Source organism: Grampus griseus, assembly GCF_964374135.1.
Source record: "Grampus griseus genome assembly, chromosome: 2".
NCBI lineage: Eukaryota > Metazoa > Chordata > Mammalia > Artiodactyla > Delphinidae > Grampus > Grampus griseus.
Window position 1 is genome coordinate 73304017 of NC_139018.1, and position 60948 is coordinate 73364964.

Here is a 60948-nt window from a genome sequence, read left to right on the forward strand (position 1 = left end):
GGGGCTGCAGACCTGGGCCACCAAGTAACATAGGAGAGCTCTTCAGAGGACAGGTGAGCTTTGGGGAGAGAGGAACAGGTCAATGCGAGTGGCCCGTGGAGAGAAGGGACTGATCAAAGGTGGGATGGAAGGAAGCTGAGGTTGCACCCTGGAGTCCAGAGTGCAGATGTGAGAAATTCCTGGTTTTCCTTAGAGACGGTCAAGCTCTGTGCAGGACTGAACACCCTAAGTGGACTCCAGGAACTTGCACCCAGCCCGGGCTGCCAGGAAGCAGGCAGCACAGAGAAGCTCAGCCCCAGGTCCCATACCTAGAACTTTCTCCCCTCCAGTCCCACCCTGTCCCAAGCTGTGCTCTTTCCTCATGGCTCCTGGCCTGTATTTCCTGCGACTCCACCTCCCTCTCTGCTCTCGGGGCAGCTCAATCAACGTCACCCTGAGGGACCACAACATCTACCAGCAGGAGAGGACCCAGCAGGTCATCCTAGTGAGAAGAGCCATCCCCCACCCAGGCTATGATCATAATAAGTGGGTCAATGCTATCATGTTACTGCAGGTAGGGCACGTAGCCACACTGGTTCTTGCACACTTTCATACCTGGGTTTTGAATCCCCCATGACCTCATTCCTGTCCCTCCTTCCGGTATGACCCCTTCAGTTGTCCCAGGGCAGTGAGGAAGGCAACCCCATAACTGTCCCTGAGGCCTCTGTGGGCCAAAAGTAGGTTAGAATGCCTTTCCTCTGCCTTCAGCTGAGGAGGAAGGCCTACCTGACCGCCGCTGTGAGCCCCATCAGGCTGCCCTGGAGGAGGGAGCTGGTGAAGCCAGGGATGGTGTGCAGTGTGGCCGGCTGGGGGCACCTGGGCATGAACAATCCCATGGCAGAGAAACTGCAGGCGGTAGACCTTGAAGTCCAAAGGGGTGAGGAATGCATCTCTTGCTACAAAGATTACAACACCACTACCCAGATATGTAGGGAACCCAAGAAAGAGGAAGGGTTCTTTTTTGGTGAGATCCCCAGCGTTATCCATGCAAAGCCCTGGGCACAGCCAAGCTGTGAGGGTCCAGGGCAGTGGGAACTAATCATATCCCTGTGTCCCCAGCCTTTTCTCCTATCCAGTCTCTGTCCTCTTTCCCTGGGGGCATGGAGACTGTCCCACCACCACATATAGGCAGAGGCTTCCTTGGAGAGGAGAAGGGGAGATTGTCAAGGCCAGGCTGAATCCTCAGGACCAACAGTCCCTGATATCAGCCAGGGCCCCCAACAGAGACCATCCACCCTGGGGCGGCACAGAGGACCACACCTGAAGAAGATCCGGCTCAGCCCCTCCTCTCTCTGCCCACAGGGCGCCTCTGGGGGCCCCCTTGTGTGTAACGGCATGGCCCAGGGCATCGTCTCCTTTGGAGAAGAGAATGGGACACCTCCAAATGTCTACACCAGAGTCTCGAGCCTTCTGTACTGGATCCAAAAAACAATGAGCGACTATAAACTGCAGGGACCAGACTAACGTGCCCCTGGGATGGATCCCTCCATCTCCTCTGGGATAGAGGTCAGAATGGCACTGGGCCAAAAGGGGGTGAAGGGGGGACTGCCTGGAACTTAATAAACTTTCATCTCTTGAGCAGAAATCATTGATTTCTATTTTATTCATTCAAGCACATTCGTTAGGCACCTACTGTGTCTGGCAACCATCCGTTCACATTTCTGATCTGTTATGGGCTTCCCCCTCCAACACACCACCCACCCTTCCAACTCTAGAATAAAAATTCCTGCTGCACTGACGGCCAGCTCCCTCCAGTCCCTCGTCCCCAGTGCCAGCTCCCCCTGCCAGGCTGACCATGGGCTCCATCAGAAAAGGGAGACACCTCCTCAGGAGAACATGACCCTCTTCTCGAGGACCCCCTTATCGCATCCATATGCCCTCCTCCTAACCCACACCCACTCCCCTCACCCTATCCCAGTGCCAATGTGGCAACATAGGAGAATCCAGATTTGGAAGGAGGACCACCTGAGAAGCTCTGGGGTTGAGGGGGGCACTTCTCAACCCCAGAAACAGAAATGTGGGGAGGCTTTAGAAATGTGCAGTGCTCCCCATGCAGAGTTCCCTCTCCACGCCAGAGCAGCCAGAGCTCCGGAGGCTGAGAGAGTTTCAGGAGGGCCTTCAGTATTCCCAGGCCCAGCTCAAGTGCCTGTCGCAGCTCTGTCCTGGAGTCCTGAGCCCAGGACCCTGTGCAACCTCTGGTGCCCTGACGGCACATCCTCCCTCAGCCCAAAGTGACCTTGAAGACGCTCTTCCATCTTTTTTTTTTTTTTTTTTTTTTGTGGTTTGCGGGCCTCTCACTGCTGTGGCCTCTCCCGTTGCGGAGCACAGGCTCCGGACGCACAGGTTCAGCGGCCATGGCTCACGGGCCCAGCTGCTCCGCGGCATGTGGGATCTTCCCGGACCGGGGCACAAACCCATGTCCCCTGCATTGGCAGGCGGACTCTCAACCACTGCGTCACCTGGGAAGCCCTCAGCTCTTCCATCTTGGTCTGAGCCAGCGTCTCTTCAACTCCTACTGTTTTCACCTATTTGTGTTTAAATATATTTATCTCCAAAGGAAACTCACTGAAATGAAAATTATTGGTTTCAAGGGCATCCTAATGTTTCAAAGGTGTCTATAGCCCATATTTTATTGAGTAAATATTTCCTTCTATTTTTTAACAATCTCTGAATTTTTTTTTTTGTGCAGTACGCGGGCCTCTCACTGTTGTGGCCTCTCCCGTTGCGGAGCACAGGCTCCGGACGCTCAGGTTCAGCAGCCATGGCTCACGGGCCCAGCCGCTCCGCGGCATGTGGGATCTTCCTGGACCGGGGCACGAACCCATGTTCCCTGCATCGGCAGACGGACTCTCAACCACTGCGCCACCAGGGAAGCCCCTGAATTTTTAATATAAGAACATATTCAGAAAAGCAACCTCATTTTTAAAACATGCAGCTTAGAGATGGTTGGACTGAAGAGAAGAACTTGTTGGCTGCATGTATGCATGGTGAGTGAGCTTCATCTCTGGCAAAATGTGTTTTGGGTATAAAAGTAACATATATTCGTCATAGAAACTAACACATTCATCATAGAAAGACAATTAAATACAGAACATATAAGAAAATTAAAATTACCAAGAATTCCACCATCCCAAGATAATCATCATTCATGCTTAAGCATGTTTCCTTCCCCTCTTTTTCTATAAGTCCATAGAATGCTGTTTCTTCAACTGACTTGGGGTTGGGTTGCTGAGAACTCCTCATGCCTTCCCTGCCATCACTCTTCCTTCTGTCCTCATACTGGTGAGAGTGGTGGGATCATCTGCAAATGTTTAGGATTACTATGCCCAGGGCCATCAGAGACGTGGTTCTCTGGACAGAGAATACTTAGTGGGTAGTAATTATTAGGATGACCGGCATCCGTTTCCCCTTCAGTGCACACCAGTAAGCAGCATTTCTATAGAGGAAGCCCCTCCCCACTCACAGGCACCCTGATTTGAGTGGGACAGCCCCCATCTCGGCTCGAGGGGTGCTAAACACCTCAGCACAACCCAATCAGTCACTCACTTCCAATGGACCCAGTGATGGTTTGTTTTGGTCAAGTGAATATCAAGTCCAGGCATTTTGTTCAAGATTGTGGGATAAGAAAAGCTCTCTTGGACTTACCCAGTGGCACAGTGGTTAAGAATCCACCTGCCAATGCAGGGGACACGGGTTCGAGCCCTGGCCCGGGAAGATCCCACATGCCGCAGAGCAACTAAGCCTGTGCACCACAACTACTGAGCCTGCACTCTAGAGCCCATGAGCCACAACTACTGAGCCCACATGCCACAACTACTGAAGCCCACATGCCTACAGCCCGTGCTCTGCAACAAGAGAAGCCACTGAAATGAGAAGCCCGCACACTGCAACAAAGAGTAGCCCCTGCTCACCACAACTAGAGAAAGCCCGGGTGCAGCAATGAAGACCCAACACAGCCAAAAGTAATTAATTAATTTTTTAAAAAACACACACAAAAACAAAAAACCACCAAAAAAATGGAAAAGCTCTCTTTGTTGCAGAACGTTTACATTTAAAGAAGCAATTCTAAACACTTCAAAAATATGAGACTGGGATGGTGGCAACATAAGAAATGGGGTTGCTGCGTGGGGTACTTGGGTGGTCCAGGTCTACCTGCTCCTAAAGCAAGTCCAGCCTCTACCTCACAATGGCACCAAGCAGACCCCCCTCACCACAGTCCTTGCCATCTTATTCTCTACCCACAGATTCTAGGTCTACTCCAGCTGACAGCCAGCCTCTCAGGGGCAGGAGCTGTGTCTCTCGTATTACACAATAGGACCTAGCCTATTGTGTAATTATTCAGGATTTCACCAGAATCAAAAAAGAACCAAGAGTCGAAAAATGAAGATATTCTTGATTCAGTCACTGAGGGGTTTCTGGGACCCAGTCCCTGTGCTGGCTGAACCACAGCCTTCACTTTCTTGTTCTTTCTTCTGGCTTTGTGACTCAGCGGTGGGAGTACAAGTGTGGTGACAGTGTCGTTCTCACTTAACCCACGGCAGAGAACGTGGACGACCACGTGGCATGCTGACACCTGGCTCAGCAGGGGAGCACAAGTCTGGGAGGTCTGTGTGTGAACTGAGCCTGTCCTCCTTCCTTCCCCTGTGTTTTGTGTCTGGAAGGAAGAAACACCAGCAGCTCCAACCTGGGCAGAACTTTGGGGAAGATGCAGCCTCTCCTGCTCCTGATGGCCTTTCTTCTGCCCACCGGGCTGGGACTGGTGAGTGACAATCCCCATTCTTGAGGCCAGAGCCCATCTCACTAAACCTACTGTAGTCCTGACCCTTCTGCCCAGCTCACCTTTCTCAACCCCAGCTCCCATCCCAAACCCAGACTAACAATTTCGATGCTGCATAGACACTCAGTGAGGACGGATGGCAGAAAGGAAGGGTGGGTCTTAGCTTCTCTCTCACCAGCAGGGCAAGTGGGTTGTGTATTTGGCAGAGGATGTGAAGCTGCAAAACACAGGCAATTAAAATCCCTCACTTCACCCCCGGAATAGGCAGCTCAAGTGAATCCACTACAGTATAGGAATTGTCAGTGGACCCAGCTTAAGAACCAACGAAATTTCTCAGTACCCTCCACCCCTCACTCCTGCCCAGGAGAGGAACCCAGGAGGTGATTGATCAGAAGTGCTAGACGACAGCACCCAAAGCTCTCTGGGCGACTCGACTCTGCCCCAGGACGCAAACAGCTCATTTTCTGCCCCATCTCCCCCACCTCCCAGGCCCTCAGCTGCCCCACTGTCTTTGGCAGCGCCCTCCCCCCACCCCTATGGCCTTGAATGCCACCAGCACTATCCCCACCAAACCTCAGCCTAAAGCTAATTGGAGGCCATTCACTCTTGCAGCCAAAAAATCATTTACTGAGATCCTAGGTTGTGTTAGGCCCAAGGACATGAGGATTTTAGAAAATCCAATTCCATAAGCTCATAGGTAATTATTAGAAAATGGCACAAGTCAAGATGTTAGCAGAGGATTAGAGGGGTCCCGGAGACTCGGCGGGAGTGAGGGCTCATCGGGGAGTCCCGTCCACGATTCTCTGGGCCTCCACCATCGGGAAGGCAGACCCGCCCTCCTCCGCACATGTGCCTGACGCAGGACCTGAAGAACAAGCACTGACCCCTTTCTCAGAGGGAGATTGTGAGGCTTGAGGTTCAGAAAAGGTTATCCTGCTGCAGTGAGAACCTGGGGGACTCTCCCCCGGTGTCTGCAAGGTGCTGTCAACCCACCTGACCGTCACCTCCCTGAGCCTCCATCCTGACCACACCTCTCCCATCACCCCATCTTCCAGCCTTTTCTTTCAGAGGAGATCATCGGGGGCCACGAGGCCAAGCCCCACTCCCGTCCCTACATGGTGTTTGTTCAGTTTCTGGATAAGGAGAGTTGGAAGAGGTGCGGCGGTGTCCTCGTGCAAAAGGACTTTGTTCTGACGGCTGCTCACTGCAGAGGAAGGTGAGGGGCAGCAGCCAGCCTACCCCTCCTGAGACCCCGACAGGGACCCCAGCCCCTCCCCAGGGGCTGGACCCAGGGGAGCCCCTCCCTCACCCTGAGATCGTGGTAACTCAGGACCACAAGACCTCATCAAACAAGCCATCTTAAGAGCCAGCACTAGGGTGACGCAAAGCTGAGAAATGGGGCAGGTAAGTTTTGAGGTCAGAGGGCCAGAGGTGACAGCAAGAAGCAAGGTTGAGAAGCGAGGGCCCACACGGGTCAGATGAAGCATCAGTGGAGGATGAAAGGTGCACAGAGAGTCACAATCCAAACTCAGAGTAATTTCGCCGTATTGCCTGAGAAAGCTCCCAGGATCCCTGCCCTCGTGTCATTGAGAAGCACAGGGCAGAGTCCCCACACTCCTGCTCTGCTCTCTGTGCAGTTTAATCAACGTCACCCTGGGGGCCCACAACATCAAGAAACAGGAGAGGACCCAGCAGATGATCCCAGTGAGACGAGCCGTCCCCCACCCAGACTATGATCCTAAGAGCTACTCCAATGACATCATGTTACTGCAGGCAAGGAAACCTCCCCACTCCTCCGGCCCTCCTGGGGACAGATCGTTTCCCCTCCACTACCACCTGTCCCTTTCCTCCCTCCCATCTGGCTGCCTGACCAGTCCCAGTGGCTCAGGTGAGGGGGGTGGTCAGTGCAGCCTCATCCTGGCACCCAAGCCCAGAGGCCATTGGCTGAGCTGGACTCTTGTCTCTTCCCCTCAGCTGGAGAGAAAGGCCAAGGGGACTGCAGCTGTGAGACCCCTCAGCCTGCCCAGGCGCGAGGTCCGGGTGAAGCCAGGAAAGGCGTGCAGTGTGGCCGGCTGGGGGCAGGTGGCCGTGGGCACTCAAACCACCACCCTGCAGGAGGCAGAGCTGACGGTGCAGGAGGATCCAGTGTGCAAATCCCTCTTCCCAGGCTATTACAGCCAGGCCACCCAGATTTGCGTGGGGGACCCGAGGAAGGTGAAGACTGCCTTCAAGGTCAGGTTCCTCGCATCTAAGCACACAGGCCCCGGGGAGAGGATCTTGGGGAGGTCTGGGTAGGGGACGGGCCATAACCTCATCCTCAGCCTGAGAGCTTGGGCAGGCAGGTCCACTAATCCAGAATTTAATTCTCTCCCCTGAGTGGATCAGGGTTGGGGGTGAGCAAGGATCAGTCATCCCGTAGCTGCGTTATCACCAGAGTTTCCATGAGGACTGACAGAAAGGTAGACCTGAGTCGAGCTGCAAAGAACAGTCATAGCCAGGCTGGACCCCAGCAGCGAGGGAGGTGACCAGGCCTCCTCTGGCCCAGATCTTCCTCACGGCCCCTGACAGAGACCACCCAGCCTGGGGTGGCAGGGAAGATAGGACCGGAAGGAGGCCCACTCAGCCCTTCCTTTCTCTACCCACAGGGTGACTCCGGCGGGCCCCTCGTGTGCAAAAACGTGGTCCAGGGTATTTTCTCCTATGGAAAATCAACCGGGACATCTCCAGGAGTCTTCACCAAGGTCTCACACTTCCTGCCCTGGGTAAAGAGAACAATGAAGCGCCTCGAACAGCAGCTTGAGACTGACCTTTCTCTCTGCTGACCATCATTCTGGGGCAGCGGCAAGAATCCCATAGGGGTTAGCAGTGGGATCACAGGGCCACAATAAATGGATCTGTAGCGTGATTACACCTGAATTCCTATTTATTCATTGAACCGCCTCAATATGCAACCACACTGCTCCAGGATGCCCTCTGCTGTCAGTTCTGGGTATTGCTTCCCCCTCTCTCCCCAGCCCTCACTCCTCCCTCAATCCCATGCGGTCTGTATAGAGTCTCATTGATTTCTCAATTATGCCTCTTTGGTGCTTAGCCTTCTGCCAGGTCTGAGTCTAAAGTGAGATCCATTAAAAATGGCAATCTTCTCTCCCTCAAAATGGTCCTCTCTGGGCCTTAGAAATTTTTTACCTTCTCTAAGCCAACCACTGTCTCCAACCCCTCTTCAGTTTGGCAGAGCAAAGAACAGGTCAGAGGAAGGAGAATAATTCCAGGGACCTAGGAGGTCAGGGGGTCATGCCATGGACACTCAGTTTCCTGTTTCCAGGGCCTCTCTCTCCAGTGAGGGCAGGCTTCTCCCATAACCAGGACCGTCTAGAGCTTAGGAGGCTGAGATGTTCCCATGATGGCCCTCAGCCTCACTGGAGTCCCATCTCCCCACTCTGCCCTGGGCCCAACACGGGACTCAGTCAACCTTGCTCCCTGTCTACTGTCCCACACCAGCCCCTGTTTTCTATCTGAGTGCCCTGGCCACCAGCTCCTTTCCCTTCCAGCTCATGCTGTTTTGAGCCAGCCTGCCTCTCATCTCCCTAACAGAGCTCCCAGGGCCCCATGTGAATTCTCCTCCTTTGACTGTCCCCTCCAAACCTGACTTGCCAGCCAGTACCTGATGCTTATCAGAGGAGCCAGTACCCATCTCCCACCTGGGTGGGGCCAGCTCAGGCCCTGGATCCAACCCAGCATCCCCCAGGGGCTCAGCCACCTCCAAGGCCTGTGTAGTCACTCAGCAGCCTAAGCCCTTTTCAGCCTGGCCTGGCCTTGGACCCCTGACTCTCCCTGCTGACAACCAGATTATGGCAGCCTTGTGAGCCAGAGGGACCCAGGGCTGCTGGGTGGGAAAGTACCACTTTGCCCTCCATCAGTAGATCAAATGTTGACCTCTCACTGTACCAGCACATAACAGGCTCTGCCTCCGCCAGTTGGGAAACTTGCAGTGATGAGAAATTTCCTCTAAATTCTGCTGGTTCCTCTCCTTCCACTAGGAAGTTCAGTTTGACACAGATGGACCTGTATTTGGAATCTGGAAGAAATCTTGTCTTGAAAATAATTAAATTCTCTGTATTTTAGCTGGATTGCACATTAGAGTTTCACACGCATGATCTTGCTTGATTCCACAAGGGCAATGTGAAATTGGAAGAGGCTTGGTGACCCACACGTCCTGGGGTTTCCAATCTGTGCTCTGTGGAGTCCATGTCCGGAGGGGAGGGAGGGAAAAAGGAGAGAGGCAGCCAGAACAGCCTGATCTTTAGTTATATCACACATGGAGACATGAACCTCAGTCCACAAATCCACAAAATGCCACACTTAAAGGGTAACACAGTTCACTGTGACCCAGATGTCCTGTATCCTTCAAACAGCACCACCAGTGCATTGGATGTAACAGAACACAACAAATTCACGATAACTGGCCAAACACTGAGTAAAGTGAGATCAACATCGTAAATAGAAGGAATTTCACTAAAAAGAAACACAAATCGCATGAATATGAAAAGCAAAACTCAGCACGTTGAAAACTAAGGTGAAAAGCAAATAAAAACTTATTTTTTACACAAGACAGTCCCTACATCCATCTGCCAAGTCTTCCCTGGAGCCGGCAGAGCACAGGTGACAAAAGAGCTGAATACATGCATGGAGGTGAGCAAGCAAACAGTAAGATGTGCGTGAGACAAGCGACAACTTCAGGCCACGGCAGTAAATGACGACACTCTTAGGAGAAGCCGTCATGCAAAAGGAATGTAGAGAGCCCAGAAAGTCAGCCATGAAGAGCTCCATGGAACCCCAGGGTGTAAGCCAGAGCCAGCGGCAGATCCACCACCGTAGGCAAGGGTGTGTGGCCTTGAGGGACAATGCCTGATGGGTCACTCTTCCCCCTTACACCTGACAGAAGCACTTGACCTAGTACGAGATACATTAGGAAGAAAAACTATTACCTTATGATGACTGTAGCATCATGAAGCCGGGACTGCCCTTAATGGTATGTGTTTCCTTAAAATGATATCTAAATATATTTACATTATTTCTCTCTTTGATCTAGTGGTTTTTATTTCTAGGACTTTAACCTACATAAGATCTAAAGAGTGCGTGTGTGTGTGTTTAGGGGGGTTATTCGTATCGATGTTCATCACACCATTATTTAATCATAGGTCTCAAATTAGAATCAGTATTAATGTCCAAAATAGGGAGATGGTAAAGTATAGCACATTCGCATTACGTAGCCATTACCATCTACATTATCCACCGCTCTAGGAAACTAGGCTAAGAAAACAAAAGAACAAAAACTAAGCTGAGAAAACGAAAGAAAGTCAACTAGGCTAAGAACATTAATAGGCAAATCATAATTTAAAAAATTGAATAAACACTTGGGGAAAAGTGAAAGGTCACTAATTAATCAATGCAAATGAAAATATTAATAATTTTTGCTTATATAATTGAGAAGGATCGACAAAAATGATAATAGTGAGATGCAGAACGGACATTGAGAAAATGCACTATCACACCTTGTACACAAACATCTTTTAAAAAAAAGGAAAAAAGGTGCCTGACGTAACCATCAACCACACCGAGAAAAGTGGAGAAGGTAATGCCTAAAAAAGTTACACAAGTCAAATCTTAGAAAAACTAATTAATCCAACACTAACTGGGGTTTTGCTTTTTAGAAGTTTCATAGCTTTGAACACTATGGCAACTTTAAAGTCATGATATAGAATTACAATTGCCACATGAAAGAATGTTCATTAGATTTAAGTCAAAGGCAGGTTAAGAGCAGTATATACTGCAGTCAATTTTTGTTTATACATACATTTTCCTTTTAGGCCTTTCTTTCTTCCTGCACATCCACTTATCTAATTTTTCTACAACATTTATGTATGATTTAGATAACTTAAATGCCTGTTTATTAAATATGAAGAGATTCTAAAATGATCTTCACTAATAGATTTTTTAATAAAATGAGGAAAATGTTTGTTGAATGAACTATAGGATTCAAAACTGAAAGTATTGTAATCACATCTATAAAAAATACACATGTAAAAAATCTGGTTGGAAATACATCCATTAACAGTGGTCAGTTGGATGGTGAGATTAAGGCTGACATTTTTCTTCTTTCTGTTTTTAATTTATTCACTATTTAAAATTTACCATTAGTAAAACAACTTTATTTTTAAAAACATTCCATGTTAGAAAAATGCTGGCTTAAGTAAGTTGGCACTTGTTAGTTACGATAACCCTGACAATTCTAAGAGATAAACTTTAGCATTTCGTGGCTAGCACAATAGAAGTATATTTCTTGCTCAGGCACGGTCTATTTCTTGCTCAGGCACTGTCCAAAGTGAGTATTCCTGCTGAGCAGTGCCCCCTTCCACTCTCAAGTGTCCCAGTTGGGTAATAAATTACATGGTCAGCCCAAGATTATGAGACACAGTCTCAGTTCCCTAAAGATGCTTCCAAGTTCCCTGTATTCATCTGTGTCAAATCGTGGAAAGGGAAGAAACTAGATGGTCAGGCATGGGAGTTTACAGCCCAGCTCTGGAAGAGGCTCACAGCATTTCATTCACATCCCATTTCCTGCGATAGTGACAGAGTCACACCTACCCTCAAGGTAGACTGGACAGTGGAGTTCACCTATGCCCCCTGGAAGAAAAGAAAATTGGTTTTGCTAAGCTGCCAGATCTTCTCTACCATGATACTTACTACGGTTTGCTGTTTAAAAGGATCATGGGCCCCAAAATTTTCTTCTGCTTATTTTTTTATAGAAAAATCAGATTTAATTAGATAAATTTTCATTTATTTGTTTTTGCTTTTAGATTTTTTTATGTCTTTTTATTGAAGTATAGTTGATTTATATTATTATATTTGTTTTAGGTATACAGCATAGTGATTCAGTATTTTACAAATTATACTCCATTAAAAGTTATTACAAGATAATGGTTATAATTCCCTGTGCTGTACAGTATATCCTTGTTGCTTACCTATTTTATACACAATAGTTTGTACCTCTGAATCACATACCCCTAAATGCCACTCCCAGCTTCCCTCTCTCCTTTGGTAACCACTAGTTTGTTTTCTATATCTGTGAGTGTGTTTCCACTTTCCATATACAAACATTTGTACTATTTTTTAGATTCCACATATAAATATCATATAGTATTTGTTTTCTAACTTATTTCACTAATCATAATATTCTCTAGGTCCATCCACACTGCTGCAAATGGCAGAATTTCATTGTTTTTAATGGCCAAGTAATATTCCACTGTATATGTATACCATATCTTCTTTATCCATTTGTTTAATTGGCACTTGGGTTGCTTCTGTATCTTGGCTACTGTACATAGTGCTATTATGAACACTGGGGTGCATGTATTTTTTCAATTAGTGTTTTTGTTTATTTTTCTGGATATATACCCAGGAATGGAATCACTGGATCATATGGAAGTTCTATTTTTAGATTTTTGAGGAAACTCCATACTGTTTTCCATAGTGGCTGCACCAGCTTACATTCCCACCAGCAGTGTAGGAGGGACCCCTTTTCTCCACATCCTCTCCAACATTTGTTATTTGTGTTCTTTTTGTTGATAGCCATTCCGACAGGTATGAGGTTATATCTCATTGTTGTTTTGATTTGTATGTTGAGCATCTTTTCATGTGCCAGTTAGCCATTTGTATGTCTTCTTTGGAAAAAAATGTCTATTCAGGTCTTCTGCCCATTTATTGATTGGGTTGTTTGTTTTTTGATATTGAGTTGTATGAGCTGTTTATATATTTTAGATATTAACCCCATGTCAGTCTTATCATTTGCAAATATTTTCTTCCATCCTGTAGGTTGCCTTTTCTTTGGTTTCTTTTGTTTCCTTTGCTATGCAAAAGCTTTTACATTTAATTAGGTGCCATTTGTTTATTTTTGCTTCTATTTCTTTTGCCTTAGGAGATAAATCCAAAAAAATATTGTTACAATAGGCAGTGTTCGGGCTATGTTCTCTTCTAGGAGTTTTATGGTTTCAGGTCTTACATTTAGGTCTTTAAACCATTTTGAGTTTATTTTTGTTTATGGTGTGAGGAAGTGTCTAATCTAATTGTTTTACACGTAGCTGTCCAGTTTTCCCAGCACCACTTGTTGAAGAGATTGTCTTTCTCCATTGTAGACTCTTGTCTCTTTTGTTGTAGATTAATGGACCATAGGTGTATGAGTTTATTTCCTAGGTTAAATGGACTGTAGGTGCATGGGCTGTATATTCTACTCCATCGTTCTATGTGCCTGTTTGTATGCCAGTACCATGCTGTTTGGATTACTGTAGCTTTGTAGTACGGTCTGAAGTCAGAGAGAGTGATAACTCCAGCTTTGTTCTTTTTTCTCAAGATTGCTTTGGCAATTTGGGGTCTCTTGTGGTTCCATATGAATTTTAGGACGATTTTTTCTAGTTATTTGAAAAATGTCATAGGTATTTTGATAGGGATTGCATTAGCCTGTAGATTGCTTTGGGTAGTAAGGTCATTTTAACAATATTAATTCTTCCAATCTAAGAGTGCCAGATACCTTTCCATTTCTTTGTATCATCTCCAATTTCCTCATCAATGTTTTATAGTTTTCTATACGTCTTTTACCTCCTTGGTTAAGTTTATTCCTTAATTTTATTCTTTCTGATACAATTTTATTTTTTTTATATCTTTATTGGAGTATAATTGCTTTACAATGTTGTGTTAGTTTCTACTGTACAACAAAGTGAATCAGGTATAAGTATACATATATCCCCATATATGGGCATCCTTGACTGTGAGTTTGTCATAAATGGCCTTTATTATGTTGAGATGTGTTCCCTGTATAACCACTTTGCTAGGAGTTTTTATCATGAGTGGATGTTGAATTTTGTCAAGTGCTTTTTTTGCATCTATTGAAATGATCATTTGATTTTTATCTGTTCTTTTTAATGTGATGTATCACATGGATTGGTTTGTGAATGTTGAATGATCCTTGTGTCCTGGAATAAATCCAACTTGATCACATTGTATGATGCTTCTTATATATTGCTGAATTTGGTTTGCTAATATTTTGTTGAGGATTTTTACATCTATATTCTTCAAAGATATTGGCCTATAATTTTTTTTGTAGTGCCTTGGTATGTTTTGGTGTCAGGGTAATGGTGCCGTCATACAATGAATTTGGGAGTGTATCTTCCTCTTTAATTATTTGGTATAGTTTGAGATGGATAGGTATAAGCTCTTACTTATATGTTTGGTAGAATTCCCCTGTGAAGTCATCTGGCCCTGGACTTTTGTTTGCTGGGAGTTTTGTTAATTAGACATTCAATTTCACTACTAGTGATCAGTCTGTTCAAATTATCTGTGTCTTCTTGACTCGGTCTTGGCAGGTTGTGACTTTCTAGAAATTTGTCCATTTCTTCTAGGCTAACCAATATGTTGACACATATATGTTTGTGGTATTCTCTTATGATTTTTTGTATCTCTGTGATGTCAGTTGTTATTTGTCCTCTTTCATTTCTTATTTTGTTTACTTGGGGCCTCTCTTTTCTTCTTGGTAAGCATGGCTAAAGGTTTATTAATTTTGTTTATTCCTTCAAAAAAATCAGCTCTTGGTTTCATAGATTTTTTTCCCATTATTTGTTGTCTCCATTTTATTTATTTCCTCTCTGATCTTTATTATTTCCTTCCTTCTTCTGACTTTGGACTTTTTTTTTTTTTGAATGCCTTTAGATGATAGGTGACTTTGCTTATTTGAGATGTTTCTTGTTTCTTGAGGAATGCCAGTATTGCATTAAATTCCCTCTTAGGACTGCTTTTCCTGCATCTCATAGATTTTGGAGTGTTGTGTTTCCATTTCATTTGTCTTTCTTTACACATGTGGTGAAAAGACAATGGTGGTGGCAACACAAGCTCATCAGTAGAAGTTTCCCCAAGGAGCTTCCAAAATGTCCTTCTAAGAGTGATGTTAAAACAGCCCTGATGATGTCCAGAATGCCTCAGGAGTACACTGGTCTCCTAGAAAGCCAAGACCAACTATGTTGATTTCTGACCAAAGAAGCAGCAAAAGAGGGAAGGGGAAGTGATCCAGCACCATCTGGCAACTGTCTGCCCAGAATATTTGGATTGTTGGTGGTGTTTGGAGCCCAGGGAAGATATGGGAAACACCCTCTCTAATGTCCCAACATCCCAGAGAAGAAAAAAATTGTAACTTATGGAAATGTAATAAAACAGTCCAAAGTAGATGTAAGTAGCTATGGATATTGTGAAATGTATCACAGTCTTATTTGTTCAACTATCATACTTTCTTTCATTAAAACAGAAAATAAAAGCATATATACCTCTCTCTACTGTCATATATCCCCTCTCCACCCAAATGTTCTCTCTAATCCCTAACCTCTGGCTTTTGTTTCTCTCTATTTTAATGTCAAAGTCATCAATACCTTTATTGATGATTAATACTTTTATGTAACATATTTAAAATATTTACCTATCATGAAGATATTGTTGCATTATATTTTCAAATACTTATTCACACTTGGATCTATAATCCACCTAAAATGGATTATTGGGCATGGTGTGAAATAAGGGTCAGGGATTTTTTCCATGTATAAATATGTGTTCTTATAAGACACCATAGAGACATTTATTGTCCTAGCACCACTTATTTATGAGGGAAAAAGAAAATAGTCTTTCCCCCACTCTCTGCCATAAAACCTCCATCATAAACCAAGGGTTCAATATGTGTGTATCAGTGCCCATATCTGTGTGGGATCTCTATTTCTTGTCCCTTAGTCTATGTCTCTATGCCCTCATCAATACCACATTATTGTCATTACTATGACTTAATTTGCTAAAGCAAGACCTCCCATCTTATTCTCATTCTTCAAGACTGTCCTGGCTAATGTGGGCCATTGATTTTTCCACATCTATCTAGAATCAATTAAGTTCTATGAAATACCTCTTGGGTGCAATGAATCTATAGATCACTTTTTGGAGAACTGATATTTTGAAAATATTTTCTCTTCCAAACATGAACATAAAATATCTCTAAGCTTAGGTCTTCTTAATATAATTCTATAATTTTCACCAAAGAGGTCTTGAACATCTTTTTTAGATTTATATTTAGTTACTTGATAATTTTCATGGTTTAAACGTTAATCTTTTCAAATTTCATTTTCCAACAGTATTACAGTATATATCGAAATATGATTAAAGTTTAAGTTGATTTTGTGCCCAACAAATTTGTCAAACTGTCTAATTAATTGTAATAACTGATCTGCAGGTTCTTGAGCATTCTCTGTGTACACTATAATATCTCATATATTCAAAGTTTTATTTCCTCTTTTCCTGACCTTATGCCTTTCACTTCTATTTCCTGCTTAACTGCACTGGGTAAAATCTCTAGTGTAATACTGAAGACAAATGGTGATTATGGCTATCCATGTGTCCTTGTATTTTTTGCTCTCAAACAAAAACACTGTGTGTTTCAGCATATAATGATTGCTTGGGGATTTTTTTTTTTTTTTTTTTTTTTGCGGTACGTGGGCCTCTCACTGCTGTGGCCTCTCCCATTGCGGAGCACAGGCTCCGGACACGCAGGTCCAGTGGCCATGGCTCACGGGCCCAGCCGTTCCGTGGCACATGGGATCCCCCCGGACCAGGGCACGAACTCGTGTCCCCTGCATCGGCAAGTGGACTCCCAACCACTGTGCCATCAGGGAAGCCCCTGCTTGGGGATTTTTATGGAGACATTTTATCAAATTAAAGACATTCTTTTTTTAGTTCTAGTTTGTTAGAATTTTAATTGATGAGGGTGAACTTCAGAAATTGCTTATTCTGTTTTGCTTTAATTGAATAATCATTTCATCAATCAATGTATTGTGTTATAGCAATTGGGTTTTGAATACAATGCCACCTACTCCTAAACCCAAATTAGTCCTGAGATGATATTTTTCCTTATTGAATGATTTGACTTACCTCAATATTCGTGATATTAGCCTGAAATATTCCTTTCCCATATTGTCTTCACTGGGTTTGGCATCGAGGTTTTGCTAGTCCCATAAAAGAGATCAGTAGTGCCTACTCTCCAGTAGACATTATATAATGTTCTTTGACTATTTTGTAGAGATGTTCAGTGAAGCTTTGTGAGCGTGGGGCTCTCCTTGATGGAATGTTTTTGAAAACTGAATCAGTTTATTTGTTTATAGGAAAATTCAAACTTCTTGGATACATTTCATTAATTTACATTTTTAGGGATTTGTCAATTTAATGTATATTTTCAAATTATTGCCTTCCCAATGACATATAAGATAACATAGATATGATTTATACATATACACACATATCTCCTAGATAGAAACCCTTTCTCAGTTATTGCAAATATCTTCTCCCACCCTGTGGCTTTCCTTTTCACTATCTTAATAGTATCTGTGATAAACAGAATTTCACCTCTATTCATATTTACCCAACAAATTTTTTATATAGATCAATTTATCCATTTTTACTTTGTAATTACTGAAGGTTAGTACTTTTTATATCTTAAATTTTTTCCCAATGTCAAGTTTATAAATAAATTCTCCTATCTTCTAAAAGTTTTTTTCTTTAAATTAATTAATTTGAGATATAGTGTTAAATGGTCGTTTTATTTTTATTCATACATACTTGACAAATTTTACTACAAATTATTTGTAACACTATTAATCATTTTGAACTCATTTTTTTCCATTATGCTTTATATTTTGACTCATTATTGACACTTGACCCTTGAACAGTATAGGGGTTAAGGGGATCAACCCTCCACCCAGTGGAAAATTCAAATAAAACTTATAGTCAGCCTTCCTGTTTTGTGGTTTTGCATTCACTTATATAATCAACCATGGATAGTGTAGTATGGTAGTATTTACTATTGAAAAAAACTCGTGTAGGAAAAGAGACAAGATGGTGGAGTAAAAGGACTTGATCTTACCTCCTCAAAAGAAAACACCAAAATCACAACTAACTGCTGAACAATGATTGACAAAAAAGACTCGAACCTACCAAAAAAAAAAAAATTCAACACAGAAAGACAAATAAGAAGCTGCAATGAGATGGCAGGAGGGGCACTTACACAATATAATCAAATCCCATACCCACCAGGTGGGCAACCCACAAACTGGAAAATAATTATATTTCAGAGATTCTCCAACAGGAGTGAAACTTCTGAGCCCCACATCTGGATCCCCAGCCTGGGGGTCTGCCATCAGGAGGAGGAGCCCCGAGAGCAATAGACTTTGAAGGACAGGGGGCTTGAATGAAGGAATTCCACAGGACTAGGGGAAACAGAGACTTCACTCTTGGAGTACACATGCAAGGTTGCACGTGCACTAGGACCCAGGACAAAACACTGACTCCATAAGAGCCTGGGTCAGACCTACCTGTGGGTCCTGGAAGGTCTCCTGGGGAGGCAGGGATCAGCTGTGGCTCACTGTGGGGCAAGGACACTGGTGGCAGATACCCCGGGTATTCATCGGTGTGAGATCTCCCAGAGGTTGCCATTTTGGCACAGAGACCTGGCCCTACCCAACAGCCTGCAGAATCCAGTCCTGGGACACCTCAGGCCAAACAACCCAAGGGTGGAAACACAGTCCCACCCATCAGCAGACAGGTTGCCTAAAGTCATCCTGAGCCAAGATCTGCCTATAAACACATCCCTTGACATGGCCCTGCGCACCAGAGGAACAAAACCCAGCTCCACCCTCCAGTGGGCAGGCAACAGTCCCACCTACCAGAAAGCCTGCACAATCTTCTAGACCAACCTCACCCACCAGCGGGCAGACACCAGAACCAAAAGGAATTACCATCCTGCAGCCTGAGGAACAGAGACCACAAACACAGAAAGTTAGACAAAATGAGATGGCAGAGAAATACGATCCAGACAAAGGAACAAGATAAAACCCAAGGAGAACAACCAAGTGAAGTGAAGTTAGGTTATCTAACTTAAAAACATTTCAGAGTAATGAGAGTAAAAATGATCCAAGATCTAGGAGAACGAATGGAGGCACAGACAGAGAGGATACAAGTAATGTTTAGTAAAGGTCTAGAAGCTTTAAAGAACAGAGATGAATAATACAATACAATACAGTAACTGAAAAATACAATACAGTAACTGAAATAAAAAAATACACTAGAAGGAATCAATAACAGAATAAATAAGGCAGAATAATGAATAAGTGAAACGGAAGACAGACTGGTGGAAATCACTGTTGCAGAACAGAATAAAGAAAGAAGAATGAAAAGAGATGAAGACAGTCTAAGAAGCCAACATTCACATTATACTGGTCCCAGAAGAAGAGAGAGAAAGGAACTAAGAAAATATTTAAAGAGATAATAGCCAAAAACTTCCCTAACATGGGAAAGGAAATACTCAAGCTCAGGAAGCACAGACAGTCCCATACAAGATAAGCCTAAGGCGGAATACACAAAAACACATATTAATCAAATTAACAAAAATTAAATACAGAGAAAATATTAAAAGCAACAAGGGAAAAGCAACAAAAAACATATAAGGGAATCCCCATAAGGTTATCTTTTGATTTTTCTGCAGAAAAATCAAAAGATACATACATACATACATATATATATATGGCTGGCTGTATCAGAACCTCACTGGAATGACAAACCAAAAATCTACAATAGATACACACACAGAAAAGGAAAAGCAATCCAAACACAACACTAAACATAGCCATCAAAACACAAGAGAAGAGAACAAAAGAGGAGAAGAAAAAAGGCCTACTAAAACAAATCCAAAACAATTAACAAGATGGCAATAAGAACATATGTTCTTAAGAACAATAATTACCTTAAATGTAAATGGATTAAATGCTCCAACCAAAAGACACAGACTGGCTGAATGGATACAAAAACAAGATCCAGCTTTTTTTTTTTGGTGGGGCTAATGGTGGACTCTGGGAGGGCTCATGCCAAGGAGTGCTTCACAGAACTTCTGCTGCCAGTGTCCTGGTCCTCACGGTGAGACACAGCCACCTCCAACTCTGCAGGAGACCCTCCAACACTAGCAGGTTATTACAGAATATTGAGCAGAGTTCCCTGTGCTGTACATCCTCATTCTATTCTCTGAGGCTCTTTGACGGAAAAGTGGGCCATGTACTGGTATATTTGAGAGAGTCGCATCTGGATTGGACCCGGAGTGATCCTTCTAAGGGCAAATCAAACCTGACCCAAGATCAAGACCCTGCAGGGACTCTCCCTGGTCTTCATGCTAATTCCAACCTTGTTTCAGTGCACAGAAAATCTGTCAAAATCTGGCCCTTACTTACATCTCTACCATTCTTATCCTCTCTGGGCATATTTGTTATATGCATTACAGCTACATATGTTATAAAAACCCACAATTCAGGACAGGGGGAAGATGGCGGAAGAGTAAGACACGGAGATCACCTTCCTCCCCACAGATACACCAGAAATACATCTACACGTGGAACAACTCCTACAGAACACCTACTGAACACTGGCAGAAGACCTCAGATCTCCCAAAAGGCAAGAAACGCCCCACGTACCTGGGTAGGGCAAAAGAAAAAACAGACAAAAGAATAGGGACGGGACCTGCACCAGTGGGAGAGAGCTGTGAAGGAGGAAAGGTTTCCACACACTAGAATCCCCTTAGCGGGCGGAGGCTGGGAGTGGCGGAGCGGGGAAGCTTCGGAGCCACGGAGGAGAGCGCAGCAACAGGGGTGCGGAGAGCAAAGTGGAGAAATTCCCGCACAGAGGATCGGTGCCGACCAGCACTCACCAGCCCGAGAGGTTTGTCTGCTCACCCACCAGGACGGGCGTGGGTTGGGAGCTGAGGCTTGGGCTTTGGTCGGAGCGCAGGGAGAGGACTGGGGCTGGCGGCGTGAACACAGCCTGAAGGGGGTTAGTGCGCCACAGCTAGCCAGGAGGGAGTCCAGGAAAAAGTCTGGAGCTGCCGAAGAGACAAGAGACGTTTTCTTGTCTCTTTGTTTCCTGGTGCGTGAGGAGAGGGAATTCAGAGCGCTGCTTAAAGGAGCTCCAGAGATGGGTGCGGGCCGTGGCTAACAGCGTGGACCCCAGAGACGGGCATGAGACGCTAAGGCTGCTGCTGCCGCCACCAAGAAGCCTGTGTGCGAGCACAGGTCACTCTCCACACCTCCCTTCCAGGGAGCCTGTGCAGCCCGCCACTGCCAGGGTCCCAGGATCCAGGGACAACTTCCCCAGGAGAACACACGGCGCGCCTCAGGCGGGTGCAACGTCATGCAGACCTCTGCCGCCACAGGCTCCACCCGCACCCTGTACCCCTCCTTCCCCCCTAGCCTGAATGAGCCAGAGCCCCCGAATCAGCGGCTCCTTTAACCCCATCCTGTCTGAGCGAAGAACAGACGCCCTCCAGCGACCTACATGCAGAGGCGGGGCCAAATCCAAAGCTGAACCCCGGGAGCTGTGCGAACAAAGAAGAGAAAGGGAAAGGTCTCCCAGAGGCCTCAGGAGCAGCGGATTAAATCTCCACAATCAACTTGATGTACCGTGCATCTGTGGAATACCTGAATAGACAACGAATCATCCCAAATTGAGGAGGTGGACTTTGAGAGCAAGATTTATTATTTTTTCCCCTTTTCGTCTTTTTGTGAGTGTGTATGTGTATGCTTTTGTGTGAGATTTTGTCTGTATAGCTTTGCTTTCACCATTTGTCCTAGGGCTTTATCCACCTGGGTTTTTAGGGAGTTTTTTGTTTTGTTTTTTACTTAAAAAATTTTTTCTTCATAATTATATTTTAATAACTTTATTTTACCTTACTGTACTTTATTTCTTTCTTCCTTCCTTCCTTCCTTCCTTCCTCCCTTTCTTTCTTTCTTTCTTTCTTTCTTTCTTTCTTTCTTTCTTTCTTTCTGTCTTTCTCTTTCTACTTTTTCTCCCTTTTATTCTGAGCCATGTAGATGAAAGGCTCTTGCTGCTGCAGCCAAGAGTCAGTGCTGTGTCTCTGAGGTGGGAGAGCCAACTTCAGGACACTGGTCCACAAGAGACCTCCCAGCTCCACGTAATATCAAATGGCAAAAATCTCCCAGAGATCTCCATCACAACACCAACACCCAGCTTCACTCAACGACCAGCAAGATACAGTGCTGGACACCCTATGCCAAACAACTAGCAGGACAGGAACACAACACCACCCATTAGCAGAGAGGCTGCCTAAAATTATAATAAGTCAACAGACACCAAAAACACACCACCAGATGTGGACCTGCCCACCACAAAGACAAGATCCAGCCTCACCCACCAGAACATAGGCACCAGTCCCCTCCACCAGGAAGCCTACACAACCCACTGAACCAACCTTAGCCACTGGGGACAGACACCAAAAACAACGGGAACTACAAACCTGCAGCCTGCAAAAATGAGACCCCAAACACAGTAAGATAAGAAAAATGAGAAGACAGAAAAACACACAGCAGATGAATGAGCAAGATAAAAACCCACCAGACCTAACAAATGAAGAGGAAATAGGCAGTCTACCTGAAAAAGAATTCAGAATAATGATCGTAAAGATGATCCAAAATCTTGGAAATAGAATAGAGAAAATGCAAGAAACATTTAACAAGGACCTAGAAGAACTAAAGATGAAACAAGCAATGATGAACAACACAATAAATGAAATTAAAAATACTCTAGAAGGGATCAATAGCAGAATAACTGAGGCAGAAGAACAGGTAAGTGACCTGGAAGATAAAATAGTGTAAATAACTACTGCAGAGCAGAATAAAGAAAAAAGAATGAAAAGAAATGAGGACAGTCTCAGAGACCTCTGGGACAACATTAAATGCACCAACATTCAAATTATAGGGGTTCCAGAAGAAGAAGAGTAAAAGAAAGGGACTGAGAAAATATTTGAAGAGATTATAGTTGAAACTTTCCCTAATATAGGAAAGGAAATAGTTAATGAAGTCCAGGATGCACAGAGAGTCCCATACAGGATAAATCCAAGGAGAAACATGCCAAGACACATATTAATCAAACTGTCAAAAATTAAATACAAAGAAAATATATTAAAAGTAGCAAGGGAAAAACAACAAATAACACACAAGGGAATCCCCATAAGGTTAACAGCTGATCTTACAGCAGAAACTCTGCAAGCCTGAAGGGACTGGCAGGACATGTTTAAAGTGATGAAGGAGAAAAACCTACAACCAAGATTACTCTACCCAGCAAGGATCTCATTCAGATTTGATGGAGAAATTAAAACCTTTACAGCCAAGCAAAAGCTGACAGAGTTCAGCACCGCCAAACCAGCTTTACAACAAATGCTAAAAGATCTTCTCTAGGCAAGAAACACAAGAGAAGGAAGAGACCTATAATAACGAACCCAAAACAATTAAGAAAATGGGAATAGGAACATACATATCGATAATTATCTTAAATGTAAATGGTTAAATGCTCCCACCAAAAGACACAGACTGGCTGAATGGATACCAAAACAAGACCCATATATTTGCTGTCTACAAGAGACCCACTTCAGACCTAGAGACACATACAGACTGAAAGTGAGGTGATGGAAAAAGATATTCCATGCAAATGGAAACCAAAGAAAGCTGGAGTCGCAATTCTCATATAAGACAAAATAGACTTTAAAATAAAGACTATTAGAGGAGACAAAGAAGGACACTACATAATGATCAAGGGATCGATCCAAGAAGAAGATATAACAATTGTAAATATTTATGCACCTAACATAGGAGCACCTCAATACATAAGGCAAATACTAACAGCCATAAAGGGGGAAATTGACACTAACACATACATAGTAGGGGACTTTAACACCCCACTTCTACCAATGGACAGATCATCCAAAATGAAAAAAATAAGGAAACACAAGCTTTAAATGATACATTAAACAGGATGGACTTAATTGATATTTATAGGACATTCCATCCAAAAACAACAGAATACACATTTTTCTCAACTGCTCATGGAACATTATCCAGGATAGATCATACCTTGGGGCACAAATCAACAGTTGGAAAATTTAAGAAAATTGAAATCATATCAAGTATCTTTTCCGACCACAACGCTATGAGACTAGATATCAATTACAGGAAAACATCTGTAAAAAATACAAACATATGGAGGCTAAACAATACAGTACTTAATAATGAAGTGATCACTGAAGAAGTCAAAGAGGAAATCAAAAAATACCGAGGAAACAAATGACAATGGAGACACGACAACCCAAAACCTATGGGATGCAGCAAAAGCAGTTCTAAGAGGGAAGTTTATAGCAATACAAACCTACCTTAAGAAACAGGAAACACCTCAGATAAACAACGTAACCTTGCACCTAAAGCAATTAGAGAAAGAAGAACAAAAAAATCCCAAAGTTAGCAGAAGGAAAATCATAAAGATCAGACCAGAAATAAATGAAAAAGAAATGAAGGAAATGATAGCAAAGATCAATAAAACTAAAATCTGGTTCTTTGATAAGATAAACAAAATTGATAAACCATTAGCTAGACTCATCAAGAAAAAAAGGAAGAAGACTCAAATCAATAGAATTAGAAACGAAAAAGGAGAAGTAACAACTGACACTGCAGAAATACAAAAGATCATGAGAGATTACTACAAGCAACTCTATGCCAATAAAATGGACAACCTGGAAGAAATAGACAAATTCTGAGAAATGCACAACGTGCCAAGACTGAATCAGGAAGAAATAGAAAATATGAACAGACCAATCACAAGCACTGCAATTGAAACTGTGATTAAAAATCTTCCAACAGGGTTTCCCTGATGGCGCAGTGGTTGAGAGTCCGCCTGCCGATGCAGGGGACACAGGTTCGTGCCCCGGTCCGGGAAGATCCCACATGCCGCGGAGCAGATGGGCTCGTGAGCCGGGGCCGCTGATCCTGTGCGTCCGGAGCCTGTGCTCTGCAATGGAAGAGGCCACAACAGTGAAAGGCCTCCATACCGCAAAAGAAAAAAAAAAAAAACTTCCAACAAACAAAAGCCCAGGACCAGATGGTTTCACAGAATTCTATCAAACTTTTAGAGAAGAGCTAACACCTATCCTTCTCAAACTCTTCCGAAATATAGCAGAGGGAGGAACACTCCCAAACTCATTTTACGAGGCCACCATCACCTTGATACCAAAACCAGACAAGGATGTTACAAAGAACAATATACAGGCCAATACAGGCCATTATCATTGATGAACATAGATGAAAAAATTCTCAACAAAATACTAGCAAACTGAATCCAACAGCACATTAAAAGGATCATACACCATGATCAAGTGGGGTTTATTCCAGGAATGCAAGGATTCTTCAATATATGCAAATCAATCAATGTGATACACCATATTAACAAATTGAAGGAGAAAAACCATATGGTCATCTCAATAGATGCAGAGAAAGCTTTTGGCAAAATATAACACCCATTTATGATAAAAACCCTGCAGAAAGTAGGCATAGAGGGAACTTTCCTCAACATAATAAAGGCCATATATGACAAACCCACAGCCAACATCATCCTCAATGGTGAAAAACTGAAAGCATTTCCACTAAGATCAGGAACAAGACAAGGTTGCCCACTCTCACCACTCTTATTCAACATAGTTTTGGAAGTTTTAGCCAAAGCAATCAGAGACGAAAAGGAAATAAAAGGAATCCAAATCGGAAAAGAAGAAGTAAAGCTGTCACTGTTTGCAGATGACATGATCCTATACATAGAGAATCCTAAAGATGTTACCAGAAAACTACTAGAGCTAATCAATGAATTTGGTAAAGTAGCAGAATACAAAATGAATGCACAGAAATCTCTGGCATTCCTATACACTAATGATGAAAAATCTGAAAGTGAAATCAAGAAAAAACTCCCATTTACCACTGCAACAAAAAGAATAAAATATCTAGGAATAAACCCACCTAAGGAGACAAAAGACCTGTATGCAGAAAATTATAAGACACTGATGAAAGTAATTAAGGATGATACAAATAGATGGAGAGATATACCATGTTCTTGTATTGGAAGAGTAAACATTGTGAAAATGACTCTATTACCCAAAGCAATCTACAGATTCAATGCAATCCCTATCAAACTACCACTGGCATTTTTCACAGAACTAGAACAAAAAATTTCACAATTTGTATGGAAACACAAAGACCCTGAATAGCCAAAGCAATGTTGAGAAAGAAAAACGGAGCTGGAGGAATCAGGCTCCCTAACTTCAGACTATACTACAAAGCTACAGTAATCCAGACAGTATGGTACTGGCACAAAAACAGAAATATAGATCCATGGAACAGGATAGAAAGCCCAGAGATAAACCCACGCACATATGGTCACCTTATCTTTGATAAAGGAGGCAGGAATGTACAGTGGAGAAAGGACAGCCTCTTTAATAAGTGGTGCTGGGAAAACTGGACAGGTACATGTAAAAGTATGAGATTAGATCACTCCCTAATGCCATACACAAAAATAAGCTCAAAATGGATTAAAGACCTAAATGTAAGGCCAGAAACTGTCAAACTCTTAGAGGAAAACATAGGCAGAACACTCTATGACATAAATCACAGCAAGATCCTTTTTGACCCACCTCCTAGAGAAACGGAAATAAAAACAAAAATAAACAAATGGGACCTAATGAAACTGCAAAGCTTTTGCACAGCAAAAGAAACCATAAACAAGACCAAAAGACAACTCTCTGAAGGGGGAAAATATTTTCAAATGAAGCAACTGACAAAGGATTAATCTCCAAAATTTATAAGCAGCTCATGCAGCTCAATAACAAAAATACAAACAGCCCAATCCAAAAATGGGCAGAAGACCTAAATAGACATTTCTCCAAAGAATATCTACAGACTACCAACAAACACATGAAAGAATGCTCAACATCATTAATCATTAGAGAAATGCAAATCAAAACTACAATGAGATATAATCTCACACCAGTCAGAATGGCCATCATCAAAAAATCTAGAAACAATAAATGCTGGAGAGGGTGTGGAGAAAAGGGAACACTCTTGCACTGCTGGTGGGAATGTGAATTGGTAGAGCCACTATGGAGAACAGTATGGAGGTTCCTTAAAAAACTACAAATAGAACTACCATATGACCCAGGAATCCCACTACTGGGCATATACCCTGAGAAAACCATAATTCTAAAAGAATCATGTACCAAAATGTTCACTGCAGCTCTATTTACAATAGCCCAGAGATGGAAACAACCTAAGTGTCCATCATCGGATGAATGGATAAAGAAGATGTGGCACATATATACAATGGAATATTACTCAGCCATAAAAGGAAACGAAATTGAGCTATTTGTAATGAGGTGGATGGATGTAGAGTCTGTCATACAGAGTGAAGTAAGTCAGAAAGAGAAAGACAAATACCGTATGCTGACACATATATATGGCATTTAAGAAAAAAAAAAGTCATGAAGAACCTAGGGGTAAGACAGGAATAAAGACACAGACCTAGTAGAGAATGGACTTGAGGATATGGGGAGGTGGAAGGGTAAGCTGTGACAAAGTGAGAGAGTGGCATGGACATATATACACTACCAAACGTACAATGGATAGCTAGTGGGAAGCAGCCACATAGCACAGGGAGATCAGCTCGGTGCTTTGTGACCACCTAGAGGGGTGAGATAGGGATGGTGGGAGGGAGGGAGATGCAAGAGGGAAGAGATATGGGAACATATGTATATGTATAACTGACTCACTTTGTTATAAAGAAGAGACTAACACACCATTGTAAAGCAATTATAGTCCAATAAAGATGTAAAAAATATTATATGAGAAAGTAAATTATAAAAAACAACATGTAAGAAAAACCACAATTCAATGTCAAAATTGCCCTTTAATTAATTGTATGTTGTTTTAAATAAATTAACAGAGAAAATGCTCTTAAAAACAAGAACCATATATATGCTGTCTACAAGAGACCCACCTCAGATCTAGGAACACATACAGACTGAAAGTGAGGGGATGGAAAACGGTATTCCACACAGATGGAAATCAAAAGAAAGTTGGAGTACCAATACTCATATCAGATAAACTAGACTTTAAAATAAAGACTGTTATAAGAGACAAAGCAGGACACTAATAATGATCCAGGGATCAATCCAAGAAGAAGATAAAATAATTGTAAATATATATGCACCCAACATAGGAGCAGATCAATATACAAGACAAATGCTAACAGCCATAAATGGAGACATCAACAGTAACACAATAATAGTGGGGAACTTTAACACCCCACTTACATCAATGGACAGATCATCCAGACAGAAAATCAATAAGGAAATATGGGCCTTAAATGACACATTAGACCAGATGGATTTAATTGATATTTATAGAACATTCCATCCAAAAGCATTAGAATACACATTCTTCTCAAGGGCACATGGAACATTCTCCAGGAGAGATCACCTGCTGGGTCACAAAGCAAGCCTTGGTAACTTTAAGAAAACTGAAATCATATCAAGCTTCTTCTCCGACCACAACACTATGAGATCATAAATCAACTATTAGAAAAAAACTGTAAAAAACCACAAACACTTGGAGGCTAAACAATATGTTATTAAACAACCAATGGATCACTGACAAAATCAAAGAGGAACTCAAAAAATACCTAGAGAGAAATGAAAACTAAAACACAATGTTCCAAAACCTATGGGATGCAGCAAAAGCAGTTCTAAGAGGGAAGTTTATAGCAAAACAATCTTACCTGAGGAAAAAACAAAAATCTCAAATAAACAACCTAACTTTACACCTAAAGCAATTAGAGAAAGAAGAAGAACAACAACAATAAAAAAACCCCAAAGTTCTTGAATGAAAGAAATCATAGAGATCAGAGCCAAAATAAATAAAATAGAGACAAAGAAAACAACAAAAAAGATCAATGAAACTAAAAGCTCATCCTTTGAAAAGGTAAACTCTAGCCAAACTCATCAAGAAAAAAAGGGAGAGGACTCAAATCAATAAAATTAAAAATGAAGAAGAGGTTACAACAGAAACATAAAGGATCTGAAGAAACTACTACAAGCAACTATATGCTAATAAAATGGACAACCTAGAAGAAACGGACAATTTCTTAGAAAGGTACAATCTTCCAAGACTGAGCCAGGAAGAAATAGACAATACGAATAAACCAATCACAAGTACTGAAATTGAAACTGTGATTTTAAAATTTCCAACAAACAAAAGTCCAGGGCCATATGATTTCACAGGTAACTTCTATCAAGCATTTAGAAAAGAGTTAACACCTATCCTTTTGAAAGTATTCCCAAAAAAATTGCAAAGGAAAAAATACTCCCAAACTCATTCTATGAGGCCACCATCACCCTGATACCAAAACCAGACAAAGATACTACAAAAAAAGAAAATCAATATCACTGATGAACATAGACGCAAAAATCCTCAACAAAATGCTAGCAAACCAAATCCAACAATACTTTAAGAGACCCATACAGCATGATCAAGTGGGATTTATGTCAGGGATGTAAAGATTTTTCAATATCTGCAAATAAATCTGTGTGATGCACCACATCAACAAATTGAAGAATAAAAACCATATGATCACCTCAAAAGATGCAGAAAAAGCTTTTGACAAAACTCAGCATCCAGTTATGATAAAAACTCTCCAGAAAGTGGGCATAGAGGGAAACTACCTCAACATAATAAAGACCATATACAACAAACCCAGAGCAAACATCATTCTCAATGGTGGAAAATCTGAAAGCATTTCCTCTAAGATTAAGAACAGGACAAGGATGTCCACTCTCGCCACTATTATTCAACATAGTTTTGGAATTCCTACTCATGGCAATCAGAGAAGGAAAAGAAATAAAAGACATCAAAATTGGGTAAGAAGAAATAAAACTGTCACTGTTTGCAGATGACATGATCCTATATATATACAATCCTAAAGATGCCATCAGAAAACTACTAGAGCTAATCAATGAATTTGGTAAAGTTTCAGGATACAAAATTAATACACAGAAAACTCTTGCATTTCTATACACTAACAATGAAAGATCAGAAAGAGAAATCGTGAAAACAATCCCATTTACCATCACATCCAAAAGAATAAAATACCTAGGAATAAACCTACCTAAGAAGGCAAAAGACATGCACTTGGAAAACTATAAGACACCGATGAAAGAAATCAAAGACTACTCAAACAGATGGAAAGATATACCATGTTCTTGAATTGGAAGAATCAATACTGTCAAAATGACTATACTACCCAAGCCAATCTATAGTCAATGCAATCGCTATCAAATAATCAATGGCATTTTTCACAGAACCAGAATAAAAAATATTAAAATTTATATGGAAACACAAAAGACCCCAAATAACCAAAGAAATCCTGAGAAAGAAAAAAGGAGCTGGAGGAATCAGACTCCCTGACTTCTGACTATACTACAAAGCTACAGTAATCAAGACATTATGGTACTGGCACAAAAACAGAAATATAGATCAATGAAACAAAATAGACAGCCCAGAAAAAAACTTACACACCTGTGGTCAATTAATCTATGACAAAGGAGACAAGAACAGTCTCTTCAATAAGAAGAGGTGCTGGAAAAACTGGACAGCTACATGTAAAAGAATGAAACTAGAACATTATCTAACACAAAAATAAACTCGTATGGAGTAAAGAACTAAATGTAAGACTGGATACTATAAAACTCTTAGAGGAAAACATAGGAAGAACAAACTTTGACATAAACTTCAGCAATATCTTTTTGATCCACCTCCTAGAATAATGAAAATCAAACCAAAAATAAACAAATGGGACCTAATTAAACTTAAAAGCTTTTAGACAGCAGAGGAAACCATAAACAAAATGCAACACACGGAATGGGAGAAAATATTTGCAAACAAAGTGACCAACAAGGGATTAATCTCCAAAATATACAAACAGCTCATGCAGCTAAATATCAAGAAAAAAATCAAAAAATGTGCAGAAGACCTAAATAGACATTTCTCCAAAGAAGACATACAGATGGCCAAAAAGCATGTGAAAAGATGTGCAACATCACTAATTATTAGAGAAATGCAAATCAAAACTACAATGAGGTATCACCTCACACCAGTCAGAATGGCCATCATCAAAAAGGCTACAAACAATAAATGCTGGAGAGGGTGTGGAGAAAAGGGAACCCTCCTACACTCTTGGTGGGAATGTAAATCAGTACAACCACTAGGGAGAACAGTATGGAGGTTCCTTCAAGAACTAAAAATAGAATGACCATATGATCCAGCAATCCCAGCCCTGGGCGTATATCCAGAGAAAACCACAACTTAAAAAGATACATGTAACCCAATGTTCATTGCAGCACTAGTTACAACAGCCAAGACATGGAATCAACCTAAATGTCTATCAACAAAGGAATGGATAAAGAAGATGTGGTACATATATACAATGGAATATTACTCGGCCATAAAATAGAATGAAATAATGCCATTTGCAGCAACATGGATGGACCTAGAGATTATCATACTAAGTGAAGTAAGTCAGACAGAGAAAGACAAATATCATATGATGTCACTTATATGTGGAATCTAAAAAAAAATGATACAAATGAACTTCTTTATAAAACAGAAAAACACGCATAGGCATATAAAACAAACTTACAGTTACCAAAAGGAAAAGGAGGGGGGAGGGATAAATTAGGAGTTTGTGATTAACATATACACGCTATTATACGTAAGATAGATAATCAACAAGGACATATGTAAAGCACAGAGAACACTACTCAATAATCTGTAATAACCTATATGGGAAAGCATCTGATAAAGAATGGGTATATGTATATGTATAACTGAATCACTTTGCTATACACCTGAAACTAACACAACATTGTAAATCAACTATACTCTAATATAAAATAAAAATTAAATTTAAAGAAAAAGAAAAATAACTCGTGTATAAGTGGAGCCAAGTGGTTCAAACCCGCATCATTCAATTATCAATTGTATTTAGCAGTCTATTTCTCTAGTTTTAAAAATATAAGGATTTTCTTCTCATATTCTTTTTAAGGATTTCTAGCTTAAACTCATTGTGGCCTATAACAAATAATGTATCATTTTAATCCTTTAAACATTTTTAGACCTAATCTATGGCCTAATCTGTGCTCAACATCCATCTCTGCTTGTAAAATGTGTAGTCTGCCTTTGTTGGGTAAGATGTTCTATATGTGTTCATTTTTTTCATCAGCCATTTTAAATTCTATATCATTACTAATCAATTTATAAGATGTGTTTTTAAATCTTCCCAAATGACTAAGAAAATGTTGCTTTCTGGGTAGCATCCACTCACTGCAGCTGTTGAAAACTCAGCTTTGATCTGCCAGTCACTTGAAAGTAATCTGCCTTTCTTTCTCTAGACGCTCTTAACGTTTCTGCATATGATTTCTTGATATGGATTTCTTTTTATTATTTTGCTTGAGATTTATCTTTTTAACCTCTAATTAAAAGTTTTTCACCAGTTATTTTAAAAATCTCAGCCAATATCTGATTATATATTGCCTCTTCTCATTGTCTCTCATTCTTCTAGAACTTTAATTCAACATATGTTTAACCTTCTAATTCTACTATTTTCTATTTTTTTATCTTTATACCTGTCTGGGATCCATCCTTTACACTTCTTTCAGAACTAATTTATTTACTTTTTTAACATCTTTATTGGAGTATAATTGCTTTACAATGTTGTGTTAGCTTCCACTGTATAACAAAGTGAATAAGCTATATGTATACATACATCCCTATATGCCCTCCCTCTGGGTCTCCCTCCCACCCTCCCTATCCCACCCCACTAGGTGGTCACAAAGCACCAAACTGATCTCCCTGTGCTACGCAGCTTCTTCCCACTAGCTAGCTATTTTACATTTCGTAGTGTATATACGTCAATTCTACTCTCTCACTCCGTCCCAGCTTACCCTTCCCCTCCCCATGTCCTCAAGTCCATGCTCTACGTCTGCGTCTTTATTCTTGTCCTGCCCCTAGGTTCATCACAACCTTTTTTTTTTAACATTCCATATATATGTGTTAGCATACAGTATTTGTTTTTCTCTTTCTGACTTACTTCACTCTGTATGACAGACTCTGTCTGTAGGTCCACCCACCTTACTACAAATAGTTTGATTTCATTTATTTGCATGGCTGAGTAATATTCCACTGTGTGTATGCGTCACACCTTCTGTATCCATTCATCTGTCGATGGACACTTAGGTTGCTTCCATGTCCTGGCTATTATAAATAGTGCTGCAATAAATATTGTGGTACATGTCTATATTTGAATTACGGTTTTCTCAGGGTATAGGCCCCGGAGTGGGATGCTGGGTCGTATGGTAGTTCTACTTTTAGTTTTTTAAGGAACCTCCATACTGTTCTTCATAGTGACTGTATCAATTTACATTCCCACCAACAGTGCAAGAGGATTCCCTTTTCTCCACACCCTCTCCAGCATTTATTGTTTATAGATTTTTGATGATAGCCATTCTTACTGGTGTGAGGTGATACCTCATTGTAGTTTGGATTTGCATTTCTCTAATGATTAGTGATGTTGAGCATCCTTTCATATGTTTGTTGACAATCTATATGTCTTCTTTGGAGAAATTTCTATTTAGGTCTTCTGCCCATTTTTGGATTGGGTTGTTTGTTTTACTGATATTGAGGTGCATGAGCTGCTTGCAAATTTTGGAGATTAATCCTTTGTCAGTTGCTTCATTTGCAAATATTTTTTCCCATTCTGAGGGTTGTCTTTTTATCTTGTTTATGGTTTCCTTTGCTGTGCAAAAGCTTTTGAGTTTCATTACCTCCTATTTGTTTATTTTTGTTTTTATTTCCATTTCTCTAGGAGGTTGGTCAAAAAGGATCTTGCTGTGATTTATGTCATAGAATGTTCTGCCTATGTTTTCCTCTAAGAGTTTTATAGTGTCTGGCCTTATATTTAGGTCTGTAATCGATTTTGAGTTTATTTTTGTGTATGGTGTTAGGGAGTGTTCTAATTTCATTCTTTTACATGTAGCTGTTCAGTTTTTGCAACACCACTTATTGAAGAGGCTGTCTTTCTCCATTGTATATTCTTGCCTCCTTTATCAAAAATAAGGTGACCATATGTGTGTGGATTTATCTCTGGGCTTTCTATCCTGTTCCACTGATCTATATTTCTGTTTTTATGCCACTACCCTACTACCTTGATTACTGTAGCTTTGTAGTATAGTCTGAAGTCAGGGAGCCTGAGTCCTCCAGCTTTGTTTTTCTTTCTCAAGATTGCTTTGGCTATTCAGGGTCTTTAGAGTTTCCATACAAATTGTGAATTTTTTTGTTCTAGCTCTGTGAAAACTGCCATTGGTAGTTTGATAGGGATTGCTCTGAATCTGTAGATTGTTCTGGGTAGTACAGTCATTTTCACAATGTTGATTCTTCCAATCCAAGAACATGGTATATCTCTCCATCTGTTTCTATAATCTTTAATTTCTTTTATCAGTGTCTTATACTTTTCTGTATACAGGTCTTTTGTCTACCTAGGTAGGTTTATTCCTAGGTATTTCATTCTTTTTGTTGCAGTGGTAAATGGGAGTGTTTCCTTAATTTCTCTTTCAGATTTTTCATCATTAGTGTATAGGAATGCAAGAGACCTCTATGCATTAATTTTGTATCCTATTACTTTGCCAACTTCATTGATTAGCTCTAGTAGTTTTCTGGTAGAATCTTTAGGATTCTCTACGTATAGCATCATGTCATCTGCAAACAGTGACATCTTTACTTCTTCTTTTCTGATTTGGATTCATTTACTTCTTTTTCTTCTCTGATTGCTGTGGCTAAAACTTCCAAAACTATGTTGAATAATAGAGGTGAGAATGGGCAACTTTGTCTTCTTCTTGATCTTAGAGGAAATGGTTTCAAATTTCACCATTGAGAACTAGGTTGGCTGTGGACTTGTCATATATGGCCTTTATTATGTTGAGTCAAGTTCATTCTATGCCTAGTTTCTGGAGAATTTTTATCATAAATGTGTGTTGAATTTTGTCAAAAGCTTTTTCTGAATCTATTGAGATGATCACATGTTTTTTATCCTTCAACTGGCTAATATGGTGTATCACATTGATTGATTTGCATATAATGAAGAATCCTTGCATTCCTGGAATAAACCCCACTTGATCATGGTGTATGATCCTTTTAATATGCTGTTGGATTCTGTTTGCTAGTATTTTGTTGAGGATTTTTGAATCTATTTTCATCAGTGATGTTGGTCTGTAATTTTCTTTTTTTGTGACATTTTTGTCTGGTTTTGGTATCAGGGTGATGCTGGCTTCGTAGAATGAGTTTGGGAGTGTTCCTCCCTCTGCTATATTTCAGAAGAGTTTGAGAAGGATAGGTGTTAGCTCTTCTCTAAATATTTGATAGAATTCACCTGTGAAGCCATCTGGTCCTGGGTTTTTTTTGTTGGAAGATTTTTAATCACAGTTTCAATTTCAGGGCTTGTGATTGGTTTGTTTATATTTTCTATTTCTTCCTGGTTCAGTCTTGGAAAGTTGTACTTTTCTAAGAATTTGTCAATTTCTTCCAGGTTGTCCATTTTATTGGTGTATAGTTGCTTGTAGTAATCTCTCATGATCCTTTGTATTCCTGCAGTGTAAGTTGTTACTTCTCCTTTTTCATTTCTAATTCTGTTGATTTGAGTCTTCTCCCTTTTTTTCGTGATGAGTCTGGCTAATGGTTTATCAATTTTGTTTATCTTCTCAAAGAACCATCTTTTAGTTTTATTGATCTTTGTTATCGTTTTCTTCATTTCCTTTTCATTTATATCTGATCTGATCTTTATGATTTCTTTCCTTCTGCTAACATTGGAGGTTTTGTTCTTCTTTCTCTGATTGCTTTAGGTTTAAGTTTAGGTTGTTTATTTGAGATTTTTCTTGTTTCTTGAGATAGGATTGTATTACTATAAACTTCCCTCTTAGAACTTTTTGCTGCATCACATAGGTTTTGGGTCATCATGTTTTCATTGTCATTTGTTTCTAGGTATTTTTTTATTTCCTCTTTGACTTCTTCAGTGACCTCTTGGTTATTTTGTAGTGTATTATTTACCCTCCATGTGTTTGTAATTTTAACAGTTTTTTTTTTTCCCCTCTAAGTGGTATCTAGCCTCATAGTGTTGTGGTCAGAAAAGATACTTGATATGTTTTCAATTTTCTTAAATTTACCAAGACTTGATTTGTGACCCAAGATATGATCTATCCTGGATAATGTTCCATGAGCACTTGAGAAGAAAGTGTATTCTGTTATTTTTGGATGGAATGTCCTATAAATATCAATTAAATACTCCTTGTTTAATGTGTCATTTAAAGCTTGTGTTTCCTTATTTTTTTCATTTTGGATGATCTGTCCATTGGTGAAAGTGGGTTCTATTATTGTGTTACTGTTGATTTCCCCTTTTATGGCTGTTGGCATTTGCCTTATGTATTGAGGTGCTCCTATGTTGGGTGCCTAAATATTTATAATTGTTATATCTTCTTCTTGGATTGATCCCTTTATCATTATATGGTGTCCTTCTTTGTCGCTTGTAGTAGTCTTTATTTTAAAGTCTATTTTGTCTTATATGAGAATTGCTACTCCAACTTCCTTTTGATTTCCATTTGCATGGAATATCCTTTTCCATCCCCTCACTTTCAGTCTGTATGTGTCCCTAGGTCTGAAGTGGGTCTCTTGTAGACCGCATATATATGGGTCTTGTTTTGGTATCCATTCCGCCAGTCTGTGTCTTTTGGTTGGAACATTTAATCCATTTACATTTAAGGTAATTATTGATATGTTTGTTCCTATTACCATTTTCTAAATTGTTTTGGGTTTGTTTTTGTAGGTCTTTTCCTTCTCTTGTGTTTTCTGCCTAGAGAATTCCTTTAGTGTTTGTTGTAAAGCTGCTTTGGTTGTGCTGAATTCTCTTAACTTTTGCTTGTCTGTATAGGTTTTAAGTTCTCCATCAAATCTGAATGAGATCCTTGCTGGGTAGAGTAATCTTGGTTGTAGGTTTTCCCCTTCATCACTTTATATATGTCCTGCCAGTCCCTTCTGGCTTGCAGAGTTTCTGCTGAAAGATCAGCTGTTAACTTTATGGGGATTCCCTTCTATGTTATTTGTTACTTTTCCCTTGCTGCTTTTAATATTTTTTCTTTGTATTTAATTTTTCATAGTTTGATTAATATATGTCGTGGCATGTTTCTCTTTGGATTTATCCTGTATGGGACTCTCTGTGCTTCCTGGACTTCACTGACTATTTCCTTTCCCATGTGAGGGAAGTTTTCAACTATAATCTCTTCAGATATTTTCTCAGACCCTTTCTTTTTCTCTTCTTCTTCTGGGACCCCTATAAGTTGAATATTGGTGTGTTTAATGTTGTTGCAGAGGTCTCTTAGACTGTCCTCAATTGTTTTCATTCTTTTTTCTTTATTCTGCTCTGTGGTAGTTATTTCCACTATTTTATCTTCCAGGTCACTTATCTGTTCTTCTGCCTCAGTTATTCTGCTCTTGATTCCTTCTAGAGAATTTTTAATTTCATTTATTGTGTTGTTCATCATTGTTTGTTTGCTCTTTTGTTCTTCTAGGTCCTTGTTAAACATTTCTTGTATTTTTTCCATTCTATTTCCAAGATTTTGGATCATCTTTACTATCATTCTGAATTCTTTTCAGGTAGACTGCCTATTTCCTCTTCATTTGTTTGGTCTGGTGAGTTTTTATCTTGCTCATTCATCTGCTGCATGTTTCTCTGTCTTCTCATTTTAACTTACTGTGTTTGGGGTCTCCTTTTCACAGGCTGCAGCTTTGCAGTTCCCATTGTTTTTGGTGTCTGCCCCCAGTGGGTGAGGTTGGTTCAGTGGCTTGTGTAAGCTTCCTTGTGGAGGGGACTGGTGCCTGTGTTCTGGTGTGTCGGGCTGGATCTTGTCTTTCTGGTGTGCAGGGCCATGCCCTGGGGGGTGTTTTGTGGTGTCTGTGAACTTAATATGATTTCAGGCAGCCTCTCTGCTAGTGGGTGGGGTTTTGTTTCTGTCTTGCTAGTTGATTGGCATGGGGCATCCAACACTGGAGCTTACTGACCATTGGGTGGAGCTGGGTCTTAAAGTTGAGATGGAAATGTCTGGGAGAGCTCTCACTGATTGATACTGCATGGGACCAGGAGGTCTCTAGTGGTCCAATGTCCTGAACTCAGCTCTCCCACCTCAGAGGCTTAGGCCTGACACCAGGCTGGAGCACCAAGACATTGTTAGCTACACGTCTTAGGCTTCTAAATATGTATCCAGCATCCACTGCATAGAAGTCTGATTTTCTCCTGCTGTAATTCACTTTCCAGTCCTTGCAGATTGGCTCTGTTAGATCACTCTTCTGATGCTGAGTAAGGCTGCTCACTCTTCCAGTCGGCAGCTCATTTCCTTCCTTAAGCAGGAAGATCTCTGAACTATTTTAGGTTAGTAATTCTCTTTTCATCTTTGTCTAAACTGTTATTAACTCTATTCACTGAGATTTTAATTTTAGTTTTTCATTTTTTCACTTTTGAAAGTCGTATTTAGTTCTCTTTCAAATGTTATGTCACTTTTTTTAAGGTTCATGTTCCCTGGAATTCTTTTAAGGTTTGTTTTTATTTCAACATAATAAGTTTTTCGATCTGTATTTTATTATACTAATAATATTATCCCAATAATTAACGGGTTTTTCCCCCTCTTTTCTTATCTATTGTTTCTTAGTCATGGTGTCTTGTATCTTTGTTTGCTTGTTGATCTGTTTACATTTGACTATATGTTTATCATTAAACTTGAAAAATAAATTTTTAGGTGTCAAATTCCGGAATTAAGTGAATTTCCTCTAGATTTACATTTGACTCTGCCAAGTACTTTGGTACACAAGATATAACCACATTAACGGCAGTTCAATGTTTGAGAGTCCATAAAAAGTCCAGGTAATTACAATCTTTCACGAAATTATTTGCAAGAGCTAGCCCAATACCTCTTTTTGGTTACTTTGAGCATGTAGACTTTTAAGTTCCCAGCTTATTGTGGGGAGGGTTTGACCAGACCTGCTTGTGTGGGTCTTGGTCTTTCATTTCTACACCCCTCACCTTATATGGTCATCAAAACAAAAGTGCAAATTTTGTGGGTTCAGCAAATTACCTCAGAATAATAATAGCTACTGCTGGATTCCCATTATTCCTTCTGTTTTAACCTAATAATCTCTCTTGCTTTGGGAGTTCTTCAAGACTTCTAAGGTTTTTATACATTTTAAACAGCTTTGTTTTGGGTTGTTTCTAGTGGGAAAATTGGCATGGAATCCTAGTCACTGTTAATGAAATCCCCTATCCACATCTCTATTCAGATCATTGGGAGCATATATTTTACTCCTCTTTTTTCACATGGGCAGTCTGTTGTTTCTACTTTCCCCTTTGTTTAAGTTAGAGTAATAATTTTAAAACAAAATTAAGAGTTAAAAATTTAAGTAACAATAAATTAAACTTACCCAAATACTAAGGCACTAATAAAGCTCTCATACTATTTTTGCTTTTTTTCCATTTTCTAGATATTAGTTTTCAGATTCATGAAGAAATTTCATGAGGTTGCAATCATTGAGAGTGTAATAGAGAAGGAATTAAGATCTTTACAGCTTTAAAATTGGTGATAATTGATGTATATTTATATATAGGGAGGAGATCCTTAACTTTCATAAGATTTTCAAGTGGGTTATCACAATCCATAAAAGACTGAGAATTGTATTAGTTTTCAATTCTGATACTTTTGCAAAAATTTTACCATACTATAATGTTTTTCTGTGCCAACACAGTCTTCTAAGTATTTTTATGAGTGTCTCACAGCCCACTGTGTTACTCTGCAGGACTCTGCCGTGCCTTTCTCTCAGTGATGAATGCCTGGGTCCACTTCTTCATGTGTTACGGGGAGCACAGCAGTGACGTACCTCCTTCTTAGGAGCTATCACCCCCGGGGCAGAGATGGGATTAGGTTGATGGGACTCTTATACCATGGATGAATAGGATTTGAGATGTTTTTCCACCAGGGTCTGATGGCTTGCAACAAAATCAAGTCACTAGGCCTTTTCTGCATGCAGAGAACCTTCTGGGACATAAAGGCCTTTGCCTTGAGTAGGAAGCAGGAGAACAGAAGTCGTCCACAGTGTCAGGATTTCACTGAGAGTTTGCTGGGGCTCAAGAGACCTGAGAGCATAATGGTCAGTGGAGAGCCTCATTCTTCCCTTTCCTTTCTCTGGCAGTGCCCTCCACACACTCAGGAGAGACAGCTACTCAGTCTGCATGACAACTTCTAGAAAGAAGTGGGAGCAGCAAGGGTCTCAACAGGGGGCTAAGACCAAAGGGTGAAGACATGCAGGCTCCAGTCAATGAGGGAGAGGAAGGAGGAAATAGAGAGCTCCCAGCTTTGATGCTTGTAGGGATTATTGAATTAGGTGGGTTTGAGGTTCTGGGACACAGTGACCCTGTCCCCATCCCTGTTGCCCTGGGTTCCCATTTCCACGGCCAGTAATGACTCAGCAGCTGTGCAGAATATTGCGCTGAAGCCTTGGGTTACTGTCTTCCCCCACATCACTGGCAGTTAGTGGGCAAGCCTCTTGGGCAGCCTTGGGTGATGAAACCTAGCACAGCAGCAGGAGAATGGGAATGCGAATTCTCAAGCCCCCACCCTCACCCTTCCTTCCTCTTTCAGGGGCTCAAAGTCTGGCAGGAGGAAGACCAGCAGCAACTGACTGGGCAGACTTCCCAGGACGATGCAGCCACTCCTGCTCCTGGTGGTCCTTCTCCTGCCTCCCAGGGCTAGGGCAGGTGAGTGACCGTCCCCATCCTCAGGGGCCAACCCCATCCCATAGACTCTGGAGCCAGACCACTCAGGCACTCCCTAACCCTGTATCATTGGGCAGCTTGTATGAGTTCAGAGTTCCTCAGCTCCATCATCTATAAAACAGGAATTATGTCAGGCCTACCTCAGAGAGCTGACATGAGAGTTAAATGACTCAGTGTACATAAAATTCCTGGAGTCGTCCTGGCACGTATTACTTGCTATATAAACATGCTCTCTGAACTCATTCTGCAGCTCCTGTGGCAGAGCCTAGGAGATAAAGATACAGCAATAGCAGGCCCGCCGGCTCATCCTTAGAGCCTTAAATTCATGAGCTGCCCGTGAGCTGGACTCACAGGGATCTGGAGACTCCCTGAGGAAGAAAGTAGCACGGGACTGCAGGGAGAGGCTGCTCAGAGGGCTCCGGATCTGCCATCCCCACAGCAGAGGAACCTTCCTCATTATGGGAGGCTGCAGCTGGCCTTGCCTTCTGGGGAGGTGGGAGGGAGCTGAGGCTGGGATGGGGAGCCAGCGGCGTTTCCTGCAGACTCCTGGAGCCTCCCCCAAGGCTGGTGCCCTGCAGACCCAGTTCTCATGAACCACCAGCTTCTCCGGCCCGTGTAGCACCTCTCCTGCCTCGCCATCTTCTAACATTTCTGGAGCCACCAAGCCGAAGCCCACACACCTGTCAGTGCAGAGATAAGTGCCTAATGCTTCCTTCCAGGGCAGATCATCGGAGGCCAAGAGGCCAGGCCCCATTCCCACCCTTACATGGCATATGTTCAGATCCAGACACCAGTGGGTCTGATCACTTGTGGGGGATTTCTGGTGCGAGAAGACTTTGTGATGACAGCAGCTCGCTGCTCGGGAAGGTGAGTCACTAAGGGGCTTCTGGGCACCAGCAGAGCAGGTCCAGAAGATTTCATGAGAGGAGCCATTGAAAGCAGGGTTCTAGCAATAAAGGGGTGAAAAAAGAGCAGCTAGGGCTTGGGGAGCAGGGAGCAGGCCATTGTAAATGGGGAGAAACGAGGACCTGATCAAAAAGAGCAAGATGGGGAGATGGAAGGCACACATTGGGGCTCAAAATATGAATTCAAGCTCCTTTTTTATTGTAGGGGAGGCCAAATATAAGGTCACTGAGTTTCCTACCACCCACAGCTCAAGGCTGTGGAGACCAAGGGCATAGAGCCCAGTGCCAGAGCCCTCCTGTCCCCACCTCCCTTGGCTGAGGTCTCGCCACCCTGGGCTGTCACGTGACCTGCATCGGGGAGTGCAGTTCCTGCAGCTCAGACCTACTTCTAGGCTCCCTTTCCTTTGCAGACAAATAAGTGTCATCCTGGGGGCCCACAACATCAGCAGGTTGGAAGGGACTCAGCAGCGCATACCGGTGCTCAGAGCCATCCCCCACCCCGGGTACAATCAGCGGAACCACCAGAATGACATCATGTTACTGCAGGTACCGACCCTCTGGTACTTCACCCGGGCGGCTCCCTCCCAGCTTGGGGGACCAGGGAGGGGGAAGCCGAGCAGACTCCCAGGGTGGTGGTAGGCATGGGGTGAGCATGGCATAGACAGTCCCTGAGTGCCTGCATGCTTCCTGCCAGCTGAGAAGCAGAGTCAGACATACTCGAGCTGTGAGGCCGGTGGCTCTGCCGCAGACCCAGGGCAGGCTGAGTCCTGGGACCCTGTGCACCGTGGCCGGCTGGGGCCTTCTCGGCCTGAACAGGAGAACAGACACGCTCCAAGACGTGCAGCTGACAGTGCAGAGGAATGGGGAGTGCCGTAGACGCTTCATGGTCTACACTGGCCGAACACAGATTTGTGTGGGCGACCCAAGAGAGAGGAAATGCACCTTCCTGGTAAGACCACGGGCATCTGCCGACACTGTCCGAGACAAAGGGACGTGGGCAGACTGGGAAGTGGGGACAGACTACATCCCCATGGCCTCAGTCTGGGGCCCAGAGCAGAGTGAGGTGGGGGACTTTTCCCCGTCAATCCGGTCTCTGGGGGAATAGCAGGTGCACCAGACACAGGGCGTACATGTGCAGCGTTTTCCTGGGGCCGGTGAAGGTACCTTGGCCTGGGTTGTTCTGGAGAATAACCATAGCCAGGGCTGAAGCCCAGTGATGGAAAAATCCAGAAGCTCGACTTCTGCTGCCCCTCCGCCTCCCATCTCACACACAGCCAGCAGTGGAAGGAGCCCACCCATGCCTGTTTTCTCTGAGGGAGGGCCATAGGGCCTCAGGAGGGGGGAGGCCTGGAGAATGGAGGCCCGGCTTAGTGTCCCTTCCTCTGCTTGCCCACAGGGGGACTCCGGTGGCCCTCTTGTGTGTAACAACGTGGCCCAGGGCATCGTCTCCTACGGAAACGACTTTGGGACTCCTCCAGCAGTCTTCACCAGGATTTCCAGCTTCCTGCCCTGGATACGGAGAACGATGAGACGCTTCAAAGAGTGGGGGCTGGAGTGACACCCCCTGTCACTGACTCCCCTTCTCTGGGGCAGAGCCCAGATCCAGGGCGGTTCCCAGAGCCTTAGTAAACATCCACATCTAGAGTGGAAATAACCGATTCCTCATTTGTTCATTAAACATGATTCAATACGCAGCAAATGTGTGCCAGGACTGAGTGTGAGCTCCTCCAGGAAAATGGGGTCTCTTCCCCAGGACAAGTGAATCCCCGTCGCCCCCATCCTGGGAGTCAGGGTGAGCTTCTTCTCTCCTCCAAGCCATGCATTCCTCCATCTCCCCTCCACCCGCTCTGGGGAGTGATGGAAGGACCTATCTCTTCCCAGAGTAAGGCTCCTTATTCTCCACCCTACCAGAGACTCTCCTTTAGGTATTAAAGTGTACGCCAAAACTGTGTGCCGCTGGCATGGGTAGGACAGGCAGATCAAAGGGATGATTGAAATTCCATACAAGGCCCAATTGAACATATGGTTAACAATTCTCAAATCACTGAGAAACAATTAACTTTTAATAGACGACATTGAAACAAAATAGAGAATCATTGGGGAAAAAAGATAAAGTTGGGTCCACACTTCTCATCATAATCCGAAATCACACTCAGATGGGATCAAAGATCTAAATGTAAAAAAATCAATCCATACAAGTACTAGACGAAAAAAAATAATTTACTTTCTTAAAAATATCTAACAAAACACCCATATCAAAGCTGTGCTATTCACAATGCCCAAGAGATGGGAGCTACCCAAGTGTCTATGGACAGCCAGAGTTTCTGAAACCTTTACCCATACCAGCCCTGACTGTACTATAGACCAATGTTCTCATTTTCAATGTGATGAGGGTCTCCTTCTGGTTTCGTTACTCTAAAATGATACAATACAGTATGTTGCCTAAAATAACTTGACTTTATACTAAAGATTAGCTTATGACTGATACATCAATATTATATTCAAATAATAGATTTCTGAAGTCACATAGCTTAAAACCGTGCTTTTAACACGTCAAGGTAACTGTAAAGAATCAGCTGGGAAGTTCTTCTCTGTTCATCAAAATGGTAATTACTCCTCGCAGTGTGACATTTCCCACCTGAATTTTTGTAGTTTCCATAATCTTGAATAATCACTGAACACGTGTCAAAGCGACTGATATGCAGAAATGCTTTGGTAAATTTGATCATTCTTTTATAGCTATTTCTTGCCAGAAACTCATTTGCCTAACATTCAGTGTAAGTCATTTATCAACAAAATTTTAATCAATAATACATCTTGGAAATTACTCAGTCATTTTTCCTATATTTGCTCCCACCTAGCCATAGGAATTCTCTCTTGCTTGTATGTTCTGGGGGAAAACAGTCTCATTGTTAAATGTTTGCATTGGCAGGTGGAAAGAATACTTGACGATGGAGGGGGGAGGAGAGAGCTGTGGAAGAGCCCTCGTCCAGCCCTTCCTCTCTGTGACATTTACTTAGAGCCCCAGAGCACCGCCCAGGTCAGGACTCAGTCCCCAGGAAACTCCCAGGGCAGACCCACTCTCCTCTAAGCCTCTCCCTGCCAGTCAGCACTTCCAAGGCAGCTCTCTGCCTCCAGCGGCCCTGCCAGAAACGTTTCTACAGACCTCACCGTGCTCACCTCCAGAGGACAATTCCCTTCATGATCATCCCAGAAGCCACTTCCACCACCTCTCACAGCTCAGCATCCTCCCCTGATAAGTAAACCGCAGCAGAAGATCTTTGGCAAGAAACCATTTTGCACACCAAAAACTAGAGGAAAAGAGCACAACTCCTCCCACTTTCTTTCTCCACTTTCCACCCCTGTGCCTTGGAAGCCCTACTGACTTGTCTGGAAAGTCACAAAACCATGGCAAGCTCATGGACAGAAACCCCACCAGGAACTTCTCTCCTGACCCCATAGCTCAGGCAGACTTCCGGTCCCCCAGAGGCCTGGTGCCTGTGCCCTGGGGCAGAGCGTCAGAGTCAGGAGAAGCTAGCCACTGGCGATTTGTCATAACTATAGCAACGTCACAGAAGTGAGGTCTGGTAACCTTGATAATGGTTGTCTGAGTTTGTCTGGGAAATGGTAGGTGCCTCAGGGGAAAGCCACCTGAACCTCGGGTTGGAGAAGAGAGGGCAGCCTAGGACTGCCTAAGGAAATGTCTTTCTTATAGAAATGTGAAAAAACTCTCAGAAGTGGATGAAATCTTCCAAATACATTGTGAACCATTTCAAGATTTTAGTTGGCATGACTCCCAGAACAACTAAAATACCCATTAGTCTGATACCCATCAAGATTGCTTTTTCGCCAGCAGTACCACTCCTGGGCATATATCCAGACAAAACTCTAATCCTAAAAGATACCTGCACTCCTATGTTCATAGCAGCACTATTCACAATAGGCAAGACATGGTAGCAACCTAAATGTCCATCAACAGATGAATGGATAAAGAAGATGTGGTACACGTATACAATAGAATACCACTTGTTCTTTTTTATGACTGAAATAGCACCATTTGCAGTAACATGGATGCAACTAGAGTTTATCATACTAAGTGAAATAAGTCAGAAAATGAAAGAGAAAAACCATATGATATCACTTATATGTGAAATCTAAAATATGACACAGATGAACCTATCTACGAAAGAGAAACAGACTCAAACATAGAGAACAGACTTGTGATTGCCAAGGGGGAGGGGGTTGGGGGAGGGGTGGAGTGGGAGGTTGGGCTTAGCAGATGTAAGATATTATATATGGAATGGATGAACAGCAAGGTCCTACTGTGTAGCACAGAGAGAACTACATGCAGTATCGTATGATTAACCATTATGAAAAAGAATATTTTTAAAAAATAATGTATTTATGTATAACTGAATCACTTTGCTGTACAAAAGAAATTAACACAACATTGTAAATCAGCTATACTTCAATTAAAAAAATAGGGCTTCCCTGGTGGTGCAGTGGTTGAGAATCTGCCTGCTAATGCAGGGGACACGGGTTCGAGCCCTGGTCTGGGAAGATCCCACATGCCGTGGAGCAACTAGGCCCGTGAGCCACAACTACTGAGCCTGCGTGTCTGGAGCCTGTGCTCCGCAACAAGAGAGGCCGCGATAGTGAGTGGCCCCCGCTCGCCACAACTAGAGAAATCCCTCGCACAGAAACAAAGACCCAACACAGCCAAAAATAAATTAATTAATTAATTTTAAAACATAAGATTGCTTTTTCAAGTTTCCACCGAATTTTCAGAGGTATAATTTTCCCAGGCTACATTACAATCCACGGTTTTGTTGTGGATTTTTTGTTGTGGATACAAAACATTACTAAACCGTTTTGACATCCGTAAATTTAACAGGCCTCTCTCCAAACACTCCCCCCCCCCCAGTATCCCACACTCACTTTGCCCTGGCGGGAGCAGATCAGATGACTCCACTGACTAGCCACTGGCTCTGCCGGCTCAGGGACCTTCCTGAGTTACAAGCCCTGGGACGGTACTACGGGTTCCCAGAAAGACAAGACTCTTTTGCGCTCCTCACCTTCTGTCCCAGTGAGCCGCAGTCAACACGAAGTTGTCTTATGCCGGGAAACCCCTACATCTGCTCCAGTCTTGTTTGTTGTCATAGAAACATACAGAGACCATGTAGGGTGGGGCTTGCGGTCTGGTCTTTCTGCCTCATTTGATCTCTCCTGAAAGAGAAAATTTCCCTGGATCTCTCTGTTCATAGGAAACAGGACGGGCACTGCCTGGTGACCTAAAACAATGGGATGTCCAGAGGATAGTCTGCAGTGGTCTTCAGGGACTCAGCACAATGAGATGGGGGCTCCAGGCTTCCCTGGGCAGCATGGCGGGCTGGCAGCATGACCTGTTTCCTTGCTTAGCTCTTATCTCCCTGTAGAGATGAGGAGCTCAGCCCTTGTTCTGGAGCACTTCAAATACATGTGAAGGGGAAGGGATCTGTCTTCCAGATAAACCATCTAGAAGACCTGGAAATAAATCTCTCTGACCTACCCTGGTTATTTCTTTGTCCCTGAGATTTTCAGACCCCCTGTGTCCTGCTTACTTCCAGGTGAGACTGGTTTCTAAACCCTGAAAATTTGAGCTCATGGAGCAGAATGCTCTGGCTTCTTTCTCCCCCATCATGAGTCAGGCACATAGTAAATGTCCCACAAATACTTGTTGGATAAGTGAATGAACAGTCCCCCAAATTGCTTTTGGTCCTAATGCAGCCTGAACCTCAGCACAGGTTTATCTTTTTAAGGAATTTAGCCATCAAGATAAAGAGGAACACCTGTACAGGATTAGAAATCAGAGTGAGGTTGGGAAATGGGAGGAGGGGGCCTGGGTGGAAGCCAGCTTCCATTAGGGCCATGATCAGTGGTGAGGCAACACTGAGAGGCCCACTTAGGTTCTGGATATATCCGCCCTGGTGGAGCAGGGTGCCTCAAGAAAGTGGGGAGAGTGAGAAGGTGACATCTAGGAAACAGTGTAAGATAGCTCTTTCATTCTTGGTCTAGACAATAGCTCTTGGGATAGAGGAACCCACTCTTAGCTTTGGAGAATGGGAAGTTATAAGCCTCATTTTCAGCTTTCCCTCCACACCAGGATCCTGTGCCATCCTAATTATAAGTAACTTTCCATGTGCCAAGGTGTGACCTATGGAGAGGAGAAGACCCACCAGGTCTCCGTGGGAGTCTTTCCTGTAATCTGTGCACTATATACCCAGTGGCAGGTCTGGGGTTTAGCAAATTTCTGGGAACGGACTGAGGCAAGGAACAATCATAGCAATAGTCTTGCTGGGGCACTGGGGAAGTGCTGCTGCTGGAATAAGCCAGGCCTCTGAGGATAGGGAGAGTCACTTACCTCTTTCAGCCCTGGAGGTAGGAGATTGGCCACTAAGCACAGGAGCAGCAGCATATTCTCTGAAAAGCTGAGCAGGCCTGCAGTGGCGTGTGATTTCTCCTTCCAGGTTTTTGCAATCCTGAGTTTCAAAGGGCAGGCTCAGGGCCCACCAATTTACTCCTGGTTCTACTGATTCTCAAGACATGAGCTTTCATCAGAAAAGTCTGTATGGTGAGGGTGTTGCAAGAACCCCATTCTTGGGCCCTTGGTAGTCAGCATGATCACGTTCACCTAGAGAAAATCCTGAACTCTGAATGGAGGAAGGGCTTTGGGGGGTTTGGGCATTAATCAGAAATGGTGTCCCCTTCCTCTAAGTTCAGTCCTCCAAGAGCATAAATCTGACCCCACCGTGCTTTTTGTTTGTCATTCGGTAACTGTCTACTTCCTAGAAAAAAAACCAAAAAAGCATACAACTATCCAATTATACTCTTTGCAGAGCTTCGGAGTTTTTTTTTGATAGCTGAAGAGGTTTTTTGTCGTTGTTCTAAATGCAAAAGTACCAAGAAAAAGTCTTTCCTAAAACACATTAGCCAAGAGCCTAGCCATCCATCAATTTCTTGGTAGTTTCAGGCAACTGCAAACTGTTGGGGAAGGGGGTGAGGACCAGAGATTGAGGATGAAGTGGAGGTGGGGTATTGATGAGAGTACCAGGAAGATAAGGTGATGACAGAATAGGAGAGTTTAAGAAGAGGGGTTTGACAGACAAATGCACCTGAGTTTATTGTGTGGTCCAGTTCCAGGTAGCCCTTATAAAGCCAGTATTATTCTCAACTTGTTGATATTTCAAAGGTTTAAAAGACCCCAATATTAAAGTAGTTGGGAAGCATCAGGTAGAGACGGAAAGAGGATAAACAAACTTTGTCATTCATTCTAAGTTTTCCAGGTCACTCCTCTCCCACCTGGCCCAGGTAATCTGGGCTCCAGGGATGACCATGATGTGGGCAAATGTTCTGCCCCCCAAGGCTCCTTGCTCCTGGTGAGGAACCAGGCATATTTGCTCACGCAGTTCTCTGCACACAGGTGCTTAGAGTTGTCAGCCTTTAGAAGGGCAAGTTCCAAGCTATGATTCTACTTAGAATACAGGCAATCAGCCAGACAGTTTAGATTACTTCTATCTGTTCTTTTATAATTTAGTACAGATATGAGAAGACTTCTAGAACCTTATCTCAAACTGAACATAAGGTTTAAGCTGTTTTTGCATCATTGGCTCAGTCATTACCCACAAGGTAGAACATATATCTTCTCATTTTCATTCTCTGCCTCAAGAATGACAGTTCCTTAAAGGGGATATATTGCCTCTTACCTTTGATAATTTACCTCTCCTCCCCACGGCCAATTTGCAAACCACAAGTATGCTCAGCAATGTTGCAGTAATTTATTAAATAACTGTGTTGACACACTGGTCTTTAACGCACCTATAAACTATTATTTATGATGTTTGGGAAGTACAGAAAATCAACGATGATAGACTATAATTTTAGCCCAAAGGAGGTGTTTATCATTTTAACGAATCTTGTCACATAGAACCATGGGAGTTTTCACAGTTTCTGCAGCTGGTTTCCTGTGCATTTGGCAGTGCTCTCACATTTTTCTGATAGGCAGTTTTCCTCTGAGCTATTTGGACCCCACCTTGGACTACACTTCCACCCCACACATGGCTCAGGCCTCCCTTCTTCCAGGGTTCCCCATGGATGCACGTAATAGCGATCAACCGTTGTCTCTGCTCTCCTTCCACTCCCCTCCTCCTCCTATCTCACCTGACCCACAGCTAGCTCTGCTGCACAGACCCAGGGCAAAAGGCACCTGTGTCTGAGCTTAGCGATCCTTCCAGAAGAGCAGCTGGCTGCTCTTGTGAAGTTAACACTAACAAATTTGTAATTGCTTCAGAACTTTTCAGTGAACAGAAGTAAAAAAGGAAGAAGGAAAACGAACAGGGTGTCAGATGTGTGGGACACTACATGCAACATATGTTTAGGGAGTCCCAGAAGCAGGGGAGATGGTTGAAAATTTCACAATATTGATGGGAAAAAAAAAAAACCCTGAAGCATTAATGTTCAAAACCAAGAAGCTCAGTGAACTCCAAGTAGGATAAAGTATCATAGAAGAATGGGCAAGATTTCCCCCATGCCTCCTTCCCTTCTCTCCTAGATCTCATCATTTTATTTCCAGTCCAGCCCTCTCTTCAGATAGCACCTCTGGCTCATTCTCTCCCACAGCTGCTCCTTCTGTGTTATGTCCACATGTGAGAAGTGCTGGGATGGAGCTACTTCTGGGGTCTATGACATCATTCAGACATGGGGCCTCTTCTCCTTGATCTAGAAAGCTAAGTGCTCTTAAGGGAAAAGTAGCTTCAACAGTGCTGTCCATGTGCAGAAGAGGTAGCTGACCACTTTCTCCAAATAACATCTTCTACCATTAGGGCTTTTTTCAATTGAATTGCAAAAGATTCTTTTTTTTAATTACTGTTTAAATTACTAATTAAATTATGTGGTAAAATATACCTAATGGAAAATTTACCTATTAACCAATTTTAAGTGTGCAGTTCAATGGCATTAAGTACATGCACATCGTTGTGCAACCTTCACCATTAACCATCTTAAGAAATTTTTCACCTTCCCAAATTGAAACTCTGAACCCACTAAACAGTAACTCCCCATTACCCTTTCCCCCTAGCCCCTGGGAATCACCATTCTACTTTGTGTCGCTATGAATTTGCAAGAGATTCTTAAATAAATGCAAGAGTCTTGAGCACGGTCATATCATCAGTCTTATACCTCATTTATCACTTACACCTTAATAGGCAGTAGACAAAACCTATACAAATGGAGACTGTAAGAAAAGAAGAAGGGATGAAGGGAGAGCTGGAGGGGGCAAGTCATCACAAACAAGCCTGCCTGAATTCATCCTCTGCCCCTGACCACCAAATTGAAGCCAAGGTTCCTCCTACCTTTTCCTGAATGTACAGGTACGCTAGAGAGGCCTAACGCTCCATACTTTTGGCCATTTTGTAAGCTAAAGAAAGAAATGAGAAGCAAATTTCCTCATCTGGGTGGAGTATCGACGGCATCTGGGACAACTGAAAGATGCCTGAAGCCTGGGGAGGGCCTCTGTTCTTGTTTTCAAGGAAAGAAGAGCCCCAGTTAAAAGTGACTGCCCCCACCTGGGCATCCCCCTCTGGCCTTTCTATAAAACTCACTGTATTGAGAAGAATGGGGATGCAGAGGAAATATTTGCGGAATTGCCTCCAGAAACCACATCCCTCGTCCTGACCCTCAGTGGAGCCACTCCCTAGAGTGGAGGATGGGATCTTCTCCCACTGGTCTGGTATTCTTCATTGCCTGACAGGTGAGTTTGGCATGAGGCTTGAGAACACTCAACTTGTGGCTTGGTCTAGGAGGTCCCAGCCTTAGGCTCTGAGGAGAATTTCCACAAGAGAGGATACAGAGATTCCAGAAGAAACTCAGGTTAGTCAAACACTATCAATTTACTGAGACGTACGGATGACTGGAAAGCCCCAAGGAGAGAGATTTCATTTCAAAGAAACAGATGGGATGATCACTTGGTCCCGTGATACAAATAGATCTAAGAGCAGCAGGCTGAATGGCCCTATGGCCAGAGGGACTGGAAGAGAATACAGTTGAAGAACAGAACATTCTGATTGAGAGAATGCTGGCTGGGAGTTGGGAGACCAGGGTCCAGTTCCTGTGAAGAACACGCCACATGGCTGTGTTGGTCACTACCTGGCCTCGTAGTTTTTAATGGTTAGTGTCTATCAGTGTATTTCAAAATTTTTCTTTCTACAGTCATGAATATTTTCCTTAAGTAAAATTTGGACACATGCCAAATATTTAAAACAGATGCATAGCTCTGATTAAATGGTGTGGGGTGGAGGTTTGATCTCTTTCTTTTCTTTCCCTTCTAGGCAGTTCCACAATTTGAAAACCATGAGACGTGATGAAACTCGATGGACAAACAGCTGGTCTACCAGAGCCATCCTGCAGACCATGGGGCACTTGCCGTTTTACCTGGTCTGGGTCTTTTGTCTGCATCAGGATGTGGGTTGTCTTTCCCCCCAGGGATTTGCTGTGGATCGTTTCCTCCTCCATGACGTTTTGGGCACCATGCTTCACAATTATTTGTGGTAGAAAAGGTGAGGTGGGTGCACTCCTACTGGCTTTCATTAGTCATCTGGTCTCTCCTTGCTTGGGAATTTGAAATCTCAGTGATGACTGTCATGCCAGCAAAGGCTTTCACTCTCCAGTGTCAATACCCGGAGGTGAGGTCATTCAGACCATATCACAGGCTGGCTACGACTGAAACACATACTAACAGTCAACGTTGTAATTGTACACTCAAGCACTAACCCGGCAACTTTTCTGGATTGTTGAAATGATATAGAACTTTTCTATACACAAAACAGTGAATCACACTGTAGCCAGAGGAAATTATACTTCTGGAAATTCAGTAGAAACTTGAAAACGTAATCATAAAAGGATATCAGTCTAATGGGTTTTTTAGTTGTTCTGGGGGTCATGCCAACTAAAACCTTGAAATGGTTCATAATGTATTTGGAAGATTTCATCCACTTCTGAGAGTTTTTTCACATTTCTATAAGAAAGACATTTCCTTAGGCAGTCCTAGGCTGCCCTCTCTTCTCCAACCCGAGGTTCAGGTGGCTTTCCCCTGGGGCACCCACCATTTCCCAGACAAACTCAGACAACCATTATCAAGGTTACCAGACCTCACTTCTGTGACGTTGCTATAGTTATGACAAATCAGCTTCTCCTGACTCTGACGCTCTGCCCCAGGGCACAGGCACCAGGCCTCTGGGGGACCGGAAGTCTGCCTGAGCTATGGGGTCAGGAGAGAAGTTCCCGGTGGGGTTTCTGTCCATGAGCTTGCCATGGTTTTGTGACTTTCCAGACAAGTCAGTAGGGTTTCCAAGGCACAGAGGTGGAAAGTGGAGAAAGAAAGTGGGAGGAGTTGTGCTCTTTTCCTCTAGTTTTTGGTGTGCAAAATGGTTTCTTGCCAAAGCTCTGCTGCTGCGGTTTACTTATCAGGGGAGGGTGCTGAGCTGTGAGAGGCGGTGGAAGTGGCTTCTGGGATGGTCATGAAGGGAATTGTCCTCTGGAGGTGAGCACGGTGAGGTCTGTAGAAACGTTTCTGGCAGGGCCGCTGGAGGCAGAGAGCTGCCTTGGAAGTGCTGACTGGCAGGGAGAGGCTTAGAGGAGAGTGGGTCTGCCCTGGGAGTTTCTTGGGGACTGAGTCCTGACCTGGGCGGTGCTCTGGGGCTCTAAGTAAATGTCACAGAGAGGAAGGGCTGGACGAGGGCTCTTCCACAGCTCTCTCCTCCCCCCTCCATCGTCAAGTATTCTTTCCACCTGCCAATGCAAACATTTAACAATGAGACTGTTTTCCCCCAGAACATACAAGCAAGAGAGAATTCCTATGGCTAGGTGGGAGCAAATATAGGAAAAATGACTGAGTAATTTCCAAGATGTATTATTGATTAAAATTTTGTTGATAAATGACTTACACTGAATGTTAGGCAAATGAGTTTCTGGCAAGAAATAGCTATAAAAGAATGATCAAATTTACCAAAGCATTTCTGCATATCAGTCGCTTTGACACGTGTTCAGTGATTATTCAAGATTATGGAAACTACAAAAATTCAGGTGGGAAATGTCACACTGCGAGGAGTAATTACCATTTTGATGAACAGAGAAGAACTTCCCAGCTGATTCTTTACAGTTACCTTGACGTGTTAAAAGCACGGTTTTAAGCTATGTGACTTCAGAAATCTATTATTTGAATATAATATTGATGTATCAGTCATAAGCTAATCTTTAGTATAAAGTCAAGTTATTTTAGGCAACATACTGTATTGTATCATTTTAGAGTAACGAAACCAGAAGGAGACCCTCATCACATTGAAAATGAGAACATTGGTCTATAGTACAGTCAGGGCTGGTATGGGTAAAGGTTTCAGAAACTCTGGCTGTCCATAGACACTTGGGTAGCTCCCATCTCTTGGGCATTGTGAATAGCACAGCTTTGATATGGGTGTTTTGTTAGATATTTTTAAGAAAGTAAATTATTTTTTTTCGTCTAGTACTTGTATGGATTGATTTTTTTACATTTAGATCTTTGATCCCATCTGAGTGTGATTTCGGATTATGATGAGAAGTGTGGACCCAACTTTATCTTTTTTCCCCAATGATTCTCTATTTTGTTTCAATGTCGTCTATTAAAAGTTAATTGTTTCTCAGTGATTTGAGAATTGTTAACCATATGTTCAATTGGGCCTTGTATGGAATTTCAATCATCCCTTTGATCTGCCTGTCCTACCCATGCCAGCGGCACACAGTTTTGGCGTACACTTTAATACCTAAAGGAGAGTCTCTGGTAGGGTGGAGAATAAGGAGCCTTACTCTGGGAAGAGATAGGTCCTTCCATCACTCCCCAGAGCGGGTGGAGGGGAGATGGAGGAATGCATGGCTTGGAGGAGAGAAGAAGCTCACCCTGACTCCCAGGATGGGGGCGACGGGGATTCACTTGTCCTGGGGAAGAGACCCCATTTTCCTGGAGGAGCTCACACTCAGTCCTGGCACACATTTGCTGCGTATTGAATCATGTTTAATGAACAAATGAGGAATCGGTTATTTCCACTCTAGATGTGGATGTTTACTAAGGCTCTGGGAACCGCCCTGGATCTGGGCTCTGCCCCAGAGAAGGGGAGTCAGTGACAGGGGGTGTCACTCCAGCCCCCACTCTTTGAAGCGTCTCATCGTTCTCCGTATCCAGGGCAGGAAGCTGGAAATCCTGGTGAAGACTGCTGGAGGAGTCCCAAAGTCGTTTCCGTAGGAGACGATGCCCTGGGCCACGTTGTTACACACAAGAGGGCCACCGGAGTCCCCCTGTGGGCAAGCAGAGGAAGGGACACTAAGCCGGGCCTCCATTCTCCAGGCCTCCCCCCTCCTGAGGCCCTATGGCCCTCCCTCAGAGAAAACAGGCATGGGTGGGCTCCTTCCACTGCTGGCTGTGTGTGAGATGGGAGGCGGAGGGGCAGCAGAAGTCGAGCTTCTGGATTTTTCCATCACTGGGCTTCAGCCCTGGCTATGGTTATTCTCCAGAACAACCCAGGCCAAGGTACCTTCACCGGCCCCAGGAAAACGCTGCACATGTACGCCCTGTGTCTGGTGCACCTGCTATTCCCCCAGAGACCGGATTGACGGGGAAAAGTCCCCCACCTCACTCTGCTCTGGGCCCCAGACTGAGGCCATGGGGATGTAGTCTGTCCCCACTTCCCAGTCTGCCCACGTCCCTTTGTCTCGGACAGTGTCGGCAGATGCCCGTGGTCTTACCAGGAAGGTGCATTTCCTCTCTCTTGGGTCGCCCACACAAATCTGTGTTCGGCCAGTGTAGACCATGAAGCGTCTACGGCACTCCCCATTCCTCTGCACTGTCAGCTGCACGTCTTGGAGCGTGTCTGTTCTCCTGTTCAGGCCGAGAAGGCCCCAGCCGGCCACGGTGCACAGGGTCCCAGGACTCAGCCTGCCCTGGGTCTGCGGCAGAGCCACCGGCCTCACAGCTCGAGTATGTCTGACTCTGCTTCTCAGCTGGCAGGAAGCATGCAGGCACTCAGGGACTGTCTATGCCATGCTCACCCCATGCCTACCACCACCCTGGGAGTCTGCTCGGCTTCCCCCTCCCTGGTCCCCCAAGCTGGGAGGGAGCCGCCCGGGTGAAGTACCAGAGGGTCGGTACCTGCAGTAACATGATGTCATTCTGGTGGTTCCGCTGATTGTACCCGGGGTGGGGGATGGCTCTGAGCACCGGTATGCGCTGCTGAGTCCCTTCCAACCTGCTGATGTTGTGGGCCCCCAGGATGACACTTATTTGTCTGCAAAGGAAAGGGAGCCTAGAAGTAGGTCTGAGCTGCAGGAACTGCACTCCCCGATGCAGGTCACGTGACAGCCCAGGGTGGCGAGACCTCAGCCAAGGGAGGTGGGGACAGGAGGGCTCTGGCACTGGGCTCTATGCCCTTGGTCTCCACAGCCTTGAGCTGTGGGTGGTAGGAAACTCAGTGACCTTATATTTGGCCTCCCCTACAATAAAAAAGGAGCTTGAATTCATATTTTGAGCCCCAATGTGTGCCTTCCATCTCCCCATCTTGCTCTTTTTGATCAGGTCCTCGTTTCTCCCCATTTACAATGGCCTGCTCCCTGCTCCCCAAGCCCTAGCTGCTCTTTTTTCACCCCTTTATTGCTAGAACCCTGCTTTCAATGGCTCCTCTCATGAAATCTTCTGGACCTGCTCTGCTGGTGCCCAGAAGCCCCTTAGTGACTCACCTTCCCGAGCAGCGAGCTGCTGTCATCACAAAGTCTTCTCGCACCAGAAATCCCCCACAAGTGATCAGACCCACTGGTGTCTGGATCTGAACATATGCCATGTAAGGGTGGGAATGGGGCCTGGCCTCTTGGCCTCCGATGATCTGCCCTGGAAGGAAGCATTAGGCACTTATCTCTGCACTGACAGGTGTGTGGGCTTCGGCTTGGTGGCTCCAGAAATGTTAGAAGATGGCGAGGCAGGAGAGGTGCTACACGGGCCGGAGAAGCTGGTGGTTCATGAGAACTGGGTCTGCAGGGCACCAGCCTTGGGGGAGGCTCCAGGAGTCTGCAGGAAACGCCGCTGGCTCCCCATCCCAGCCTCAGCTCCCTCCCACCTCCCCAGAAGGCAAGGCCAGCTGCAGCCTCCCATAATGAGGAAGGTTCCTCTGCTGTGGGGATGGCAGATCCGGAGCCCTCTGAGCAGCCTCTCCCTGCAGTCCCGTGCTACTTTCTTCCTCAGGGAGTCTCCAGATCCCTGTGAGTCCAGCTCACGGGCAGCTCATGAATTTAAGGCTCTAAGGATGAGCCGGCGGGCCTGCTATTGCTGTATCTTTATCTCCTAGGCTCTGCCACAGGAGCTGCAGAATGAGTTCAGAGAGCATGTTTATATAGCAAGTAGTACGTGCCAGGACGACTCCAGGAATTTTATGTACACTGAGTCATTTAACTCTCATGTCAGCTCTCTGAGGTAGGCCTGACATAATTCCTGTTTTATAGATGATGGAGCTGAGGAACTCTGAACTCATACAAGCTGCCCAATGATACAGGGTTAGGGAGTGCCTGAGTGGTCTGGCTCCAGAGTCTATGGGATGGGGTTGGCCCCTGAGGATGGGGACGGTCACTCACCTGCCCTAGCCCTGGGAGGCAGGAGAAGGACCACCAGGAGCAGGAGTGGCTGCATCGTCCTGGGAAGTCTGCCCAGTCAGTTGCTGCTGGTCTTCCTCCTGCCAGACTTTGAGCCCCTGAAAGAGGAAGGAAGGGTGAGGGTGGGGGCTTGAGAATTCGCATTCCCATTCTCCTGCTGCTGTGCTAGGTTTCATCACCCAAGGCTGCCCAAGAGGCTTGCCCACTAACTGCCAGTGATGTGGGGGAAGACAGTAACCCAAGGCTTCAGCGCAATATTCTGCACAGCTGCTGAGTCATTACTGGCCGTGGAAATGGGAACCCAGGGCAACAGGGATGGGGACAGGGTCACTGTGTCCCAGAACCTCAAACCCACCTAATTCAATAATCCCTACAAGCATCAAAGCTGGGAGCTCTCTATTTCCTCCTTCCTCTCCCTCATTGACTGGAGCCTGCATGTCTTCACCCTTTGGTCTTAGCCCCCTGTTGAGACCCTTGCTGCTCCCACTTCTTTCTAGAAGTTGTCATGCAGACTGAGTAGCTGTCTCTCCTGAGTGTGTGGAGGGCACTGCCAGAGAAAGGAAAGGGAAGAATGAGGCTCTCCACTGACCATTATGCTCTCAGGTCTCTTGAGCCCCAGCAAACTCTCAGTGAAATCCTGACACTGTGGACGACTTCTGTTCTCCTGCTTCCTACTCAAGGCAAAGGCCTTTATGTCCCAGAAGGTTCTCTGCATGCAGAAAAGGCCTAGTGACTTGATTTTGTTGCAAGCCATCAGACCCTGGTGGAAAAACATCTCAAATCCTATTCATCCATGGTATAAGAGTCCCATCAACCTAATCCCATCTCTGCCCCGGGGGTGATAGCTCCTAAGAAGGAGGTACGTCACTGCTGTGCTCCCCGTAACACATGAAGAACTGGACCCAGGCATTCATCACTGAGAGAAAGGCACGGCAGAGTCCTGCAGAGAAACACAAGGGGTTGTGAGACAGTTTTCACAATACTTCAAAGTTTCTCTGTTGGCATAGAAAGCACTACAATATAGTAAAATTTTTGCAAAAGTATCAGAATTGAAAGCTAATACAATTCTCAGTCTTTTATGGATTATGATAAGCCCACTTGAAAATGTTATAAAATTAAGGATCCTCTCCCTATATATAAATATACACAGGTTATAGCTTATTTTCAGAGCTGCCAAGAACTTAATCCTTCCTCTAATGCATGGTTTATGACTGCAACCTCATGAAATTTCTTCATGCATCTGAAAAGTAATATGCAGAAAACAGGGAAAAAGAAACGAAAATAGTATAACAGCTTTATTAGTGCCTTAGCATCTGGGTAACTTTAATTTATTGTTAATTAAAGTTTTACAACACTTTATTTTATTTTAAAAACTTTAATGTAACTTTTTTACAAAGTAAAGGATAAAGAGTAGCATGCGAAGAAATGGGAGTCAAATATATATGCTCCCAATGATCTTAATAGAGATGTAGATAAGGGATTTCATTAACAGTGACTAGGATTTCATGCCCATCTTCCCACCAAAAACAACCGAAAGAAACCTGTTTAAAATGGCTAAAAACCTTAAAAGCCTTGAAGAAATGCAAATGTAGGAGTGAATACCAGGCCCAAACTGAAGGAATAATGGGTGTCCAGTTAGACAGTTACTACTGTTCTGTGGAAATTTGCTGAACCCACAAAATTCAAACTTCTGTTTTAATGAGCATATAAAGTGAGAGGTATAGAAATCAAAGAGGGAGGAGATATGGGGATATATGTATATGTATAGCTGATTCACTTTGTTATAAAGCAGAAACTAACACACCACTGTAAAGCAATTATACTCCAATAAAGATGTTAAAAAAATAAAAAATAAATAAAATTTAAAAAATAAAAGAAATTTAAAAAAAAACAAATCAAAGACCAAGACCCACACAAGCAGGTCTAGTCAAACCCTCCTCACAATAAGCTGGGAACTGAAAAGTTTACACACTCAAAGTAACAAAGAAGAGTTAATGGGCAAGTGCTTGCATGTAATTTCATGAAAGATGGAAATAGTACTGGACTTTCATGGACTCTCATACCTTGAACTTCGATTAATGTTGTTATGGACTGTTTGCTAAAGTACCTGGCAAAATCAAATGCAAATGTAGAGGAAATTCACTTAATTCCAGTGTTTGAATTACACCTAAATATTGTTTTTCAAGTACAATGACAAACATATAGTCAAATATAAACAGATCAACAAGCAAGCAAAGATATAAGACACCATGACTAATAAACAATAGATAAGAGAAAAAATACTTTAATTATTGGGATAATACTATTAGTAAAATAAAATATAGATTGCAAAAAAAATTATGCTGAAATAAAAACAAGCTTTAAAAGCACTCCCATGTTATGTCATAATTCTAGTTATTACTTTAAAATGTATATCTCAGAAATTACTAAATTTCCTTGTCAATTGCATTATTATGAACTTTCACCAAATCTTTAACCGTGGTCATTTTTAAGTCTTTTGTCATTTACAGACAGTTCTGGGTGTACTCGATGCTTTTGCAAATATGTTCCTATAAAAGGGTTTCATCTTCAAGGAATTCATAGAAAAGACTCTGAAAAGTACAGGTTTCTGGTAACTGACTATACTGCTGAACTGAATGAATAAGCATTTTCAGAACTCTAATGGAAAACTGATGAATTCATAAAAGTGCTAACAAAAGATCAAGATGAAAAAAAATTAATTACACGGGACTGAGTGAACTGATGAGGATGATTATAATTTTTGTGACTTTCTGTTTGAATAATAAAAAAAAAAATCTCACAAGGACTCAGAGGCAAAAAATATACAAATCAATTTTTACTGCAAAGTAAAGGAGCTGTTCCAGTGGAGGATTCCTGGACTGAATGTCAATATTATGACATAGTGTGTTTCATGTTTGGTAATTGCAATCATTATTGCTTTTGTTGTGGTCATCCATTTACAATGCTTGGTGTCAGTTTATTTACCTCTTGTAAAAATAAAATACAGTGTGTGTGTGTGTGTGTGTGTGAAAAAAAAAAAAAGCACTCCGGGGAACATTAACCTTAAAAAAATGACATCTGAAAAAGACCTAAATACAACTTCTAAAAGTGAGAAATATGAAAACACCAAAATTAAAGTCACAGTGAATAAAGTTAATAACAGATTAGACAAAGATGAAAATAGAATTACTAACCTGAAATAGCTCAGAAAGAATTGTCAAGAATAGAGCACAGGGCTTCCCTGGTGGTGCAGTGATTGAGAGTCCGCCTGCCGATGCAGGGAACATGGGTTCGTGCCCCGGTCCAGGAGGATCCCACATGCTGCAGAGCGGCTCGGCCCGTGAGCCATGGCCGCTGGGCCTGCGCGTCCGGAGCCTGTGCTCCGCAACAGGAGAGGCCACAGCGGTGAGAGGCCAGCATACCGCAAAAAAAAAAAAAAATAGAGCACAGACAGGCATAAAGATAAAAATATAGAAAACAGTAGAATTAGAAGGTTGAACATATATTGAATTAAAGTTCTAGAAGAAGAGAGAGAGAATGGGGGAGAAAAGTAATATATAGTGAGATAGTGGTTGAGATTTTGTTAAAACTGATGACAAAAATGCAGTTAGAGGTTAAAAAAATACCAATAAA

The 60948-nt window shown here is 43.0% G+C and overlaps 2 protein-coding genes across 3 annotated transcripts; one reads left to right on the forward strand and one right to left on the reverse strand.

The window, feature by feature from the left end:
* The first annotated feature begins 4676 nt into the window (after window positions 1-4676).
* LOC309819251 (uncharacterized protein) lies at window positions 4677-43280 on the forward strand. Its single transcript, XM_082649381.1, has 11 exons — window positions 4677-4798; window positions 5872-6032; window positions 6454-6589; window positions 6791-7048; window positions 7462-7633; window positions 9207-9309; window positions 40641-40699; window positions 41437-41584; window positions 42033-42168; window positions 42317-42571; window positions 43019-43280. Exons 1-11 carry the CDS (start codon window positions 4745-4747, stop codon window positions 43178-43180), a joined length of 1644 nt encoding a protein of 547 aa, XP_082505507.1. The 5' UTR covers window positions 4677-4744; the 3' UTR covers window positions 43181-43280.
* Window positions 43281-54718: 11438 nt separating this feature from the next.
* Window positions 54719-60587, reverse strand: LOC309817981 (cathepsin G-like). 2 transcript variants are annotated; one of them, XM_082647317.1, is made up of 7 exons: window positions 60510-60587; window positions 57905-58255; window positions 57298-57413; window positions 56413-56560; window positions 55829-55964; window positions 55426-55680; window positions 54719-54978 (listed from the first exon to the last, which is right to left on the reverse strand). In XM_082647317.1, exons 3-7 carry the CDS (start codon window positions 57350-57352, stop codon window positions 54817-54819), a joined length of 756 nt encoding a protein of 251 aa, XP_082503443.1. In that variant the 5' UTR covers window positions 57353-57413; window positions 57905-58255; window positions 60510-60587; the 3' UTR covers window positions 54719-54816. The 2 variants fall into 2 exon arrangements, with proteins under 2 accessions (XP_082503443.1, XP_082503442.1); XM_082647316.1 differs by having other exon boundaries at window positions 57671-58255.
* Window positions 60588-60948: the final 361 nt, after the last annotated feature.

Excerpts from the sequence above, each read along its gene's own strand:
- LOC309819251 (XM_082649381.1), top strand. The coding sequence starts at position 4,745 with ATGCAGCCTCTCCTGCTCCTGATGGCCTTTCTTCTGCCCACCGGGCTG. Across the intron at positions 4,799-5,871 it reads TGCCCACCGGGCTGGGACTG|CCTTTTCTTTCAGAGGAGAT; the intron begins GTGAGTGACAAT and ends CCCATCTTCCAG. Across the intron at positions 6,590-6,790 it reads ATGACATCATGTTACTGCAG|CTGGAGAGAAAGGCCAAGGG; the intron begins GCAAGGAAACCT and ends TCTTCCCCTCAG.
- LOC309817981 (XM_082647317.1), bottom strand. The coding sequence starts at position 57,352 with ATGCAGCCACTCCTGCTCCTGGTGGTCCTTCTCCTGCCTCCCAGGGCT. Across the intron at positions 55,965-56,412 it reads GCAGCTCGCTGCTCGGGAAG|ACAAATAAGTGTCATCCTGG; the intron begins GTGAGTCACTAA and ends TTTCCTTTGCAG. Across the intron at positions 54,979-55,425 it reads AGAGGAAATGCACCTTCCTG|GGGGACTCCGGTGGCCCTCT; the intron begins GTAAGACCACGG and ends GCTTGCCCACAG.